Source organism: Alosa alosa, chromosome 13 (genome assembly GCF_017589495.1).
Source record: "Alosa alosa isolate M-15738 ecotype Scorff River chromosome 13, AALO_Geno_1.1, whole genome shotgun sequence".
Lineage (NCBI taxonomy): Eukaryota > Metazoa > Chordata > Actinopteri > Clupeiformes > Clupeidae > Alosa > Alosa alosa.
The window spans coordinates 213530-285618 of NC_063201.1; the positions used below are offsets into that span (position 1 = coordinate 213530).

Sequence of the window (72089 nt, forward strand, 5' to 3'; positions counted from 1 at the left end):
TCTTGAATTGTTTTCACTCAATTCAAAAGAAGATACAAGTCTGTGTTGTTTAATACTGACGCCATGAGTCATGAATAAAGCCCACCCCATGTATCGTTTAATACTGACGCCATGGACGGCTTTTCTGTGATGTAGGCTTCTTCCTTTCCTGTACATCAACTTCATGTAATGCCACTTAAGTTCCGTTCCTGTCCTGTACATCAACTTCAAGTGATGTCACCTCAGTTCAGTTCCTTGGTTGAGGAATATCCCCCAATGAGTTGTGTGTTTATTTGTTTGTTTGCGTGTATGTAGGTGTGCAGGGGTGCTGCTAGAAAATGTGGGTCCTGTGACATAATTCTGGGTCCTCCAAAATGCTAAATTGAGACGTACAAAATATTACATTAATTGATTATAGCATTGCAATACTATAAAAACATACACTGGTATTCAACATTTATTTTCCTAACACAATTTTAAGCAAGTCTATCAGGAGTTTAATCTCTTCACATAGACAACATCAATAGAGTAGCTCCTGAGCAACTATAGCCTTGCAGCTTTGAATTAGGGGCAGCCGTGGCCGTGGGGCAGCACTTCGGGCAGCACTTCGGACCTGTAACCGGAGGGTTGCCGGTTCGAACCCCGACCAGTAGGCACGGTTGAAGTGCCCTTGAGCAAGGCACCTAACCCCTCACTGCTCCCCGAGCGCCGCTGTTGCAGGCAGCTCACTGCGCCGGGATTAGTGTGTGCTTCACCACACTGTGTGCTGTGTGTGTTTCACTAATTCACGGATTAGGATAAATGCAGAGACCAAATTTCCCTCACGGGATCAAAAGAGTATATATACTTAATTATGTAAAGGTGACACCTGTTAAACTCACCTCCAGCCTAACATTTTCCTTTTTAAGCTTTCTTCTCCTTCTTGTTTTACTGAGAAATGAAAATACATCCAAAGCTGAAAACCCTTGACAGGAGGGGACATGACATTTGCTGTTAGAGCTATGTGACTATGTGCACAGACTATGTGACAGTATGCACAAAATGATAGCAGTCATAGAACCACAGCCTTCCTGAACAAAAAGTGCATAGCCCACCTATTGTCCTGTGGGCGGACTAAACCCACTTTTAAACCACTGTATTTTATATACAAAATTCAGTCAGTCAATCAACCATGTTATTCAGCAAATACACTTTACAAATGAACTTGATATTTTGTCTTACATTCATTATGGCATTTAATTTGAAATGACCAACATGGGGATCCTGCTGGTGTAAATGTAACCAGCCATGAGACTTAACTTCAACTGGTAGCATAGATTATACTCTTCTACTAGTCTTTTTGAAGAAATCAAACACATCTTTGATGTAAACAAAGGTTTTGAAATGTAGTTGCTTACTCAATTCCAAATAATTTACACAATAGTGTCATGTATAAAGCCTGCTCTATGCTGGATAAGCGGATGTGATTGGTTCCCTGGATATTTGGTTAATCAGAAATGAATGCAAAATGGACTAGTTGCCAGACTGATCTGCAGAGCAAATTCAAATGCTCTCACAAGATTTGTGTTATTTAACCCAGGCTACATGTCGTGCAGTATACATTATGTTTTGAAACATGCATGTTAAGAATTTTCAGATGGATCAGATGTCAAAAGCCTCTAATGTGTATATTTTATTATAACAATCTAAAGCAGCCTAACATTTTCCTTTTTTTTAAGCTTTCTTCTCCTTCTTGTTTTACTGAGAAATGAAAATACATCCAAAGCTGAAAACCCTTGACAGGAGGGACATGACATTTGCTGTTAGAGCTATGTGACTATGTGCACAGACTATGTGACAGTATGCACAAAATGATAGCAGTCATAGAACCACAGCCTTCCTGAACAAAAAGTGCATAGCCCACCTATTGTCCTGTGGGCGGACTAAACCCACTTTTAAACCACTGTATTTTATATACAAAATTCAGTCAGTCAATCAACCATGTTATTCAGCAAATACACTTTACAAATGAACTTGATATTTTGTCTTACATTCATTATGGCATTTAATTTGGAAATGACCAACGCCCAGGGGATCCTGCTGGTGTAAATGTAACCAGCCATGAGACTTAACTTCAACTGGTAGCATAGATTATACTCTTCTACTAGTCTTTTTGGAAGAAATCAAACACATCTTTGATGTAAACAAAGGTTTTGAATGTAGTTGCTTACTCAATTCCAAATAATTTACACAATAGTGTCATGTATAAAGCCTGCTCTATGCTGGATAAGCGGATGTGATTGGTTCCTGGATATTTGGTTAATCAGAAATGAATGCAAATGGACTAGTTGCCAGACTGATCTGCAGAGCAAATTCAAATGCTCTCACAAGATTTGTGTTATTTAACCCAGGCTACATGTCGTGCAGTATACATTATGTTTTGAAACATGCATGTTAAGAATTTTCAGATGGATCAGATGTCAAAAGCCTCTAATGTGTATATTTTATTATAACAATCTAAAGCAGCCTAACATTTTCCTTTTTAAGCTTTCTTCTCCTTCTTGTTTGTAGCTTGCACTAACATGCAAAGTAAGCAGTTTGACAGTAATAACCACTAAAACAGTCGGTTTAACACCATCGATGCACACAGCACACAACAACAGCACTCAACAAGCAGGGAGAAAAAGAAGCTAGGTTTCCAACTTTCTTTTGAACGATACACAAATTAGTTCAATTGAAAAATCCCCCGGTCAAGGTAAGCTTCTATACATTTCAGGTCAGATTTTAAGCCTTGACTAAATGTTGTAGTGTTTCTGCGTGAAATGCTATTCGGAGCTCAAACTATTTTCAGTGCTTTGCTGCCATTGTCTGAGCTGTGAGAGTATGCCTTTTCACATTATTTAAATAAAAGTTAAAATTACTGTATAAATTATAAATTTATAAAAAAAGTATAAAAATAAAAGTTATAAACACAGAATTATGAAATTAAATTGAATGTCTCTGGGACGTTTAAGTGAAATAATGCATTCCATTATGTTTAGTCAAATGTGGGCATAGCCATGAATGTAAAATAATTAATTAATGTATAATGAAAAGTAAATGTATTTCTATTAAAATTAAGTCAGTGATAAATGGTGAAACTCTGGGACAATAAAACAGTGCATGTGAGAGAACGACAGATGGCTTTTTTAAGAGAAAGAAAGAGTGCATGTGAGAGAACGACAGATGCCTTTTTTAAGAGAAAGAAAGAGTGCATGTAATGAAACCTCCTTGTTTTAGAAAAGTAACCTTATTACTTATTACTGGTGTTTTGCATCATTACTGAATGCTGTCCATTATGATACAATTCTGTATTTGCTGTTGCAGACATGAATGCAGATTTTCTAATAGCAGCCTTGGGGAGGCCCATGCACCCTGGCATGCTGTATAATGCTCGCAACGACACAGTTATTCCAGGTGCGGTTTTTGCATGTTACTGTACATTATTATACAGCTCTTCACAATGCTAGTAGAACGCTCCATTGACTTGAATGGGATTTCCCAACGTTCTACGGTAAAATAAATTAATGTAATTACCGCTGCAAACATATAATTACCGCTGTCAATGGCAACAGGTTTTGTGCTTCTGATACGTCTTTCATATCACTACTCAAGGACTGGAACTTCATTCAAACGTGAAAGCAGACAGTTGATCAGCTGTGTTCTAAAGAATGTTTGATTCAAGTTCAGCAGCGTGTGTTGTTGCGAACTATTTGTTTCTCAGCAAATCACGATGAACGGTAACAAATAGGCTAGGCTATGTAGGCTAAAGACATATCATGGGGAGTTTATTATTTCGTTTTGGCAAGTAGCTGTATAATAAGCGAGATAATGTATAGAACGCCGGTCATTATGGGAAAATAAGTCCCTTCAGGGCGAAACAAGACCCCTCCACTTATTTTCCCAATAATAACCGGCGTTCTATACATTATCCCTTACTTAATTAATTTAGCAGACATGTTTTAAATTACAGTAGAGATATTCTAGAGTAGAGATCATTTCCATAGCCGGTGGGCACTCTCTGGGATTTGACCCCATCATTATGTTGTTAGCACTTTGCTTTAACAGTTGAACTATAGCCACAAAATTATCAAGTGGGATCCTTGATGGAAGTGAATCTACAAATGGCAAAATATTATATTGTTTCATGCTCTACTTGACAGGACTGAAACTATGGGATGATGCAGACATGCAAAAGGTGCTGAGGATCAAGGGGCAGCAGAACACCAGCTTTAACGTGACTGCGTCCGACTCCTTTTCCAAGAAATCCAAACTGCTTGAAGTCAGCGCAAGACTGAAGGCCAGCTTCCTGTCCGGGATGGTGGAGGTGGAGGGGAGCGCCCATTACCTGAAGGACAGGACCACGTCCAGGCACCAGTGCAGGGTCACTTTGCAATATAAAGAAACCACCGTGTTCAAGGAGCTGATGACGCTGGAGATGGACATCAAACACCCAGATGTCTTTGAGAAAAATGAGGCCACGCATGTCGTCACGGCAGTGCTTTATGGGGCAGAGGCCTTCATGGTGTTTGACCAGATGGCAGAGGACATCCAACAAAAGCAAGAGATCCTAGGTGAGCTGAAAGTCAGCGTTAGGAAAATACCGCTGGTTGAAATCTCAGGTGAGGGCAAGGTGGTCATCAACGAGAATGAGCGGAAAAAGGTCAAGAAGTTCAAATGCACTTTCCACGGTGACTTCAAACTGAAGGAAAACCCGTCTTCCTATGAAGAAGCTGCCATTGTGTACAAGAGTTTACCAACGATGCTGGGCCAGAAAGGGGAGGCCGCGGTACCCATCAAAGTCTGGCTGTACCCTCTGAAAAACATAGATCCCAAGGCTGCCCAGCTGATTCGCGAGGTGAACTCCACTCTAGTGGCCGCCTTCGAAGCTGCGATGGAGGATCTTCACAAAGCGCAGACCCGAGTCCGCGACCTGATAAAGGTGAGCAAACTCATTCCATTGTCTGAGATCACAGCCAAACTGGAGGTCTTCCAAATGAAGCTGAGAGGATACACCGTGGTGCTGAAGAGGAAAGTGCTCGATGTTCTCCCAGAAATCAGGGGGGGCACGATGGAGGAGACTGCCTTCGAAGAGATCCTGAAGTTCCACCATGAATCCTCTTTCACTAAGAAAATGATGACAGAGTGGCTGGATGAAAAAGAAACAGAGATGGGCATTGTGTCCTCTTATATTCAGCTCATGAAGGGCATCCCAGTCGTGCCGCCAGGGCCCAATCTGCACAAAGTCCTTTACCACCCAAAGCTTGATGCCGTTGCCATGTTCAGCTTCACTTCGCTCGAGTATGCCGAGCCGTATCTGGCCAACCTCGATGAGTGCCTCCGCTGTGAGAAGTTCAGAAAGATGGATGATGCGAAGGTTGCCACCGAGAAATCCTTTGTGAAGAACACCGTGCCGTGGTATGAACATCCCGAGGCCATCCCTGCCATGCGAGTGTGCCTGAGTAACTTTTTCCTAGTGAAGGGCCGCTGCGACAAAAACGCCCTGCACACCGCTCTGATCAGCTTTGTGTCGGACTCATCTTACCAAGGATCCTCCATCCGTGTGTATAGAAACGGGAAGTGTGTGAACCCGCATTATAAACCTCCAAACACACAGAGGGAGTCGGGGAGAGGCGTCAATGATGGCGATCGCCCAAAAGCAGACGGAGCCCAGGACCCAGGAGACGTCCTGTTCGGGCAGAATCCCGCACCCAATCAGCAGACTGGACTAAACCTGGATCCTCCTGACAGATTCAGTGGATCTCAAAACTCATCTAAAATCACCTCAACCGAAAAAGGTAATGTGTTTATAAAACAGGGATGCACCTCTATTCATTGTGTTAAACTATGTTCATTCAGGTGGATCAAGGCTCTGTGAAAACCCTGCTAACCTTGTCACTGTATACTCAGATGCAAGTGCACTGCTATGCTTGTATTTTGTATCCTGTTTTTTTTTTTTAAATAGCAGTAAACATGCGTACCCATGTTTTATGATTTCTGTTTTGTTTCCCTCTTCCAGAGTTCTGGTGTCCATAGTAGCTCTTTCTGCAGGCATCCAAAAATCCAAACATCACCACATCCAGGCATCCAAACATCACCACATCCAGGCATCCAAACATCACCACATCCAGGCATCCAAACATTACCACATCTAGGCATCCAAACATCACCACATCCAGGCATCCAAACAGACTTCAGAAACAGCAAGAGCAAGACTGAGAAGATGAATTAACCAAACCATTTTCTTTTAAGGTTTAGTGTGAATTGTGATAGTTTGTTTCATGAAACTTGGGCAATATTTAACACATAGATTCTATTAAATCCTGTTGAATATTAAATAACCATTATTTTTAGTTAGAGTAGAGTTGCACGTATAATTTAATAATAGGTATTAAAGATATACAGTGATATCAGATTTATTGTGTGTTCATTTCATTGATCCTGTCTTGATCAAATAAAACAATAAAGCAGAGAAATCTGTTTGCCAGTGGTCATTCATGTAATAAATGGTAGTAATGTCACATACAATGGGGAAAAACTGAACTTTGTCCAAATAAGTGTTGGCATTATGTGTAGTATTTCAAATCAACTAGCAAAATGCTTTTGAGTTTTATACTCATACCGTCAACAGTATAAGATAAGAACCTGTAACAAACACCTGGGGCCTCATTTATAAAATTGTTGCATAGCAAACCATTCTTTCATTTGATCTAAGATCATTTCTGAAATTATCATATATGTGATTCAGAAAAAACGAACGTACGCACAAAAAAACGTGCGTACGCCACCCTTCCAGATGTGCCCATTATAAATCACAAATGAACGTCAACTTGTGCGCAGCCGGATGGTTTTAGGTCTCCGCCTTGTAAACAACTCGTTTTCTCTGAATCACATGTATGATTATTTCAGAAATAAGAACACTTTTATAAATGAGGCCCCTGGACAGTGTTCTAAAGGCCAAATTAATCAAGTACATGAAAAGTATTATCCTTTGGTGACATCATTGTACAAACAAATGGCAGTTCTGTTGTCTTGTTAGTCCAGTTTCTGGCACATCAGATGTGCTGCACACAAACACCGACACTCTAAGTGCATTCTGTAGGTTAGCTGATCACACAATGATTAGGGGAACAATCACTTACGTTCCTGTGCTGCTTTAAGTTTTCAGAACCTCAAGCCAAGCACATGTTTATATTTATTTAGAATTGCAAAATAACATGAGCAATTATTCAACAGCTCCACAATAAAATGTATCATTGATCCCAGTGAAGTATTACACCCAGTGTGACTTCCACTGAAAGAAGGATTGTGGATCCAGGCATTTTATGCATTATGCTAATTATGCTTGTTTGTGTTTTGCCCGTTCCTCTGTCAGCAATATCTGCCTGTAACTGTTACAGTGTCAGGCAAAAAAAGTGCTTGCTCTCAACATCACAGCTCAACTGAATTCATGCCACTTCGGTTAAACGTCGTAAGAATAGTTAGAGAAGTCTACTGCTTTTTGTGATGCAACTTTTGAAACTTTGAAATCAACCAGCTGAATTTCCGACACTGAAAAGTCTGCACACTGAAAGGCAAGTCTTTTCATTCTGTGGTACTATTTGAGGTAAATATAATCATTACGATCTGTTGATTCAATACGCACATTCTAAAACTTTGCTTTGATGTAAGAAAGGCAAATTGTGTATTTCCTGTGTATTACAATATTTAATATAGTACATATTATCATCTCAGATATGATAGTATATAAGTATTAACATTTAATATAGTACATATCATCATCTCAGTTATGATAGTATAAGTATATAAGTATTAACATTTAATATAGTACATATCATCATCTCAATTTTGATGACACTCACTGGTTTGGCATCTAGAATTCTGAGTTGTTCTGACAATTAACAATTTGGTCATTAGAAATTCATTACACCACTGATTGGTTAGCAATAATATGATAATGCCTGCTGTCGTATTTGTGACATAGTAACATCAGACTTAATGAGTTAAAAAAAGCTACTACGAAATGATGTGTGCCTGTTCACTTGCACACTTGCTGTACTGCAGTCATGCACTCAGATCGGCAGATAGCAGCACTCGGGCGGCCTCTCCATCCTGGGATGCTCTACAACGCTCGCAACGACACCATCATTCCAGGTAGGCCACCGCTTCAGCACTGCATTTGATGTTCAAAACTATGCCATTTCAGCGTTATAAGTCACTTTAATGGCTCCTCCTCTAATTCAGTTCAATGATCAAACAGTAATATCACAGGAGTGTAATACAGTTGTGAGAATAAGTTTACACACCCATGCTAAAGTCGACTAAAAAAGAGGAATAAAAAATCATCTTTTGGTAATGACAGTGCATGGAAATGCACTGTACTGTTCTTCCTAGGCTTCTTCTTCTTCTTCTAACGCAGTTAATGCAGCTTCAACCGCTTAACGTAGAAACTTCATTCAAAATCCGGGCTTTGTATTTTTCATCTTTGTAACTTTTATACTTTTTAAACTATTAATTAAAAACTACTCAAAATTTCCCCATAGACTTAACATTGGGCTGATGACATCACAGGCCACCTGCACCAACTGTCGGTTTCTCAGGCTTTAAGCATACAATTTAATTCTCTTAAGACTACAGATCCTGTTCCACTGTTTCCTCTGTCCACAACTGTTTCAAAATAAAAGTCCTCACCACAATAATTCACTGTTAAACAATTTAACCATTTAAACCAGGGGTATTCAATTAATCTTCAGCGAGGTCCAGTTACGGAAAATTTCCTCAAGCAAAGGTCCGGAGCATCATAATGTTTAACGTGCGTGTTTAGGCTATGTATATGTATGTATGTATAATATTAGGATTAGGGTTGCAAAGGGGCGGAAAATTTCCGGTAAATTTCCGGAAACTTACCGGAAACTTTCCATGAGAAGTTAAGCTGGGGGAATATTGGGAATATTCCAAATTGGAAACTTTCATGGAATTTACGGGAATTAACTGGGAATTTTTGGTAATTCATACGGTTTCATCAAAGTTCAAAGTTCAAAGTCAGCTTTATTGTCAATTTCTTCACATGTTCCAGACATACAAAGAGATCGAAATTACATTTCCATATACAAACATTAACATTTTGTTTCGTAATAAGCAATATGATTTGTTTGTTCGTATTTTCATTTAGCTTAGCATACAAAGCTAGCTACCATGCTAGCGGGAAACCCATTCTCCGCCTATGTTTTACTAGCGTGTTAAGCTAGCAACACTGAAACCACTGAACTGCCCAAGACAAACCACGCCACTCAACAACAAAATCCGATTGGTTGGAACATAACTAACTATCAGTTTGTTCAGTTAAAATCCAAGATTTGTAAAAAAATTTAAAAAAATACAATGACACAACATACCACCCTCACCAAACCTTATAGATTATTTAAATTATATATAAGTTGTCAAGCTTAATCAGACAGATTAATCGTCCCATTACAGTTTATGCAAAATGACGTACACCCATTTGAATGAGGACAAAAGTGACGACAAGCCCATAACTGGGCAACTCTGTTTGCAAACTTCCCCCAGTTTCACACCAGTTATTCCCACATGAGATGACATTTTCAATGGGAATTGATTTTCCCCATGCACATGAACGCACCATAGGTTTCCTTTATGTCTAGTAGCCTATGCTGATTGCTGTGTGCATGAGATTGACATATGTGCAGGGTAGAAATTTGACTGAAATTGCATTAAATCAGGTTGTTTTAACTAATATTATGCTGCAAGATGGGGTTTTGCCCACTACATTTAAGTTCCCTGTTATAGACTAACTTGCCATATTAAAAATTCCCAGTTTATTTCCATTATTTCCCGTTTATTCCTATTAATTTCCATATATTCCCGTTAATTCCCATGGAAAGTTTCCAACTTTGAAAATTCCCGAAATTTTGCAACCCTAATTAGGATGGATGGATGGAGCCTAGTTGTAGATAGATAGATAGATAGATAGATAGATAGATAGATAGATAGATACTTTATTGATCCCCAAAGGGAAATTCAAGAAATAGAAGATTGTAGGCCTAGGCCTAATGTTTAATGTGAAATAAAATAAGTAGCCTAAAAGGCAACATTTGAAATGAGGAGAAATAAGGCAAGATAAGAGTAGCCTAATTGGGGAGAAAAACTGAGTATCCTTGGCTATTTTTAAGATCTCAACGTGAACTTAAAATAAAATTTGAGCTGAGACAAGGATGGATATTCATCATTAATCAGCAAGTTTAATTTAATTTTTTTAGTTTTTTTTATGTTGACCCGAAATCCTGGAAACCCAGGAATATCACGTTGTTGGGCAGTGAATGCATGTAGGCTTAACTAGATTGTGGTGGATCAATCATATTGCCTTCTTAAATCGTAAAATATTCTGTGGTCTCAGTTTACTGTTGAATGGGCCTAGCCTACCCTATGCTTGCTCAAAATATATGCTTTGTCTAGTAGAGGTGCTTCAAATTGGCGCTTAAAATCGGCTGTCTCAGAATACATAGAAGCGGTCCAGGGAAATTCCGCGCAAAACTGTCACATCCATATTTAGTTGGCGTTACGGACGTGACAGTTTTGCGTGGTAGTATCGTTATATATAAAGCTCTGTTCTCGCTGTCTAGCTTTCTCCTCTTTGAGCAATCGATGATTTGAAAATAGCTTACTTATCGTTCACTTAGATATCCATCTGATTGTTTCTCGTCCCATCTCCTCTCCTCGCTCGTTTCAGGCTATCAGTCTCTTCTCCATAGTAGGCTACTTTACTCACTGACTCGACTTCATCAGAATTCACATATTTCACTGGCTGAGTAGCAGCAAGCTAAATGATGGTTCCTGAAGCTCCTGAAGTAAATGCTGTTATCCTAACAAACAAAACATTTAGCGCAGCTTTGAAATCTTACGTGAAAATCTAAATTAGGCTATTATGGTCTGGGTCCGGATAGGATCACGTCACGGTCCAGACTCGGACCGCGGTCCGCCATTTGGTGATGGCTGATTTAAACTATCCACCTATTTAACAGCCATTTCAACTATATTAAACCACCACCTACCTAGCAACCAACATAGCAACCACTTCAAGTACCATAGCAACAGCCTAGCAACCATGTCAAATACCCTAGCAACAGCCTAGCAACCAATATAGCAACCAATGAGTTTAACCTAGCAACCAGCATAGCAACCACCACAACTACCCTATCAACAGCCTAGAAACCACCTCAAGTACCCTAGCAACAGCCCAGCAACCATGTCAAATACCCTAGCAACAGCCTAGCAACCACTATAGCAACCAACAGCATTACCCAAGCAACCAGCATAGCAGCAACTTAACTTGGCATAACAACCAACATATGTACCCTACCAATACTATTGCAAATATATCTGCAATATATCTGAAATATATCTATAATATAAATTATTTGTTTTTACTCTGTATGATATTTTACATAATATTTTTTGCATTTTCATGCACTGTATTTCCTTCAGGAAATGCTTTTCTAGTTGATCTTAATGCCTTAATTAACAAAATGAGGAAAAATCCAACCTTTAATGACATTCATTTGCTTTGTGACTGAATAATGTATCGTAAATAAATATTATTCCTTAAAATACAGGGAGCATAAGTATACACACCCCTATGTTAGTTTCCCATAGAGGCAGGTAGATTTCTATTTTTAAAGGCCAGTTATTTCATGGATCCAGGATACTATGCATCCTGATAAAGTCTCCTTGGCCTTTTGAATTAAAATAGCCCCACATCATCACATACCCTTCACCATACCTAGAGATTGGCATGGTTTTATTTCAGTTAACCTAATAGCTAATTTGATTTACATTGAGAGATGATCTTATGGAAAGTACCCCTTGCCAATCTCTAGATATGGTGAAGGGTATGTGATGATGTGGGGCTATTGTAATCCCAAAGGCCAAGGGAACTTTCCTGAATCCATTAAATAACTGGCCTTTAAAAATAATGTGAATTTAACATAGGGGTGTGTATGCCCCCTGTATTTTAAGGAAGAACGTGTATTTATTTACAATACATTATTCATTCACAAAGAAAATTGGTGTCCTTAAAAGGATGGATTTTTCCTAATTTTTTAAATTAAGGCATTAAGATTTTATTCCTCTTTTCAGTCAACTTTAGCATGGGTGTGTAAACTTATTCTCACAACTTTATATACACAACAATGTAAAGTATTTATCATTTATCAGACAATGTCTTACATTTTGGATTATGAATAAAACCTTTGAACTTTACTCCAAGGTGTGACACTATGGTCTGATGAAGACATGCAAAAGGTCATGAGAATCAAAGGACATCAGAACACGTCCTTCGATGTGACAGCATCCGACTCCATGAGACAGAAAAGCAAATTCCTCGAAATCAGTGCCTCTTTAAAAGGCAGCTTCTTGCTGGGACTAGTGAGTATTGAAGGCTCAGCTAGTTTTCTGAATGACAGACTTTCTTCGACCCGCCAGTGCAGGGTGACAATGCAATACAAGGAGACCACACAATTCAAAGAACTCATTGCCACCGACATGGAGATCAAGCATCCGGAGATCTTTGAGAGGAATGAGGCCACGCACGTGGTTACTGCAGTGCTCTACGGCGCCGAGGCCTTCATGGTTTTTGACCAGATGGCCTCCGACTATCAGGAGAAAAAAGAAATCAAAGGCACCCTGAAGGCAATGATCAATAAAATTCCCCTGCTTCAGTTGTCAGGTGAGGGAAAAGTGGCCATGACTGAGGAGGACAAACGCAAGGCACGAAAGTTCAGCTGCAAGTTTCACGGCGACTTCAAACTGAAAGAGAACCCCTCATCATTCGAAGAGGCTGTGATTGTGTACAAGCACCTTCCTTCCCTGCTGGGGCAGAAAGGAGAGGCTGCCGTGCCCATGAGGGTCTGGCTGTACCCCCTGAACAACCTGGAACCAAAGGCCGCCAAGCTAGTGCGAGACATCAATGCGTCCGCGGTGTCAATGCTTGAGTTGATTTTAGAGCACCTCCATGAGGCTAAAATGAGAGCACGTGACCTGATTAAGCTGAGCAAGAACATGAGCCTAACAGTGCTCCGAGACAAACTGGAGAGCTTCCAGAACATGCGTGCAGAGTACACCATCATCTTTAAACGGAAACTGAAGGGGGTGCTGCCGGAGATCAGAGGGGGGACAGTTGCCGAGACGGCCTTCACCGATATCCTGAGGTTCCACGAAGAGTCGTCCTTCTCCAAGATAAAAATGAGGGAGTGGCTCAACGAGAAAGAAACTGAAATCACCATCGTCCAGTCTTACATCAGCCTACTCGGCAGCACCTCACTGGTGCCACCAGGCCCAGAGCTGGACAAAGTCCTGTATCATCCGAAAGTGGACACGGTGGTCATGTTCAGCTTCACCTCGCTGGAGTACCCTGAACCATACCTCTCCAACCTAGAAGGGTGCCTGAACTGTGAGGACTTTGCCAAAATGGCCGACGTGAACGTTGCTCTACAGAAGACATTCTCGAAGAACACTGTGCCCTGGTATGAGTATCCGGGAGCCATTCCAGCCTTGCGCTCCTGCTGCCCGGTCTTCCTGGGGGTGAAGGCCCGATGTGCGAGGAATCCTTTGCATGCGGCGCTGATCAGCTACGTAACAGATGCCTCTCACCCGGGATCCTCTCTCCGCGTCTACAAGAATGGGAAGTGCATAAACCCCCACCTGAAACCGCCAGAGAAGCACGAGGAGTGTGAGATGGCGGTTAGTGAAGGCGATGGGTTAACAAGCCACCAGAGAGAAGGGAGCGCCACTAAAGAACAGGAGGATCTTCTGAGCTTTGATGATTAAAGGAAAAACTAGATTATTTAAAGTGTCCAATGGTCGGCTAATGATCAAATCTCCTTGAGGCCAGCAGATACAGACCAAAGGAGTGATGAGGCTTTGAGCATATTTGAGAGTGCAGCATACCTATGGCATGTAAATGGATACTATCTAGTTTTACATGGAATACAATTGTAGAGTATACCCAAATACAGTATTTGCTGATAATGTTCCTGATTGCTTGCAGGCATTTAACTTGCCATTGCCTGATTATTGTTGACTATTGTTGGATGGAGATCAAGGGGAAGAATATTTCAGAACATACAAGCTTGAACTTCCACATAATGTTTAAAGAGTACCGGTAATTATGTTGTTTAATGCCAGTTGTCTATTTGCTTGTCTATTATGTTCTTGTAATGGTTAAAATTATTGTTTTTTCTAGGCACTTTGACCATTCAAAATGTGTGAAGTGGTTCATGACAGCAATACATAAACATGAGTGCCGCCCAGTGGCTCATAGTGGATATTGCAAATTATTTGGGTCTGCATTTAATAATTTTGTTTCTCTGTATTTTGAAAAGAACAAGAACAAGAAAAATAATAAAATAACCACTGGCTTAACAGGTTTCAACTTTCCCTCAGTGTTTTTATAATAATCAGGGGTGCTAAATAGACTTCAGAAATTCAGGAAATGGATTCATTCATTCACTAGTGCCAAGACAAGGCTTATTCAGAGCAGTTTAAATTAAATTCAATTAATTTCCTAGATTGTCTGATGTATATTAGTTATCTCTGGACATATCAGTCCTAAAGATAAAATCATATAGACCCTGGAAAGATTCAATCTTTGTGGTTGCTACACACTAAAATGGCCTAGTGTACCAAGAGAGCAACGTATATAATGCTAGTACTCGTGTACCAGTGATATGCTAGTACTCAAATATATTTTCAGAGAGCACCTATGGTCTCATTTGGATTAGTATATCTCAAATAACTCCAGTGAAATACTCTGAAAGACTGCTTTGTTGGTGCTGTTTGGGCCCACAAGTCACTTTATATACAGTTAAGAACAAAATTATTCATACCCCTGGCAAATATTGATTCAATATTGATTTTCTCTTTACCAATATGTTTGTTCTGACTGAAAATAACACTGCCACATGCCAATAGGTTGTAAGACAATGTGGTAGAAACATGGAATCCAAAAAAATAAGCGTTTTTATCTTTTTTAACATTTTTATGAAAAATGGTGTGTCCACAATTATTCATACCCTTTTAAAATAATCATTGGAAACATCTTTATTTCCAATCCGGTTTCTACCACATTGTCTTACAACCTATAGGCATGTGGCAAACATATTGGTCAAGAGAAAAGATAAAAACGCTTATTTTTTTGGATTCCATGTTTCTACCACATTGTCTTACAACCTATTGGCATGTGGCAGTGTTATTTTCAGTCAGAACAAACATATTGGTCAAGAGAAAATCAACATTAAATCAATATTTTCCAGGGGTATGAATAATTTTGTTCTTAACTGTATTATATATATATATATGTGTATATATATATACACCGTATATTGATTATATGTACTGTATTATATATATATATATATATATATATATATATATATATATATATATATATATATATATATATATATATACGATATATTGATCTTGCCTGAATGAGTATAAAGTTGCTACCTTAGATTCTATTGCAACCATACAGTACAGTGTTTCCCCTAGAATTTTTTTCCAGCAGCGGTGCTGTTGATCGTAGGAAGCCCCCCCAAAAAAAAAAAAAAGAAAACATTTTTTAAAAATGATTCCTTAAATGGTGACTTCTGGTGAATTTTGTGAAAGAAATGGACAAATTGAGTTACAAATTATGACATAACCATCAACACAAGGTTGATTATTGCAGTACTTGAAACAGGATTATTCATGTTCTTTTTTCACCTTTTTCATTTACATTATTCGTAATTAGCCACTGTACAACTGTACACTGTAGGCCATTGTACAAACTATTACTATTTAGAATATACAGTGCTGTGCATAAGTTAAGACATTTATTTATATAATAACATTTATTTATTTACGATACATGATACAATAAAAAGAATTGATGTCCTTTTTTTTTAATTAAACAAAAGGCAAAATATGTTTTATTCCTCTCTTTAGTCAATTTTGGGTGTCTTAACTTTGCACAGCACTGACCAAGTTTGCCGTAACCCGACCGACCCTAATTTAGAACCGACCCCAAATTTTATTTTTTTCCCCTTTAGTCCGACCGACTTTTGTAAACTTGCGTTAATACCGACCAATTTTTTTTTTTTTTACTCTAAACAACCAATTTAAAATAATATTTCAGTAGGCCCAAGTGTGAATATAAATTGCCTACATGCAAACGTTTTAAAAAAACCTGTGGCGTCATCTCTACACCATTGGTTTTACGCATGTCACACTATGGCCTACGCTTCGTTTCATTCAACTGATAACGCTTTTACTTGGCACGAAGTTCTGGAAGAACTGTGGCCAGATCTTTTCATCCCTTCTCCCCTAGTCTAACGGTGACCGTGTCGGAGTATTGAAATTGGTTGTGGTCTATTCAGCATTTCTCAAAATATGGGTCCGCAACATGGAGACTGCTGGTCCGCGGAGTCGTGGAGGAAATTAGGCCCGGTGCTTCATCTGATAATTTGCTGCGCAGTTGATCAAGAAACCGCGGATCGACGAAAAAGAAAACAAATGTTTCTGCTATCGATGTCATTAAACATGGAGCCCTACAATTAAGTGGTGGTATGAGCATTCATTCAATGCGCGTCTGCGCGAGAGAAACTGAAACTAATCGATAACGTTGGTATCAAAGTCCGCTTCAACCTGTTGGAAGGCTATTTATTTATTTAACGAAACTTAATAGAACGACGTTGTTTTTTTGAACGTCCTTAGAAACAGAGCAGAGACTGTATAATACACTGTATAGCATTGAGTATTGTATAGTCAAATTTCAATATAATCGCGGCCTATTGTGGCCAAGAGCTATTGTAGCCTTCTTTCTGGGTACATGTAGATGAGCCTTATGACCCAAAAGTCTGCCATGACCGGCCTCAGGTCAAAGAAGTTTGAGAAAGGCTGGTCTATATAACCTGCATCAGAATGAGGTTTGCAATGGTGCGCTGAAGGCACGGGTTGAAGACCCAGTCAGTTACGCCACGACATGCACATTTGTGTAAATTCATTCCTACGTAATCACCATGACCAAAATTGTACTTTTTTTATACTTTGAATCTTGAAAAAAAACAAATATTGACCTACCTACCGACCCATTTTAATTTTTTTGGCTGTTACTGCAAACAAAAATATTTTTAAGGATGGCCTAAAACTATATAGACTTCTTTTCATGTCATTACACTGTATTGGTAGCCTGGTGTTACCATCCTATAGCCTGGCAGGCCATCCTATATCATTGAAATGTATAGTCTGGAATCGAACCATTCACCTCGCTTAATCCAAGGGACGGGCAGAGAATTGTCTTTCAAACTGCCTAGGCATGCAATAGGCCAGCTTCACGACCATATCCGTTATCCGGGTCGGCAAACGGCAAATACATCCTTCTTCAAAGGAATGACTTAAGTGCATTGTGTTGCTCAACTTTCAAAAAAAAAAAAGTCCAACTCCTCCAAAGTTGATGCCAACGCCGATTCAAACAACCGCTCTTCGTTCGCCATAGCCACCCTCCTTGTTGTTCAACCGTTGCAGGACTGTCGTTATCCTGTTAAGCCCGCCTTAAGACTCTCTAACAAAATAGAGCGCTGTGATTGGATGACGTCCACGGCGTCAGCCAATAGAAATCCCTATAGTTTGATACTAGACGTACAGGCTGAGCAAATTAAATTGGCGCCGCTAGGGTGCGTCTAGATTTCTAGGCTAACCATCCTACGTACTTCCGGCCAAAATTTGATTTCAGCCTCGCACGTAGTCTGGCCCAACCCACAGTATGCGGTTCGCATACGACCGCGCCAATCAGCGAACAGTTGAGTGATGACGCGGAACTTGCCTGCCGAGTTGCTTGTAGTCCAGCGAAGCTTGTAGTTCAACAGCACCGCAACAATGGCAACGGAGGAAGAGACGCTAGAAGCTATCCGCGAAGTTGTCGCAACTCTCGAGGGCCTCTGGAGTCACCGGGATGCGTAGAACAACAATCGTCTGATAAGCGGCGAGAAGAGATAAGAGGGAAAACTGGCGTGTGACAAGAGCTGATATAATCTCGGCGACGTGACGCTTTTGGTATACAACTCTCGGTCTGTGGCTGGCGCAAAGTTAGAGATAGATCCACTACGAAGAGACTGCCCTGGCGGTCAGGTAGCCTGCATACTAGCCAGCGGTCTGTTTACTACTGAGAGCAGAAGTGGGAAGCGTAAGAGCCTGAACTCTGGCGCACAGCATACGTCATTACCAAACGTTGCTGATTGGTTAAGGGAACTCCAATGATTTTAAACCTCAAAATAAGCATCTGCCCATTATGGAGACAGATTATTATTACTTTGTTCCAGACTGTATGACGAAGAGAAACGTAGTCACAGGCGGTAAGGACCAGGCTACTGTATTGGTGCTGTGCCGTGACGGCTTGCTTGATTTTCACGGTTTTAAGCTAACTTAGTAGCGTTGTTGTGCATGGTGCATAAGAATATGTGGATGAAATTATGTTTCCCATGTCATTTGGTAAAATAAATGCTCAAAAACTCGAAGAAAATCTATCTTGGATTATAGCAGATAAGTGTCTTGTATCATATCTATAATTTTGGTGAGCTCTACAGGAATTACAAACTATCTCAGATGTAAATGGTTGCATATCTACGGAGCCGCTGATATGTCATGGGGGAAAAAAATAGTAAGTTGTGGCCACGAAATAGCAATTCGTTCCCACAAAATAATAATTTGTGGCCACGAAATAGCAATTCGTTCCCACAAAGTACTAATTTGTAATAATTAAATATTAATTGCCCTAATGGAAATAGTAATTTGTTCCCACAAAATAGGTAATTTGTGGCCATGAAATAGGTAATTTGTGGCCACGAAATATTAATTCGTTCCCACGAAATAGGTAGGCCTATAGGCTGTGCACTGGACAGCTGGATGAGCAAATCAAGCGCAACTCCTCAAACAGGAACAGTCGCTGTCACACAATAGACAGGGATAGTATGGTAGAGTGTTCCCAGGTAAAAAAGTAGTATACTTTAGTGTGTTAGAAATATGATTAAAGTACATGAAGTATAAAGAAAGTATGCTTACACTTTTTGTACTTTATGTAAAGTATGTTTAATGTGTACTTTTAGAAAGTATACTTCAAAGTAGATGTTATTAAGTTCAACTTCAGTGTACTAAAATTAAATATACTTATTGTGCAATATTCAAAGTGTTTTTGTAATGTACTTTTAAAAAGTGTACTTTGTTGTTAGTGTATTTTAAATGGTAAAGAAGTTTATTTAGATTAAGTGTATTAAATGGCTAATACTTAGAGTTGTAATATAGTGTACTTATGGAAAGTATATTTTTTTGGTAGGCCTAATACATTGTTTGTATAGTTTCATAGTCATCTCACCTTTAATGAAATACTAATGTGCGTAGCGTTTAGGCCTGATATGTCAGCCACATGGATGGCAATGTGCAATAACCTAGCCTAGACACACTGATCTATCAGTTTTGGTCATCAAATAATATTTTTTCTTTTGTTGATTTTTTTTTGTCTTAGTAAGGTAGTAGCCTATACGTTTGTGATGTAGTAGAGGTTGTGTGAGAGGATGAATGTGCCATTTTGTTAAATTTATAGGCAACACAGTTAAATGTATAGGCAGTCCAGTTGACCAATAACATGGCTGTTTGAATTTGAAATGGAGTGGGCGGATCTGCAGCTTTCGAGCAAAACGTGGTGTGAGCAAACATTAAAGGAGAATTCCGGTGTGATATTGACCTAAAGTGTATTGAAACATGATACCGAGTGTGAACGTATGTCTCATAGCTCATCTCATTCTTACTCGTTGCTCGACTTATCGTGACTAAATTCAAGATGGCTGCAAACGCTAAACTTCGTGAAGATACTGTCTGTATAAATCGTCTTGTAAGTAAACTACCAGTGCTTTTTCAAAGTTCTCAATGTCTCGTTTTAAATGTCAGGGCCCTCTGAAGTCTACCAATGAAGTGTGGAGATACATTGATCCTCGTAAATAGGTGTAAAACAGTGATTTATTTGCATGGCTAGCCCGATGCCGAAGCACCACTGTTGAAAAAGCTGTTGGTAGCATCGGCTAACTAGCGCCAGATTTTGGAGTGCAGGGGACAAGCCGAGATGGGCTATGAGACATACGTTCACACTCGGTATCATGTTTCAATACACTTTAGGTCAATATCACACCGGAATTCTCCTTTAACGTTATTTTATACAGTCTATGCTTGTAACTTTATTTACAAGACAGATGGACTGTAGAGACCAGAAAATGCATATGTTTACGGTCCGTATAAGGTTACACGTTTGTCCAAATTAAAGGTACCATAAATTCTAATCATGGCAGAGACGTTGGTCCTACAGAGCCAGAAGGACTCCTCATATGAGATAACAAGGGCTGAAGCCAGTTGGATCTAAAGTGCCAAGTTATTCGTTATCAGGTGAGTCCCAAAGCATATTGTTAAATGATTCTGATGTAGCTTACTCTTTATGACCTTCGGTAGTCTTTGGAGAAGTTAAATTGATGGCTTAGCAATCTTTCAAGAGTTTGTTTTTATCCTTGCTAGTACAAGCTAGCAATGCCAGATCACGTTAGCTAATTTAGCTAACGTTAACGTCATAAACGTCGACCAGATCCCTATCAAGAAGAAAACTACATTAGCCTGCTTTGTGTTTGTGGGATTATTGACAAGCGTTATTAGCACTAACGTTAGACAAACTATGATGGAAGAAAGTATGTTCTTTATTAAGCAACGTTTGCCTAAAGTTCACCAATGTTCTTTAATATTATGTGTGGTGTAGGCTAAGGGGCCGTGCACACGACGCCGGTTTTTGTGAAACCGGTGAGGTTTTGTTAACGGTTACACCTTGCATGTACACGACGCTGGCAGTTTAGGAGACTGAAACCGACAGCTTTTGAAACCGGCTTCCGAAGTGGGAATTTTTGAAACCGCTGGCTAACTTTCGCTGTGTAGACGCCTGTAGGTGCGAAGCCGGCAACTTTATGATGACATACTGTAGCCACACCTCTCAACTCAGCCAAGGCACTCGACCTGACATGTTGCTTGTCAAAACAAACCATTTATTTATCATATTAAAATGTTTTTCTTTCCCCTGTCATGATTTATGTGCACAATGTAGCCTATCAGCCTTTAGTGGCTAAGTTAGAAGCACACGTTAGCTTAACTTAGTTAAACATTAGCTTACTGCATGTTAGTGTTTTCTCCAGTGGTGCTCAGACCTAATGCAATGCGTAGGCTAAGCATTTGAAATTTCACACAGCAGTCACATACCTTGAAAATGAACTTTATTAGTTTAACAGTTGAATTGAAAACCGAATTGTCTGTAGTCTCCATATTTCATGCGACTGCTTAACCAGAGCACATAGACATTCTCTGGCTTAACAAACTGTTTCAACAATGTTTTTGACTTCTAATGATGTATACGAGACGTTCATTCATCCTGGCGTAAGTGTAATAGCGCCACCGATCCTGAGGGGCAAATTATCGGTGAACTTTTTCTGCACAACAAACTGTGCCATCGACTGGTCTGGCATATGCACTACAGCACATTTAGCCGGTTACACCTCTGTGTGTACACGCAAGGTTTTTTCTTGCCGGAGTCGTTAAAGGTGTGAAAGCGGTAAGAGAAAATCCACCCGGCGGTGTCGTGTAAACGGCCTCTAAGTTAACTCACAGAAAGGAGGATGGTGCTAGGCTAGTCACACTTCACACTTCACATTCATTAGGCATGCTAATGACATTGTAGTCTACAGGACAAAGTACATGCATTTTATGAAGTAGAATGTTTTTTTCCACCATTGATATTAGAGGGGGAATTAAACCTGTTGTTCTACTAAGTTGAAGCTTATAGCTACATGATTGATATTATGCCTTGGTTTATGCGATAGATTTAGATTTTTTTTAATTATTTGTGTTTGACAGAGCATTCAAGTTCATTTCATGGTAGTGTTTGTAATTTACCTAGTTTTAATCTGTAGCCTAACTATGTTTTTACAGGTGTTCCTGGACAGTTTTGAAACCGAGATGTCTGAACGCCTCAAATAATCAGCAGTAAAGGTAAATATTCTTCATCCAGGACCTTGTCCCATTACTCTTAAAGCATAACTCAAGCCAAAATGCAACCTAGGGTCTTTTTGTGAATTTACCTGAGTCAAACTTTCGTTTGAAAGCATAATTAAGTCAGAAGCGCCACCATTAAGCTTGACTGTATTGTCGTTTCTGGGTCAAATGCCATTTTGAATGGGAGTCGTAGGGGCAGAACTATTTTGATACATGATGATTTTGATTCATGCATCAAAATAGTAGGCTAGTGCCCCTATGACTCCCATTTAAAATGCCATTTGACCCGAAAACGATAATACAGTTGTATTGGAAACAAAGGAATCTAAGGTAATCAAATGCAGAAAACAGGGTGGTTGCACTCATATCGGTGCCAAGGTGCACAACGCTTTAACCCTTAGAACCCTAAGCTGTTTTTAGGGCATTTTCACTACCTTTATTCATAAGGATTTATTCTGGTCATTGTAAGTGCCACACACACATATTATATATTGTTATTTTTCAGCAGAGTCTAGGCTATCCAGATCTGCCATCATTTCATGTATTAGTACTAGCATTGATTTTTATTTTTAAAGAATTAAAATATAAAAAGTGTATTATAAAAATTCTTATATTTTGACATGTATCTCACCACAGCAAGCTCATAGCTCTACATGCATTTCATGTTTGTGTAGGGCTGACTGTCCTGAATTGGGCAATATAATTGCCATGTTGGAGGGATACTCTGGGGCTGAGCAATTTACAGAAATATGTGGTGTGTGATTTAAGGAAATAAATGCCATTTTTTATTAAGTGATGAAAATTGACTTTTCTGCGCTCCATATCTGTGACACGAACTGATCTGACCTGACTTGACCCGAGGTTGCGTGTTAGCCTGCGTGCCTATGTGTATGCACTCATAATGATTCTCAACTTTTTACTGGATTGCCATGAACAAAGTAAAGGCAAAAAAGGTGTTTCTTTGTTAAACAAATTGGGATGCAATGTGAGCCCTGCCATGCAGGAATTTGCTAGGATCTCAAAACCGGATAATGAACATGCTTTGCCATAGAGAAACACACGATAGCGCTGGATTATAAACATGCTTTGCCACAAAAAACAGACAAAAACGTGGGGTAAGTCCAGCTATATGAAGTTATTATTTTGCTGTCACTTCGTCTGTTTTATCATCCAGAAGGATGTACTTGGTATAAAATGATAGCTCTGTGTCTCCTCTTTCATTTGACATGCGTGTGGCATATCTAGCCGATCACGGGTCCGCGAGTAATTCAAACGAGAGTAATGGGTGTGCAGCGTTGGTTTGTGTACATGACGTTATTATTTTGCAGTCACTTTGTCTGTTTTCATAAGCCAGAAGGATCGATATACATGGTACCAATGGATAGCCCTGTGTCTCCTCTTTCATCTGACATGCTTGCCGTATCTATGCGATCACAGGTTCGCGAGTAATTCAAACGAGAGTAATGGGTGCGCAGGTGAACGCAGAGAAGTATAGACTGTAAATATGATGCAATTTGATTTAATTTCAAGATTTTTCAAAATGTTCATACTTTAACGTACAGACAAGTGGTCTCGTTGGAAAGCCCCACTTCTCCTCTGTCACGCAATAAAGGTTTCATCTCGCTGCGATGAACAGTTGCGGAGAAATGTAACAGAGAAGAGAGGGTGTGTTTTTTGACGCACTTTGCGTCAATCGGGGTTTAAGGGTTAAGGAAAGACTACCTGGCCAGGTCTACCCATACCAGGATGGCAAACAGATGGTGTCAATACCAATTTGACCCATAAAAAGTAAATGTCAAATAGGTACAGATAATCTGTATTAATCTCATCATTGCCAATGGATTTCTGTGTAAAATATTGTTTATCTTGTAAAATGTTGTCAATCTTCTTTCTGTTCACAGACAACAGAGACAAATTCTCTAATACCAAGGTCAATGCATTTGACTGCTGTCCAGCCCCGGGTTGCCACCGAAAACTTTATGCATCTTGGACTGGAAGATGGTGTGCTAGTAAGGAAGCTAGCTACCACAGCTTTTGCCACCACATCTCAGTGTTGGGAGGGAAGTTCACTCACTGCACAACTCTACCAGCTGTACCTTTCCTCCTCAGCCATGATCCGTAACCACCATGTTTTTCTTTCTGGGCCAGAAGACTTTGCAAACAAATAAGCAATAAATGATCATGCATTACAAATGTAGCCATGTTAGACTGTTAAGTTGTTGGCTTGTAGGCTGGGTGTCCAGTAAACAATTTCAAGCTTAGAGGGCAAATTCTCTCACCTAGGAGGGTAAACAACTTTTGTTTTTCATGAAATCTGCATTTTGAATTGATAGTCTACCAATGAGGCTGTAGAGTATCGCGACACAATAGTGGCAAAAAGCACTTGCGCGATGAAACATGCATTCCGGTGTATCATATTATATATTATTTCACACGTAGATATTAAATGTGTGCGCGCAAATTCTCTCTGCGCGTGTGCACTCAGAGGAACCTGCTCCCCAAGCATGGAAGAAAATGCTGCGAGCGAGGAGGAATCTGACCAGCGCTCCAAACAGCCACTCGAAAAATCTATGCATGTGAAATAATACAATACGCCCAAATCCATGTTTTATCGCGTTACCACATCCAACTTGAAAAGATATGCTCAAGAGATCCATAACTTTCAGAAAAATTTTTTACTTTTGTTATGGATGAATATTATGTTTTGTTTTCATTCATGTCAATAAAATGTTTTTGTCATAATCAAAGTGTAATTTGTCATGTAACAGAATAGGTAGGAGAGTACTAATAGTACAATTTTAAATCACACTAATATACAAAGACATTTTGAAAAGCCCAGCATTGGAGGGATTAATTATTAGCGAGAGGCATCTCCAGACTATTAAGAGCCAGGTCGCTGCACCGGCGTAGGTACGACTTGGACGCCAGGATAGATTTCATTGTTGACCAACTGCAAGGCTCTGGAAAGGATCACGGTTATCGGTGGATGTATACAAAGTGTATACAACACAGAATTCGTATCCGAAAAGAAGACTGGCCATATCAGTCCGTACGAGCCTGGGACAGCCCCCACAGCGCTCCAGTGTCTCCACGAAGTACCCCCCGATGACTATCGGGTCACTGTTGGTGCGAGCGGCCCGCAGCCACATGACTTTGCATGAGAACCCGTCAATGCAGCCATTAATGCATATCCCATATGGCTTTAGTTTGTCATATGAGTCTATGTGCCACACAAAGTTAGGTCCCTGAGCAAAATATTGCCTCCTCGAGAGACGTCTGGTCCGTCGAAGTTGTGAACCAACGGGGTCCAGCAGAGAGAGGAGGATCCTGACGTCTTCTTTTCGGATACGAATTCCGTGTTGTATACACTTTGTATACATCTGTGGAGATGCCTCTCGCTAATAATGAATCCCTCCAATGCCAGGCTTTTCAAAACGTATTTGTATTTCATTCCCAGCCTAAAATAACACTCTACCATACTATCCCTGTCCATTGTGTGACAGCGACTGTTCCTGTTTGAGGAGTTGCGCTTGATTTGCTCATCCAGCTGTCCAGTGCACAGCCTATAGGCCTACCTATTTCGTGGCCACAAATTACTATTTCGTGGGAACGAATTAATATTTCGTGGACACAAATTAGTACTTTGTGGGAACGAATTGCTATTTCGTTCAGAACAGCTGAAAGAACAGCTTTCTACTATATGGTTCAGCTTCAGAACCAACTTCTGGATGACATACAAATATGCCCTAGTTGTTTCCCGTTTCAGATCTATAAACTTAGGACCAAAAATGGTTTAAGTATAGTATAAGTAAATATACTCTTTTGATCCCGTGAGGGAAATTTGGTCTCTGCATTTATCTCAATCTGTGAATTAGTGAAACACACTCAGCACACAGTGAACAGAAGCACACACTAATCCCAGCGCAGTGAACTGCCTGCAACAACAGCGGCGCTCGGGGAGCAGTGAGGGGTTAGGTGCCTTGCTCAAGGGCACTTCAGCCACGGCTCACTGGTCGGGGCTTGAACCGGCAACCCTCCGGTTACAAGTCCAGAGTGCTAACCAGTGGGCCACGGCTACCCAACATCATCTAGGCTCTATCAAACCCTGTGCATTGTGTGACAAAACTGCAGTTTTTTTTCTGCAGTAGGCTACTGCAATATTTTTGTGCGCAAAATATTGCATTGTGCAGTACAATGTAGGCCTGTGTTGTCAGTCAGGGTGGACTTATTGGTCTTTTGTTATTTGCACAGCTTTATCAGAGCAGCTGTAGCCTACTATGCCTATTGGTATCGGTAGGCCTATACTATTGTTTACACTTTTTTGCACAGCTGTGTTAGAGCAGTCTGAAATTATTCTAATTAAAGCTGGTTGTGTTGTCATAAGTAAGTATAAGTATATATACTCATTTGAGAGGGAAATTTGGTCTCTGCATTTATCCCAATCCGTGAATTAGTGAAACACACTCAGCACACAGTGAACACAGTGAGGTGAAGCACACACTAATCCTGGCGCAGTGAGCTGCCTGCATCAACAGCGGCGCTCGGGAAGCAGTGAGGGGTTAGGTGCCTTGCTCAAGGGCACTTCAGCTGTGCCTACTAGTCGGGGTTCGAACCAGCAACCCTCCGGTTACAAGTCCAAAGCGCTAACCAGTAGGCCACGGCTGCCCCAACCCCTTTGTCATGTTGAGTGAATACGAAACACTTAGCTCTTTCTGTTTAAAATATTGATATCGTATATCGCCAATCAGCCCCAAAATATCGGGATATCAGTTTTGGTCCATATCACCCAGCCCTACTGTGATGTGGTCATGGCCCTGTTGAGGTGCAGAGGTATCTGTCTCACATTGTGCCTATAGACTCTACTACAAATAGTCCATTCAATGCGTAGTCTTCCTTCTGTAACTAAGCAATGAGAGGTACCTAAACAAACATTGAAAGTGTAGGTGAAGCACATTAGGCTTCGACTTCCTAAACATTGACTCACTCAACTTGAACTCTGCAAGCACTCTCTTTTGCCTGGAAGAGTCATCCAACTATATCCATAATGTCAAACTCACATAGGTTGGTTAAATTATTTGATGATGATGATGATGATGATGATGATGATGATGATGACTGTATTGTATGATATTCTCAGGGTCCCTGCAATATAAATGGTACGGACATGCCGGGACCCAGTAAGCCCATGACATTCTCTATTCCTGTATTGACAAGAAATAGAACACAAATGCATGGAGCTTATAGGGTAAACCAGTCTAATCTCCTACCCGTACCACATCAACCTCAACACTTACAGCAAAACTAGCACTCCTACATATCAGATCTCTTTTAAACAAATCATTCTTAATTAATGATCTAATTTGCACACACAACCTTGATGTTTTACTTTTAACTGAGACATGGTTAGATCAACCAAACAGTGCTGCTACTGTCATTGAATCAGCTCCCCCAAATTTCAGTTTTTTGTGTGCTACCAGAGCAAATAAAAAGGTGGGGGATAGCCACAATTTTTAAGACGCCTTTTTCAGTGCAATCAGTCGCCATTCGGTGACTTTACTTCATTTGAATATCTGTGTGCACGCATTAAGTCGTCTCCTCAGATTTTATTACTGACAATTTACAGGCCTCCAAAACATTCAGCAAAAGTTTTTCTTGAAGAGCTAGGTGAACTGCTATCAGTCATTTGCATAGAGTTTGACTGTCTTATTATATCAGGGGATCTAAACTTGCATGTGGATAACCCTGAAAACAATTACGCCAAGGAATTCATTGCACTAATCGATACTTTCTCCCTAACACAGCATGTACAGGGGCCAACACACTCTCTCGGCCATACCCTCGACCTTGTTATCACAAAGGGTCTCGATGTCTCTACAGCTGTTAAAGACCTGGCCTTATCTGATCATTTCTGCGTGTTCTTTGATGTGTCTATGTCCCCACACACTCAAAACACAGCTATGATGGTAAAAAGGAGAATCATAAATGATCAGACAAGTGCTCTCTTTGAGCAAGCACTTTCACTAAAGTCAAGTCAACTGTCAGACTCTGAAGACTTATTTGATCACTTTAATGCAAAAATGCCAAACATTATGGATGACATTGCTCCATTACAATTCAAGAAAGTTAAGGACAAACAGAAAGCACCATGGAGGCTAAATCCAGCAGTCAAACTTCTAAAAAGAGAGTGTAGGAAGACTGAAAGAAAATGGCGTAAATACAAACTTCAGATCCACTATGAAATCCATAAAGAGATGCTCCGCACATATAACTCTGAAATATGCAAAGCAAGACAGTCCTTTTTTTCTAACATTATCAATAGAAGTTCAAATAACACTCGTATTCTATTTTCAACTGTTGATAAATTAACAAATCCCCCCTCACAATTAGCACCTGAACTTCTCTCAACTAATAAATGCAATGAGTTTTCATCTTTTTTTAAAGGTAAAATTGACAAAATCAGACTCAACATATCTGCTCAATTACAAATTCAACAACCTGAACTTCCAGCAACAAACAGAGGGAAACTAAACTTAATGTCAGAGTTCAGCTTGATAGACTACGAAACACTTAAAAAAACGGTACAGAATCTCAGCTCTTCCACATGTGTCTTAGACACTCTGCCTACCAATTTCTTCAAAACTGTTTTTCATCTCATAGCGGCGGATGTCCTTCAAATTGTAAATGTATCACTGCTGTCTGGCACTTTTCCTAAGTCACTGAAAACAGCTGTTGTAAAGCCACTTCTCAAGAAGAATAACCTGGATGCCTCCATGCTAAACAATTACAGGCCCATATCCAATCTACCTGAAATCTACCTGGCAAAATTATTGAAAAAGTAGTCTTTAATCAATTAACCACCTTCCTAACATCAAATGGGTATTTTGATTACTTTCAGTCTGGTTTTCGGGCAAATCACAGCACTGAAACAGCTCTCATAAAAGTTTCCAATGACATACCAACAACACAGATTCAGGTAAAACATCAGTCCTAGTGCTACTGGACCTTAGTGCAGCATTTGACACTGTTGATCACAATATTTTACTACACAGACTAGAACACTGGGTTGGATTTACAGGCATAGTTATCAGCTGGCTAAAATCATATCTACAAGAAAGGAGCTTCTTTGTTGCCATTGGAAACTGTACCTCAACACCAACGTCCTTGACCTGTGGTGTTCCCCAGGGGTCGATCTTACATGTAGGGCCACTATTATTCAACCTCTATATGCTCCCACTTGGACAAATCATCCAAAATAACTTGATTTCATATCATAGCTATGCAGATGACACACAAATTTACTTAGCTCTGTCACCAAACGACTATGGTCCTCTTGAATCTATGTGTCAGTGTATAGAACAAATCAACACCTGGATGTCTCAACATTTTCTTCAGCTGAACAAAGAAAAAACTGAAGTAATTATATTTGGTAAAAAGGAGGAAAGTCTTAGGGTTGCCACTCTCCTTGACACAAAAAAGGGTTGAAGGCAAAGGATACAGTTAAAAATCTTGGTGTATTAATTGACAGTGATCTAAATTTCAACAGCCACATGAAAGCGACAAACTAAATCAGCTTTTTTTTACCACCTCAAAAAATATTGCCAGACTCAGAGGGCTGATGTCAAAATATGACTTAGAAAAACTCATTCATGCATTTATCTCCAGCAGGGTTGATTACTGCAATGGACTGTTCACAGGCCTTCCTAAAAAGACTATTAAACAGCTTCAGATTATACAAAATGCAGCAGACAGGATTCTAACAAAAACTAAAAGAACTGACCACATTACTCCAATTCTTAAGTCCTTGCACTGGCTTCCAGTAAGTCACAGAATTGACTTTAAAGCTCTATTGCTTGTTTATAAATCAGTAAATGGAGCAGGACCTAAATACCTGTCAGACATGCTTCAGCAGTACACACCTTCTCGTCCTCTCAGGTCCCAGGTGAAAAACCTGCTAGTAAAACCTACTGTTAGAACTAAACATGGTGAAGCAGCTTTTAGCTGCTATGCAGCTCAGCTGTGGAACCAACTTTCGGATGACATCAAAAAGGCCCCAACTGTAGCCAGTTTTAAATCTAGACCTAAAACCAAACTGTTCTCACATGCTTTCTGCTAACTGTGCCGAGTTACAAATTCTGAATCTGCCTTGATAATTATTCTACTTTATCTTTTATTACTTTTTTTTACTACTTTTGCCTTTGTTTTTTGCTTACTAATTATCCTTTATTTTTAAATTATTTTACCTTGTGTTTTATGTTTTCTTTTTATTATGATCTTTACATTTTAACTATTCTTTGACTATATTGCCTTTCTATGCTTTTTATTTGTTATTATTGTTTGGTTTTGTTTATGTAAAGCACATTGCATAAACTGTGTATGAAATGCGCTATATAAATAAACTTGACTTGACTTGACTTGACTAGGTTATGCAAGCCGTTTCTGTCACAGTGCAAGTTCCTGTGGCTGTCTCCCTCTTCCTCTCTAGACATCGCACAACGGTTACTGTGCTTCACACGGAATGACACAATGTTGTCTGAGGAGTACCTGACAGACGTGCGTAGTGTGAGAGTTTCAGGAGGGCCCTTTATACCAAGGGCCTGAGCTGCATAGTCAAGTCAAGTCAAGTCGGCTTTTATTGTCAATTTCTTTACATGCACTGGTCATACAAAGAATTGAAATTTCGTTTCTTACTTTCCCATGCAGACATAGACATACAGTACTTTAAATACAGACATCGACATACTATAGACATAGCCATAGACAATAAACATTAAATTTAAGTGCAAGACTGAAATATAGAACATGTATGTATCAAAATAGAAATATAGGAAATATATATATTATATTATATTTTATATAAAAAAATAGAGGTAGTTGTGTTGTATATTTATATAGTCTTAACAGTTACATGAAGTTTAAACTTGTGCTTGTGTGACCTGTATATTTACATTGATATGCAGTATGCAGTAATTTCAAGTATATCAGGCTTGATGTGAAGCAGCAACACGTTAGGGGCTGCGCAGTCACAGTGCAGTTCCACAGGGCGGTGTTGGGGTAGGGTAGACAGGATCCTAGTTTCCCTAGGTTCCTGGCTGGCTGGTGGGTGGGGGGCTGTCAGTGATGGGAGAGTGGGTAGAGTGTTCAGCATCCTGATTGCTTGGTGGATGAAGCTACTTGCCAGTCTGGTGGTGCGGGAGCCGAGGCTCCTGTACCGCTTCCAGAGGGCAGGAGGCTGAACAGTTCGTGTGCAGGGTGGGTTGTATCCTTGACAATCATTAGTGCTTTGGCGGGTGAGGCGGGTGGTGTAAATGTCCTGCAGGGAGGGGAGTGGTGCTCCAATGATCCTCTTAGCTGTGTTAACAGTGCGCTGGAGGGTCTTCCTGTTCTGATCTGTGCAGCTTTCGCCCCACACTGTGATGCTGCTGGAGACGATGCTGTCGATGGTCCCTCTGTAGAATGTAGTCATGACGGGAGGCGTGGCACTTGCCTTCTTCAATTTGCGCGAAGAAGTAGAGGCTGCTGGGCTTTCTTCGCCAGTGATGCTGTGTTGGTGGTCCAGGAGAGGTCGCCGCTGATGTGCACCCCCAGAAATGTTGTGCTGCTCACTCTCTCCACAGCATCTCCGTCGATGGACAGTGGTGGCAGTTGTTTGTGGCCTCTCTGAAAGTTGACAACAATCTCCTTGGTCTTGCTGACATTTAGCAGGAGGTTGTTGTCTTTGCACCATTTAGCCAGCAGGTCTACTTCTTCTCTGTAGTGAGCCTCATCGCCCTTAGTGATAAGGCCCACCAGTGTTGTGTCGTCCGCAAACTTCACCAGATGGTTGGAGCTGTGAGTGGTTGTACAGTCATGTGTTAGCAGTGTGAAGAGCAGGGGGCTGAGCACACACCCTTGAGGGGCCCCCGTGCTCAGGGTCAGAGTGCTTGAGGTGTTGTACCCGACACATACTGCTTGTGGTCTCTGCAACAGGAAGTCCATCAGCCAGTTGCAGAGGGAGGTACTGAATCCTAGCTTGTCCAGTTTGCTGATGAGTTGTTGTGGTATTATGGTATTGAATGCTGAACTGAAGTCTATGAACAGCATTCTCACATATGAGTCTTTATTGTCTAAGTGGGTGAGGGCTGGATGGAGGGCAGAGCAGATTGCATAGGCAGTCCTGATGGGTCCCCATAATAAATACAATGAAGTACAGTATATTCCAGACATTTAAAGGGCCCTCCCTCCCCTTGGGGCCCTAGTAATCAGAATTCGTTGTATGAAAAGGTATTTTAGACCATGCCTTAGGCCAGTGCCTTAGACCAGTGGTCCCCAAACTACGGCCCGCAGGCCGGATACGGCCCGCCACCTCATTTTGGGTGGCCCTCCAAAACATGTCCGTGGTATATAGCATCTGGCCCGCACGGGAGTACGACATCGTCAAACTATAACCTCCGTAATTTCCCCCATTCATTCTCTATGGCGAGTCTTAACAGTACACATGTAATACTCTTTTTGTCCACTGGTGGTTGTTTTGGCGCTGTTTCGCGTTTGCGATCGAAAACGGAATGAAATGTAGGCCTACCTGCAAACAATGTCAGATGCCTATGCTGATTGCATCAGTGCTCAAAGTATTCTAAAAGTTTATCAATTAATTGTTAATAACTAACTAACTTCTATTCAAGTCATATTTTTGGGACTTTCTGGGATAATTATTTCTATTTTTTATTCACTTGTTCAAATGTTCATACAAATTCACAATTCACAAAGTTCTCATCGGGTCAGTGAAAGTGGTCATTTCAGATGTTTTTGCCAGCACTTCATAAAACTCTCATAGTTTGAGAACTTTAAATTATTTGTAGGATATTGCTTGTTCACAACTTGAGCTGTGTAGGCAAAGACACAGAGTTCAGAGTTCACACATTTTGAATAAAATATAGTTTTGGGACTCCCTGCTAATACTTTTAGGAGTGCTTAAGTCTTTTTATTAGTATTGTTTCATTTGAGCTACATTTTACACTGATATGGCATGATGGCAGTATAAACACAGCTAACAAGGGTATTAGATTGCAGTAGCCTATGATTAAATGTAATGGAATATTCAACTAGGTAGACTGCTGTTATTCACAGTTCTAAGCTATTTATGGTTACTGATATACTCCGAGTCTCTGGCCCTCTCTTAGAGCCAGGCATAGTGAGCTGGCCCTCAGAAGAAAAAGTTTGGGGACCACTGCCTTAGACCATGGCTTAGGCCAGTGTTTCTCAAACATTTTCAGACCAAGGACCACCTGACCAATAAAAAAAAAGAAAAATCACAAACCACTTAGCTAAAAAAAAAACAGTAGACCTACTTAAACAGTATATTACACAATAGGCCTAGGCCAACTCACTGAACCACCCCTGCTGAAAAAAACAGCTAGAAACCAGCCTATGCTGGTAGCTGGTCTTTGCTGGTTTTCTTCCAGCTCTTGCTGGTCTTTGCTGGTTATCAAGCTGGTCAACCAGCAAACCACCTTTAGCTGGTCAGGCTGTTTTTTTCAGCAGGGACCTTACTTATTGTCTTTGCAACTGCTTATTGTGTCAGAGGATTCATATGGTTGAAAGTGGCATAGCTTACATAAATAGTGTTGCAGAACTGTTTGGATTTATACAAGTTGGTTCAATATTGCAAACAACTCATCTATTGTCCCTGCTGAAAAAAACAGCCTGACCAGCTAAAGGTGGTTTGCTGGTTGACCAGCTTGATAACCAGCTTTTATGACCACCCTATGATAGTTGTCCTGCTAGACCAGCAAAACTCTTGCGAAAACATACCTTCAACCTACCTGGTTTCTTTTGCTTGTCGTACCACCTCAAGCTGGTCATTTTAGCTGGTGTTGCTGGTCTATAGTGCTGGTTTAACTGGCCATGCCAGCTTATGTTGGTCATTCTAGCAAACCAGAATGACCAGCTTGACAGGCTGGTCACCAGCATGACCATCTTGCACCAGCTGTATCCTACAAGACAGGCTGGTCACACCAGCATGACCAGCTTCCTCAGATGGTCACGCCAGCATGTCCAGCTGGTGGCCTAACCAGCTACACCAGCAAAGACCAGCAAGAGCTGGAAGAAAACCAGCAAAGACCAGCTAAAACCAGCTACCAGCATAAGCTGGTTTCTAGCTGTTTTTTTCATCAGGGGTATTTTACCACGTCTGCTCGCGAACCACTTGGGATAGCTTGCGGACCACACTTTGAGAAACACTGCATTAGGCTAACCAGCTACGACTGCGTCTGCTCGCGGACCACTTGGGATAGCTTGCGGACCACACTTTGAGATACACTGCCTTAGGCTAACCAGCTACGACGTGCCTTAGGCTAACCAGCTACGCCGTGCCTTAGGCTAACCAGCTACGATGTGCCTTAGGCCAGTGTTTTTCAACCACTGTGCCGGGGGTGCCGTGAGAGATCATCAGGTGTGCCGCAGAAAATTACCCAAATGTCACTCACTGGTCCAGAAAAGCAGCTGTGCCTTAGGCTAACCAGCTACGACCTGGCTCATAATCATACAACATATCATTTAGAGTTAAAAAAATAACAGAAAATACAAAAAAAGTACCAATTTGACATGGAACTATACTCTCATTCAGGCGTAATAATCCAGTCACAAACCAGTTTGTCTGCTGCAGCTCAACCTTGTTGCTGGAAGTTAGCCTACAGGGACTATTTTCAGGTGCTGCATGATATTGTGCTGCTGTGCCCATGGTGTTCCTTGATTATTACGCTGGAATGAGAGTATAGTTCCATGTCAAATCAGCCTAGAAAATCGCCACGTTTCATTTTCCGTTGGTCTTATTACACTTTCTAACTTGAGAGGAGACAAGTTATAAATAGGAAAATTCCCGGAAATCTTGGTCACTTTTAAACGTGATGCTAGCAGGCGAGAAGCTAATGGTCTAATCAGATTCAATGATGCTAGGCTGGAGCTAAAACTGGTATTGCCAGACTCAGAGAACGACTGGATGAACTGGGGAAAGGTAAAAATCAATTGTGTAACTCAAGGGGAGGTGGAAAATGATTGCAATTCCCCACATGGTGGAATATCCCTTTAAAGGTGTGAAAGCAGTGAGAGCAAATATGCCTGATGGTTTCATGTGGGCGTGGCCATAGAAAGGCTTTCAAAACAGTTCAGCATTTGCATTGTAAGTGGCTATGCAGTTGTGTCTGACAAACGTGTATATTTTACCAAGGAAATCCTGATTTACGCAACAATGGAACCTCTGAGCATACTACTCTATCTTGCACAACTATTGGGTTTCAAAATATTAATAGTGTGTGTGCGTGTGTTAAGTAATGAGTAACTTTCCAGTTTTCCTTTTGCAAAATGCCTGATCCATGTGTTGACTCATCATAGAACTTCCAAATTCCAATAAAGAAATGATGCATTCCTGGACAGCACACTAGATAGACCAGGCTAGACTGGACTGGACTTTAGATTAGAACAAGCCCAGAACAGAACTGAATAGAAAAATGGAAGACACTCGCTTGTCACTTAATGCAATGAAGCATAAGAATTAACAGCAGGAGGAAGTGGATAGCAGTAAAAGCAGGAGGAAGTGGATAGCAGTAAATAAGCACAGGGGGGCAACGAACACAACAGATCACAGGAAGTTGTGGTGATCAAAGAGATATTCAGAGTAGCGTAGAGAAAGAGCCGAGTCATGACCTGAGTTTTGAACGATGAAAAGGAGGGGGGATGGGCAGTTTAACTAGAGTTCAAGTAGTTTTGAGCAGTGACTGAATTTCCTGCCACCCAAATAGTCAAAATGTGTCAAACATGAAAAGATTATGTGTGTTTGTCATGGACTGAAAGGACCAGTGATGTATTTAAAAGAAAGAGCAGACAAGTCATTTAGTTTATACAGTGTGAATTAAATGTGTGTGTGCATGGGTTGTGTGTCTGGTAAGTTGTAAGGAGGGGGGATGGGCAGTTTAACTAGAGTTCAAGTAGTTTTGAGCAGTGACTGAATGTCCTGCCACCCAAATAGTCAAAATGTGTCAAACATGAAATAATATGTGTGTTTGTCATGGGCTGAAAAGACCAGTGATATATTTAAAAGAAAGAGCATAGACAAGTCATTTAGTTTATACAGTGTGAATTAAATGTGTGTGTGTGTGTGTGTGTGTGTGTGTGTGTGTGTGTGTGTGCATGGGGTTGTGTGTTTGGTAAATTGTAAGAATAAGATTCTGTCTGTGTGAAAACGGAGATGATCAAAAAGATGAAACCAGGACTGCAGAGTGGTAGGCAAAGAGCAGGTACAGTGTCGGAAGATTCCAGATAGTACAGAGGACACGCCTCTCCTTAGAAAGCAACCTGTATTATGAACACATTTGTTGATGTGGACTTTTGTCATATGTCTGAACAGTCCTTAATGAAAGCTGAAAGGTAATACCATGTATTTTTTTATTCATGAGTTAATTAATACATGGCTTGCTGATTCAGGGTGATATTTAAAGTTTTTTTTTTTTTATGTATTCAAAGGATGTGATGCTTAGGGGTGGTCATTTGTGAATGCAATACCCTTTATAGTCCTACAATGTGGAAGTGTGTACACAGTGTGTGTGTGCATTGCTGCATCACTTTAAACTGTCCTCCCAAAAAGCACTTCCTACTTTGTCATCTTCACATCAGACTCGGTGGCTCTGTCTAACTGGTACTAAGGTAAGGTATAACATTTTCCTCTGTTGCATAGTTCAGTATGATATGTGTTGTCTTGATGAGACTTTGAAGCTAGAAAACAAATGTAACGAACAAATATAAGAAACTTGTTAAATTACATTGCAATGAATAATCATCTTTTATACTTTTATGCTTAGTGTGTCTATGCCAAGATGTAAGTATAGATTAAGTAATACTGGGTTCAGACACATAGTTATAAAGTCTATTTACATTTTTAAAGAGGTCTTGACCATGTCTTGTTTGTCATTCACAAATTCATGTCACTGCTTATAGTTCATAGTGTGACACAAACTATGCTTCCGAGCAATATTTGCTTTATTTGTAATTTCTCACATACACGTACTCACATACACAGACAAAACAAAATATTGTTTCTCATCAGTTTCAGGCAGTGTGTTTAAAAATAAACAGTAATAAATAGGCACTTAAAAACTAACAAACTCACAGACACACTCACACCGTGTGTGTGTGTGTGTGTGTGTGTAGCTCGACCCCTGGCTCGATTCCTAGATTTACTGCCTATAGCCTGTTGTGATGACTTGCAGTCGCATGTCCCCTAGTTTGTAACTGAACTCCTGTTACTGTGAACACTGAACGTAATGACGTCCTTAAATGTGTTTTGATTTCCTGAATTGCTTTGTGAAGGCGGATGTAACTTAATTACAATCCTTATTACAGGTCATTAACTGAAGGAAAATGAATCATTCATTTAATGGGATTTGGCATACAGCACATTGCATCTGAATATAATTACGTTTTGAATTCAGAACACATGCTAAAATTGTAACATGCAGGCCTACACCATGCAACTACAGCACACGCTTGCTGTGGACATGGTTTTCAACAAAATTTTGAAAACTATCTGTCTTTTGTGTTTTGATTTGATTACCTCCCTAATTTGTATACAGGGGGCCACTAGCCAACAAGGAAGAGTGGCACACACACACACACACACACACTCTCACACACACTATCACAAGACATAATCAGGTCATTTTAATTTCCATGGTGGTAATCAGTTATCTGTAGATGAAGTTTTCCTGTGGGCCATTTTCAAAACCAATGCCCATGGAGCTCAGCTGAGTGTTTCATTTCACACTCAAGGGTCATTGAGTAGCACTTTTATTACTTGGCGATAATGTAATCTGGGACATTGCAGGCAGAGAATTGAGGTAATCCCACATCTCGTCTAGTGTAGAAATTCAATTTCCCTACGCAAACGGTGTCCTTCACAGTGGAGTGAACTCTAACGGAAGGATTTGTGTTGTTCTTTTCTCTGCCTTCATGCACAGGTGTACAGTACAGTATGTGTTTGCGCATACAGAGCATTTCAGCAGAGAGGGACAAATGAAGCCCTGACAATGCCTGACCCTAACCCTGACCCTAACAATGCCTAACCCTAACCCTGACCCTAACAATGCCTAACCCTGACCCTGACAATGCCTAACCCTGACCCTAACCCTGACAATGCCTAACCCTGACCCTAACCCTAACCCTGACAATGCCTCACATAACTTTACACTGCTGTGATAGAAATACCTGCAAAGGAATTGAGTTTTGTGTATTTATAAATGTGGCTACTTTGTGTCAGGGATTGCTGCTGATGTGAAGAATCCTGTGGTCTGTGTGTTGCAATTCACTTGAGCTGAGAGGGGATGTTGGGTAACCCTTGATGACGTGTTTGTGTTTTTTCCTGCTCTAGGTTTTTGCTGTTCTAACTCGGCACGATGGAGATACAGCCCGACAGGCAGCTAGTGCTGGCTGTCTGCATCATCACCTTTGTCTTTGGGTTCCCGGCCAACATCCTGGCACTCTTCACCTTCATCAAGAAGGTGCGTCAGAATCCAACGCCCGTGGACATCCTTCTGCTGAACCTTACCGTGTCCGATCTGCTCTTCCTGGTGTTCCTGCCTTTCCGCATGAAGGAAGCTGTAGACGACATGAAGTGGAACATGCCCTACTTCTTCTGCCCGTTATCAGGGTACATCTTCTACACCACCATCTACAACAGCACCTTGTTTCTCACTGCCATCTCCGTGGAGCGCTACCTCGGTGTTGCGTTCCCCATCAAGTACAAGCTGAAACGGAGGCCCTTCTACGCCGTGGTCTTTGGGTTCGTGGCGTGGGCTATCTCCATGGCGCACTGCAGCATCGTCTACATCATGCAGTACTACGACCACACCAACAAGACGGCCATCGAGCCGTCAGAGCGTGACACGTGCTACGAGGAGTTCACGCCAGCCCAACTGAAGATCCTGCTGCCTGTGCGGCTGGAGCTGTGTATCGTGCTCTTCTGCATCCCCCTGCTCATCTGCTCCTTCTGCTACATCAACTTCATCCGCATCCTGTCCCGGCTGCCCAACATCACAGCGCACAAGCGCTACCGGGCCATTGGCCTGGCCGCTGGCACCATGCTGGTGTTCCTGGTCTGCTTCGGGCCCTACAACCTCTCCCATGTGGTGGGCTTCGTCTACTGGAGGAGCCCGTGGTGGCGCAAGATCGCCGTGCTCACCAGCACCTTAAACGCCTGCATGGACCCCTTCATCTACTACTTCTCCTCCTCGGCCCTGCGGAGCACGTTCAGGCACGTCATGAGGAGCATGGTGGACAGGCTGCACCTGTGGTGCTGCTGCAGGGCAGTCTACTGTCCCTTGTTGACCTGCACAGATGCGGACGAGCGCACACAAAGCTCCAACGATAGCTCACGCTAGGACTGCGGACGCACACAAAGCTCCAACGATAGCTCACGCTAGGACTGCGGACGCACACAAAGCTCCAACGATAGCTCACGCTAGGACTGCGGACGCACACAAAGCTCCAACGATAGCTCACGCTAGGACTGCGGACGAACACAAAGCTCCAACGATAGCTCACGCTAGGACCACATTTTTTCCTCAACTTATGGAGATATTTATCCTCTTGAAGGTCATATTATGAACATTTTACTACTAAGATTTCTAAGGGTTTGTTGAAGGGTATTGTATAATGTATAATGTAGAATTTATTTACCCTGTGTGTTCAATGGTTGTGCTGGCACAGTCATCCTGTTCTTGTTCTTGTTCTTGCTTGTTTATTTCAATAGTCTGTTAACGGATGTAGGACACCTTGCAACATGTGTTATGATCGCAGATTTCCTTCCCCCTACAGAGGCAAACACGGCCTACAAAGACTGATCATACCATATATGGTGATCCCGTACTCTGTTCTGAGTCTGTTGTAATTTTATATAATGAATTTATATCCATAAAATAACTTACCTAAATGTATGTCATGTTGTCTTATATCTCATGTTGACACTTATGTTAGGATACAGCATCTTTATTTTTAAATTTACAATTAAAATTTACACATTAATATAGAGCAGGTTACATTGCAACCGGAAAGTTTTCAGACCCTTTCAAGTTTTCCACCTTTTGTTATGTTTCAGATTCCTAAAATGGATTCAATTCCAATAACCATCAGTGCAGCTCAGTGCCTGGTTTCTTCCACACACATCGTTGGGAATTGTGGTCAAGTTCAATCTTTTTCATCGGTTTTCAAAGGTTTTTTTACTTGTCATGGTCTCAGAGTCGTTCGGGTGCTTTTTGGAAAACTCTCGGCAAAATTGGCTTTCATCTGGCCATTCTACCATAGGCCTGATTGGTGGAGTGCAGCACTGATGGTTGTACTTCTGTAAGCTTCGGTCATCTTCACAAAGGAACTCTGGATCTCATTCATAGTAACCATTGGGTCCTTGGTTACCTTGATTACCTTGGTTACCTGTCTGACCAAGGCCCTCTGTCTTGGATTACTCAGGTTGGCTGAGTGGCCAGATCTAGAAAGACTGTTGGTTTTTCCAAACATTTCCATTTGAGAATGATGGAGGCTCTCTCGGTACTTTCAATGCTGCAGAAATGTTCTTGTACCCTTCCCCAGATCTTGACACAATCCTGTCTTGCAGGTCTATGGAAAATTCTCTCGACCTTGTGGCTTGGTTTTCACTTTGACATACATCATCAACTGTGAGACCTAGACAGATGTGTGTAGGCACAGGTGGACTCCAATCATGTTGTAGAAGCATCTCAAGGATCATTAATAGAAATTGAATGCACCAGAGCTCAATTGCAAATGTCATAACAAATACTTATGTAAATGGGATATTTCAGATAAAATTATTTTATATATACATTTACAAAACACTTCAAACATCTGCTTTTGTGGAGTATTGAATTATTGTGATTGAATCCATTTTAAGATGAGTCTGAAACATAGCAAAATGTGAAAAACTAAAGGGTCTGAAAACCTTCCGGTTGCACTGTAGATAACATATGGGGCATTATAAGAGTTGAGATGACATATCCAGGGGCATTAGAAGAGCACTATACTAAGACTAAAATAGTATCAACTCTGCTGATAATGTTGTAGCAGATAATCAAACAACCAGGCAGCATGATTTTATTTATTTATTTGTTTTTATTTTTATTTTTTTATTTTGTCAATCAGCATCGTTTCTAGGCTCAGTGCATCTTTTCCCAGGTGAGATCATTTAAATGCACTTTCAAACAGAAGCAGAGACATCAGTACTCCAATCAGATAAGATCAGATCCAATTACTACCCTTTTATCTCCCTGCCAACCAGATGAATACTGACAAAAATACGATTTCACAAAAATAGTAAAATACTATTATGCTTTGGTCAGCAGATATAGAGTTATAGAGAAGTTTCACTTCTTTTCCGCATATTTCTTCCTCTTTCAAGCATTATTTGAGAGATAAATGTTCTCCAGCTTTTCTCTTTAGGCCAATTCCCCAGTTTGTCATTTTTTTTATTTCCCAGTCTTTGTCAATCGCTTTTGCGGTCATCCAGTAAATTTATCAACCGATTAAATCATCCAGTAAATTTATCAACCGATTAAATCATCCAGTAGTAAATGTATCAACCGATTAAATCATGTAAATGATTTTGCTGTCATCCAGTAGTAAATTTATCAACCGATTAAATCATGTAAATTATTTTTCACTGGAGTTATCATAGATATCCATACATTCATATGTGTTACCTGGGTCTCATTTCAATAAAAGACTTTTCTCCCACAGGATTTCTTCTGGACACATTCCTTAAGCCACGGGGAAAGACTGAAAGGCTTTATTGGAATGTGTTTTACATTAATACACTTTTCTGTCTCTGACTGAATGTGCAAGCTGTACAAACTCTGCTGTCATCATATCCCAGGTTTTACATTAATACACAGGATTAGATGTTAAAAAGCCCCTGCTCAAGTTTAACTTTAAAAAGCACACTACCCACAAATCCGCCAACAAATGGTCACAAGCACAATACAAATGGCCCATCCAACAGCAGTAGCCTATATAGTATGCGGCATGTCATTGGGGTTATCAAGTGGGCACCCTCATTCACCGATGTTTCGTTAAGTTAGGCCCACGACACCTCATGAAGGCTTAACAGTGAAACCAGCGTCCTGGAGACACTCCCCTCCATGCTGCCACCATATTACCACATTGAAATATCCAGTACCCAAAATACTCTTAACCAGCCCAGGCATGGTCAAGGTTGGCTAGGTTGGTCCGTCCTGTTGATGTGGACTGAACCATCGCCATAAAAAACCCTGGCCAACCAACCATCAACCTAGGCACAGCCCATCACAAACACAAAACAAATTAGCCAGTTAGCTTAGCCAGTTAGCTTAGGCCCCACCACAAACATAAAACAAATTAGCCAGTTAGCTTACGCCCCATGCTGCCACCATATTACCACAACAAACATCCAAATACCCTTAACCAACCTAGGCATGGTCTAAATTGGCTAGGTTGGTCCGTCCCGTTGATGCGGACTGAACCATAAACCATAAAAAACCTTAGCCAAGTACCATCAACCTAGGCACAGTCCATCACAAACACAAAACAAATGAGCCAGTTAGCTTACCTTAGCTTGCGCCCCAGGAAGGGTAATTTCTCCTTACCCACAACCATTCGCTTGCCCGTTCTGCTGCTAAAGACATGTTACTAACCACCTGCCTTAGACTTCGACCACAAATGCCCAATTCAGACAGCAAGCCAATAGCAGATCTGGCCACAAACCCACGTGCACCGATTTCAATAGGCCTTAATCGTGCACTCCAACCTCGCTTAGCTGCCTCCTCTGCTATCTCAGTGTATTTAGCTCTCTTCAGCTCATTGGCCACTTCCACTCTGTCTTCCCAAGGAACAGTGAGTTCAATGAAGTAAACTATCTTCTCTGAATCCGACCATAGAATCACGTCGGGTCGTAGCTTAGTACTCACTATATGTGGAGGTACCGCCATCTGCTGGCCAAGATCAACCTTCATTTCCCAGCCCGCCCCATTTTTCAACTGGCCGGTTTTACACCTGGCCTTAGCGGAACAAGGTTTATCCCCCTGACGTACAAAGTTAATTTGCCTTACCCCTTTACTAGCTGCTAATGAATTGACTTCTCTCCTTTTATCCTCTATTGCCGCTGCCACACATTTCAATACCTGGTTATGACGCCACGTATACCGCCCCTGGGTGAGACCTACCTTGCATCCTGATAGGATATGGTGGAGACTGCCCACACACGAGCAAAGTATGCATTTATCATCCTCACCAAACCATTGACTTCAATTCTTGGGAGATGGGAGCACATCATATGTAGCACCTAACATAAATCTGATCTTACCAGCTTCCATACCCCATAGATCTTTCCATCTAATCCGTCTTTTTTCCACCCCTTCCCAGTTCACCCACTGCCCTTGTTTTGCCTGCGACACTGCCTTAGTACATCTTACAGCCTCCTCCTGTCTATGCATTTCCTGTTTATGACTACTCTGTGAAACTTAGAATAGCCGGTTTGGGGGATTTCCCAGGTTTGCTGCGAGGTGGATGGAAGGAGACGGCAATGACCTGTTTTATCACGTCACCTGCAGGGTACAATGAACCTGTGAATCATCTAAGGGAAAGTAAATATGGTCAGTTTATTAGGTTTAGTAGCGGGACGACTGGCGTGTTTGAGGGTGGGTCATTACGAGCTAATTCCAGTAATGTCTGTTCCTCCTCTCTTTCATCCTTTGTTTCTTATTTGCCTTCTGTCATCTCCATCTCTCTCCTATTCCTCTCCCTTCATACTGCACACTGGAGTATATAAAACTGATAATGGCTCTCGTCACACAAGCAACAGCTGATCTACACTCACACTCCACCTCCTCAACGAGAGCAGGGGTTAGAGCAGGAGGTACCATGGAGGTAGTGTGTGACTGCTACGGAGAGCATGGATGAAGCTGTGGATGGGGGGTGTAGAGAGAAATGGAGAGAGAGAGAGGGGGATAGAGAGATAGAGAGGGGTGGGCGGAAGAGAGACAGGTAGAGAGAGATGGAGGGATGAAGAAAGAGAGTGAGAGATAGGGAGGGAGGGAAATAGAAGGGTGGAGAGGGAGGGAGAGAGAGACAGGAAGAGAGAGAGAGAGGTGAAGATTATTCCCACCCTCTTATTAATTTTCCATTATCAGGACTGAATATTGAGCGCACAGAGTAAACATAGACTAGCGGAGGTGGTGGCCAGTAGGCAGATCCTACTGCCTTTGAATAGGTAGGCGACACTGGGAGACTGGAGCAACACTCTGTACACACACGCACTCGCGTGCACACTCACTCACATCAGATGAGAGAGAGGAGGTGAGTTTGTGACTTCATCATCATCATCTCATTTGTAATGTTTCTGTCTGGACATGGAATGTATACTGAACTGGTCACCAGGGTAACGGGAATACTAAAACGGCAAACTTACAGTAAAAGCTCTGTGAAATTACTGGACAGGTGAGCTATTGAGCTTTATAATTACTCAATGGGTCTTTAGAGCCTCTTTAGACTCTTCAGGTGTTGGTCATCTTCAGTCATGTGAAATGGGAGATCTTGGGACGGCATATTTTCAAATATAAAATGTTTTTATGCTGCATTAGATCAGTCCTCATTAAATGCACATCATATGCGTTTTAGATGATAATAATATACTATTAAACTAAATCATAATGTACTACTAAACTAAATATTAATGTACATCATATGCGTTTTAGATGATAATAATATACTACTAAACTAAATCATAACATACTACTAAACTAAATATTAATGTACATCATATGCTTTTTCTCCTCTGCCAGCGTCTCCTCTGCCAGCGTCTCCTCTGCCAGCGTCTCCTCTGCCAGCGTCTCCTCTGCCCGCGTCTCCTCTGCCCGCGTCTCCTCTGCCAGCGTCTCCTCTGCCCGCGTCTCCTCTGCCAGCGTCTCCTCTGCCCGCGTCTCCTCTGCCAGCGTCTCCTCTGCCAGCGTCTCCTCTGCCCGCGTCTCCTCTGCCAGCGTCTCCTCTGCCCGCGTCTCCTCTGCCCGCGTCTCCTCTGCCAGCGTCTCCTCTGCCCGCGTCTCCTCTGCCAGCGTCTCCTCTGCCCGCGTCTCCTCTGCCAGCGTCTCCTCTGCCCGCGTCTCCTCTGCCAGCGTCTCCTCTGCCAGCGTCTCCTCTGCCCGCGTCTCCTCTGCCAGCGTCTCCTCTGCCCGCGTCTCCTCTGCCAGCGTCTCCTCTGCCCGCGTCTCCTCTGCCAGCGTCTCCTCTGCCCGCGTCTCCTCTGCCAGCGTCTCCTCTGCCCGCGTCTCCTCTGCCAGCGTCTCCTCTGCCCGCGTCTCCTCTGCCAGCGTCTCCTCTGCCAGCGTCTCCTCTGCCCGCGTCTCCTCTGCCCGCGTCTCCTCTGCCCGCGTCTCCTCTGCCAGCGTCTCCTCTGCCCGCGTCTCCTCTGCCAGCGTCTCCTCTGCCCGCGTCTCCTCTGCCCGCGTCTCCTCTGCCAGCGTCTCCTCTGCCCGCGTCTCCTCTGCCAGCGTCTCCTCTGCCCGCGTCTCCTCTGCCAGCGTCTCCTCTGCCCGCGTCTCCTCTGCCAGCGTCTCCTCTGCCCGCGTCTCCTCTGCCAGCGTCTCCTCTGCCAGCGTCTCCTCTGCCCGCGTCTCCTCTGCCAGCGTCTCCTCTGCCCGCGTCTCCTCTGCCAGCGTCTCCTCTGCCAGCGTCTCCTCTGCCAGCGTCTCCTCTGCCAGCGTCTCCTCTGCCAGCGTCTCCTCTGCCCGCGTCTCCTCTGCCAGCGTCTCCTCTGCCCGCGTCTCCTCTGCCCGCGTCTCCTCTGCCAGCGTCTCCTCTGCCAGCGTCTCCTCTGCCCGCGTCTCCTCTGCCCGCGTCTCCTCTGCCAGCGTCTCCTCTGCCAGCGTCTCCTCTGCCAGCGTCTCCTCTGCCCGCGTCTCCTCTGCCAGCGTCTCCTCTGCCCGCGTCTCCTCTGCCAGCGTCTCCTCTGCCCGCGTCTCCTCTGCCAGCGTCTCCTCTGCCCGCGTCTCCTCTGCCAGCGTCTCCTCTGCCCGCGTCTCCTCTGCCAGCGTCTCCTCTGCCAGCGTCTCCTCTGCCAGCGTCTCCTCTGCCCGCGTCTCCTCTGCCAGCGTCTCCTCTGCCCGCGTCTCCTCTGCCAGCGTCTCCTCTGCCAGCGTCTCCTCTGCCAGCGTCTCCTCTGCCAGCGTCTCCTCTGCCCGCGTCTCCTCTGCCAGCGTCTCCTCTGCCAGCGTCTCCTCTGCCCGCGTCTCCTCTGCCAGCGTCTCCTCTGCCCGCGTCTCCTCTGCCAGCGTCCTCAGCCCGCGTCTGCCAGCGTCTGCCCGCATCTCCTCTGCCCGCGTCTCCTCTGCCCGCGTCTCCTCTGCCCGCGTCGCCTCTGCCCGCGTCTCCTCTGCCCGCGTCTCCTCTGCCCGCGCCGCCATGCAGGAATGCCAGGCGCAGCTCTGCCTCTCTGTCTACATCATCACCTTCATCACGGGCTTCCCCACCAACATCCTGGCCTTCTACACCTTCATCCTGAAGGTGCGGCGCAAGCCCACCCCCATCGACATCCTCCTCCTCAACCTCACCATCTCAGACCTGCTCTTCCTCGTCTTCTTGCCCTTCAAGATGCAGGAGGTTGCCAACCACATGACGTGGGATATGCCCTACTTCCTGTGTCCACTCTCGGGCTTCATCTTCTACATGACCATCTACAACAGCACGCTCTTCCTGACGGCCGTGAGCGTGGAGCGCTACCTGGGCGTGGCCTTCCCCATCCGCCACTCGCTAGGCCGCCGCCCTGCCTATGCCGTCCTGGCCAGCGTCTTCATCTGGGTGGTGTGCTTTGCCCATCTCAGCATCGTCTTCATCATGCCCTACTACAACCCTCCCACCAAGAGCTCCTCTCCCTCCGGCGGCGCCAGCAATGACAGCAATGGCACCGGGCTGATCGTGGTGACGCCCACAGGGCAGCTGCGTAGGAACGTCTGCTACGAGAACTTCTCTGAGGCACAGCTGGAGATCTTGCTGCCGTACCGGCTGGAGCTGTGCGTGGTGCTGTTCTGCGTGCCGCTGCTCATCTGCTCCTTCTGCTACATCAACTTCATCCGCATCCTGCTGCGCCTGCCCAACATCGGGCGCCGACGCCGCCTGCGGGCTGTGGGGCTGGCGCTGGGCACGCTGGTGGTCTTTCTCCTCTGCTTCGGCCCCTACAACGTCTCACACGTGGTGGGCATGGTGACGGACCAGAGCCCGCGCTGGCGTGACCTGGCGCTGCTGCTCAGCACCTTCAACGCCTGCCTGGACCCCTTCATCTTCTACGTGTCCTCCTCAGCCGTGCGGACCATGCTGGCGGGCATCCTGCAGGGGCTCTGGAGGCGCATGCCCGTCTGGGATAGGGTCCGGCTCGGCAAGTGCTTCAGCTGGAAAATGGACGTCAGCGAGTCCAAAAAAAACAATTTGCCGAAGCCTGCCGATATAAATGCCCTCTGACGAGATCCCCACTCACTCAATGGCAATTTACATTACTTTGTTATATCTAGCCTATTCTATTTTATTTCTAGCACAGGGAGATCTATTTCTCTGGCATCAGTTCTTGGCCTGCTTCCTCCATTTTGTTTAGACGAGTGGCATGGTATGGAATTACTACATGTACAGTACTTCTCAGTGTTACTGAGAAAAAACACATGAAGTGCAAGATGTTGGCTCAAATGCTTTCTCATGATATGGTGGTGTGTAGCACCTCTCTGCTGACAAGCATACATTGCACTATGCTAAAGGCAAACTTCACCAGTCATCTGATCTGTGTCACGGGAAGAAGTTTGACCCAGCTTTGTTAAGCTGGTCTTGTTTGCATAGTGGAAATAGACAACAGAAATTGACATACATTGAGGGGAGATAACCCAGCCATATTGCTTTTGAAAGGCTTATTTAGCTTCTGGAACAATCCACAAAAGATAAGGAGTTGTGCGGGTTGTAAATAGATTTTAATAAGTTATCCAAGTCGGCTTTGAACAACATAGTTATAATAGCATGACAAGCATTCCAATAACAACCCATAACAATAACAACCAATAACAAACAACAATACATATTTCTCTTTCTTTATCCTCTTTCTTTCTTTCTTTCTTTCTTTCTCTCTCTCTCTCCTCTGTGTGTGTGTGTGTGTGTGTGTGTGTGTGTGTGTGTGTGTGTGTGTTCACACAGGATGTTTCTACTAGTTCACGGAAACATTTTTACTGTAACAACAACCAACTCAGGAAGTGAAAGAGCTGAATAGGTATTAGTTTGGCCTCCTAAAAATCCCCCTCACGCATCTAATCTATGACATTTGTTATCAGTAGGCGTGTTCATTTAAAGGGTACATATACTGTGCTTATCTGAGGAAGACTTTACTTTAACAGCTGAGCAGGTTATTTACACAAAAGCACATTTCATTTCAGTGTGTAAAAACTTGAAATGCCACAGATACAGGCTGAGACTGGATGCCATAGTTTTCATGTGCATATTACTTGTATAAACATTATTTGGTATAAAAAATAAACTTTCCAGAGCTGTAGCATGTTATTGTGTCTCATATCCGGTGTTCTGGTCTTTGCCCTTGGCTGTTTATAAGTCTCTTTGATCCATATATCTCTCTACAGTATATAACACATAAAGCCACTGCTGCTTAGTCAAAATAACACAGTATATAACACATATAGCCACTGCTGCTTAGTCAAAGACAAGGCTGGAGATAAACATGTGACTCATATACTGATCAAATGTTTAGAGAGTGATAGTAGTTGTAGGCCGGTGTTTATAATTAAAAGCACGTTTCGAGACGGGAAGAAAACAAGCACTGGCACAGTGGACACAATGAACTGGTCATCTTCCATGTGAGAAGCACGTCTTCAGATCTTCAAACACATCTGCCACGTAGGCTGTTGTCTTCAGATAGCCTCTAATCAAACACATCTGCCACGTAGGCTGTTGTCACAAGGGAAATCATTTAACAGCACTAATGATACCAATACCAATATCAATACACCTGGGAAAGAAAATATTGACACTAGGATGGATCAAGGTACATGTTCAAAAAGACATTGATAACATGCCACATTTGAAATGAAAAGGAAACGCGTATGTGTACAGATTTGCCACATTTGAAATGAATAGGAAACGCGTATGTGTACAGATTTGCCACATTTGAAATGAAAAGGAAAACCGTTTGTGTACAGATTTGAGGCAGCTAGCAACATATAAACAGGATTATTTGTCTTGTGTTGTTTTAGCATGTAAAATGTTGAAGCTAGGCAAGGTCTGAACAAAAGAATATTTGATTGCTTGTGGAAGATTGTCTGTGATCCTCAAGTTTGATCAGAGGCGACGTCTTTCCCCGTGCTCTCTGTGTGTTACATCCTGCAGGAACAGAACACAGTTGCTGTTCATATACATATAGGGCCCTATCATGACAGTCGAAAGCGCATCGTCACTCGTCAAAAGTTTATTCAAATTTAGTAGGATGTCCAGTCCACATTGGGAGGGTTTTCGTTATCAAACGTTGAGCACATGGCGCAACAAGGTGTTCCTAGGTCTTTTAAAGCACCACCAAAGACCTTTTCCTCTGTCGCACGCACTATATTTGTTTATCCAGCACTGGCTTTGGAAATAACAATGTCCACAGGTAGAATATGTTGCATGACTTATAAAAGTACGATGTATTGCGACTTCAGATGCCAAATTTGTAGTTCCTTATGTCTCATTCCATCGAACTACAGATCCGCTACCCGATCTGGCAAACCGCATACAGTACATAGTGCGGTTATAGCTGATAGAGGGCCGCGAAGCGAATGCAGAAGTGCCGCTCACCCTGTTACGAGTTGATGAACCACTGAAACGATTTTGGAAAGATTATTTTAGGGTACAAAAAACTCTTTGGTGTTGCTTTAATCAGTCATGGGTGTGTTTGGGGCGTATAACATCATTTAAACCAATAGTCAGGGGGCCAAAACTGATATTAAAACTCTGTCGGAAACTTTTTGGTACAAGCATACAACCTATCCAGTATTAATATTTAACCCCTTAACATGTGTTCTAGCCAGCTTAGAAAATGTTTTTTTTGTCCATTTTAACACTATATTCTTATAAGTGGTAAAAGCGGATTTTTTCCCAAAGTGCTTTCATTTTCTTCCATGTTACCTACTGTAATTTTGGGCAAATGTGCAATATAATCCAATTTATGTGCAAGCATCATCATTAAGGTGGTTGTCAAGCTGATTTTTGTGTGTGTGTGTGTATGACTTTAAGCAATTTCAGGCCAATTTGTTGGTTTCCTGCTCAACATGACATACCAACACTAAATGTTGAATATCTCCACAACCACAAGGACCATATACATAGAAATGGTATCAAATGAAAGCCAGCACTCATGGGCTGTCTGCAGAAGTGTCAGAATGAACATGTATTGTACAGTGTAAGAGAACAGAACTAGAACATGAAAAAAAACGATCTTCACCTAAAAATAACCCATTTTCAAAGTGAATATTAGCTTGGAAACATAACATAGTATCCCAAAACCTCTATCAATCAGTACCCCTATCTATGGGAATGAGTCAAGCCAAGTTTAAAGCTTGTAGGGAGAGACAGTGCAATGCTGCACAAGTTTAATTCTTTAATGTCAAGGCAGCAATGTAGAACTGTAGATGGTGGTCTATGGTGCTATTTGACTTCATTAATGTACCAGGTTGTAACACAAATTATATTTAATTGACATATCACTATAGTTATTAATTCCATCCTAACATAACTGCTCTCTCACTTCTTTAGGGTAAGGGGTTAGTAACTAGTTAGTAGTAATAACTAGTCTTGCTGATCCTAGCACTTTCCACCTGACTAGAACTGACTCTCGATTGTTTAAAAAACAGCACTCACTGATGCACTTATTCTTATTGTACTAGAGCTTTTTAAAATGGTCCTATAAGTGTTGAGAGAATTGCTTTATAAAGCTTAAACTGTTAACCATGTTGTTAGTTGCTTTGGTTAAAAATGCGTCAGCCAAATGTAATGTAATGTAATAACTAATAGTTGTATGGCAAAGGTATGTTTTTCCTTTTCCAAGCAGTGACACTCAGGAAGGGAGCCAACAGAGGGCACCCAGGGACCATGTCCATGTGCTCAGTCTGAGTCCTGGTCAGGGACACAAAAGAAGAGTGTGGTCCCTGGTGCCTTCTGTTCGCTGCCTACCTGAGAGTCACTGCTTGGATGGGGAAAAGCACCTTTGCCATACGACTATTATATAGTTATTACTACTAACTAGTTACTTACCCCTAACCCTAAAGTGAGAGAGCAGTAATGTTAGGATGGAATGAATAACTATAGTGATATGTCAATTAAATATAATTTGTGTTACAACCTGGTACATTAATGAAGTCAAATAGCACCATAGACCACCATCTACAGTTCTACATTTCCGCCTTGACATTAAAGAATTATAACTTTCTAGTCTCTCCCTGCAAGCTTTAAACTTGGCTTGACTCATTCCCATAGATAGGTTTTGGGATACTATGCTATGTTTCCAAGCTGATATTCACTTTGAAAACTGGTTCTCTTTACGCGGAGATTATTTTTTTCATGTTCTAGTTCTGTTGTCTCTTACACTGTACAATAAATGTCAATTCTGACACTTCTGCAGACAGCCCATGAGTGTTAGCTTTCATTTGATACTTTTTTTTATGTATATGGTCCTTGTGGTTGTGGAGATATTCAACATTTATTGCTGGCATGTGTTGAGCAGGAAACCAAAAAATTGGCCTGAAATTGCTTGTACAAGTCACACAAAAAAAAATTCAGCTTGACAACCACCCTAATTTCTTACCTATGGGTGTCTTCTACCTAAAAAAATAGGGTGACAGCTTGTACTAAAACATGTCAGCAAAAGTCTTAACGGAAGCCCTTTTCAGAATTGGCCCCCTGACTACAATGAGAATGACATCTGTCATTCCCTTTAACGGCACAAAGCGCAATGTCAAATAAATGCATCGGTATTTTGACATTCAACGGCGCATTTGAAGGAGGCTGCTTGCAAGACCGTATGGAATAGTCATTCCACTAAACTATGCTTTACTAAAACCTAGCATAGCCTTTACACATTTGCACTCCTATATCATTTGAACTCATTGGCAAAGTGAAACTAACTTCACCAAGGTGTCAGTCAACGACAAGACAGTTATATGCAGTTACTTTCACTATTGACTGACAATGGGTTACCACCGAAAACATACACTGGAAAAAGCAACACTTACCCTAAAATTGCTCAGATGAAACAACATTTATTCTGCAGAGGAGTTGCTTATATCTCGTGACAGTGTGTCTTCAGCTGCTCCATACGTGTCTCTCGCCTCTCCCCTAATCACTTTTAACTGTCATTACCAATTTGCAAATGATGGTGAATAACTACTCATCACGAGATGTACAGTATTTCGTAATATCTTTATTCTAATTATGTTTTCCATTGTAACTGTGCAATTTGTAATGTTTTGCATGGACGTGCGCTGGTGTGCGTTCATAGATGATAGAAGGATGGTGCGTGCACCTGCCAATATGACTGTTGACATGCGCTCTTAAAATAACATATAAACAACTCGCCATAGACTTCTGACCAGGTGTACAATAGTGATTTTTAGACAATGCGCCAGGCCACTCCCTAATTTGTTAATTGCCACACCCCTGGGTGCATTGTTTAAAAAATAAACGTGCAAAATAAGGACTTACACTTTGCGCCGGGTGGAAAACGAGTTTTACAAATACAGTCCATAAACACCATTCTTTAATATATTTATCGACTTGTCCATACTTTGTGTGTGTGTGTGTGTGTGTGTGTGTGTGTGAGAGAGAGAGAGAAAAGAGAGAGAGAGAAAGAGAGAGAGAGTGTGTGTGTGTGTGTGACAGAGAGAGAGAGAGAGAGAAAGAGAGAGAGACAGTGTGTGTGTGTGTGTGTGAGAAAGAAAATGTTTGTATGTATCTTACATTGTGCAGGGGTTGATCTGTTTTTCTGTTATTGATGCAAAATGTTTGTATGAATATCATACAGTATACACACAGTGCAGGGGATTGGATCTGTTTTTCAGTTGTTATTGATGTTTGCATGTTTGTTATGGGGGACTCTCCCTCAGTTTATAAAAAGTCATCCCATTCCTACATATATTACATACATATAATATTACATCATATACATACATACATATTTATAGAACACAGTATACATACACAGTATATTTACTTGAAAATACAATTTTTAGGATCTGTATTTACAGAGCATTTTAGGGGAGTAGATGACATTTGAGAGGCAAATATTGTACTCTTTACTCCACTACATTTCTATCCACATTCAGACCCTAGAATGAATGTCGTTCCGCTTTAGCTCCGAGCTTCACTCACATCCATCTGGGACCTTTTCCATTGAGAGTGATTTCTGCAAGGTTTAGGATCAGGGCCTTTGGAGTTTCATAGATGTGACATAAGCGTAGAAGCGACTGTGAGTCTGTTATTAAGCGTCACGGGTTGGCTTCGATGTGAGTGGTTGAAGTAGCACGTCAATAGATGAAGGACAAGTGGCTTATTCAATCACATGCAAGCATTTTTTGATTAGGCCCAGCCTTCTGAAGCAACACTCCAATGGATCGGTTCCAGATGGATGAGTGGAGCTAGGCGGAGCGAAATTCATCTGGCTATTGCCAGGTTAACCCGTTACTACTTCTAAAAAAAAGGTAAAAAGAAAAATCTCGGAAACCCTCAATTTGTTTTTTCCCTCTCAAAAGTGATTGGATTGTGCAGGCGCGACTGATTGAGACAGCCTATCAGCAATCACCTTTAGCTTTCCGCCAAAGTCAACTCCATGGTCAGATTTAGATAAGAGACGAAACCATGGACGAAACAATGGATGAAGACGCAGCAGGTCCATCCCGGGAATGTGCCCCCACCTCGCCAGACTATTTCAATTTTCTGAACAAGTTAATGATAGTTTTCGCTTCAAGTGTTTGAATTACAAAATAGTATTTTGTATTTGAAATATGTAGAAAGAATATGTAGATAGAAAATGTAGGCTACACTTGTACTCTTGATACTCAAGTACTTTTAAAAACAAGTACTTCAGTACTTTTACTTAAGTAGACATCTGACTGTTGTACTTTTACTTGTACTTGAGTAAAATTTAGCAAAGGGTATCTGTACTTTTACTCAAGTAATGAAGCTGTGTACTCTGTCCGCCTCTGCGTACATACATACATACATACATACATACATGCATACATACATACATACATACATACATGCAGTACATACACATACATACATACATACAGTAAGCGCCTCCGACCCTTCCTCTCTGCTAGTGATGCACAGACTTTGGTTCACTCCTTCATTATGTCCCGTCTAGATTACTGCAACTCACTTTTCCTTGGTCTCCCCACTAAAACCCTTCAAAGTCTACAATATATTCAAAACTGCAGCTAGGCTCCTCACCCATACCAGACGATCAGCACACATCACCCCCATTCTCCATCAACTCCATTGGCTACCAGTTCCGTCCCGGATCAAATACAAAGTACTACTACTCACCTTCAAAGCCCTCCACAACCTTGCTCCCCCCTACATCTGCGACCTCCTGACCCCTTACACTCCTTCCCGCTCACCCAGATCCTCTGACCAAAACCTCTTGGCTATTCCCCGCTCCAGACTCTCCACCCTGGTTGGCAGGTCCTTCAGTGCCTTAGCCCCCAAACTCTGGAACTCCCTCCCCCAACCCCTTCGTGCCTGTCCTTCTCTTCCTTTCTTCAAAGCACATCTCAAGACCTTTCTGTTTAATGATTAATAATGTTATTGTGTTTCCCTGCCTTCCTACTATGTAAAGCGACCTTGGGTTTGAGAAAGGCGCTATATAAAATAAACGTATTATTATTATTACAGTACATGCATACATACATACAAACATACATACATATAAGTATATATACTCTTTTGATCCCGTGAGGGAATTTGGTCTCTGCATTTAACCCAATCTGTGAATTAGTGAAACACACACAGCACACAGTGTACACACAGTGAGGTGAAGCACACACTAATCCCGGCGCAGTGAGCTGCCTGTAACAACAGCGGCACTCGGGGAGCAGTGAGGGGTTAGGTGCCTTGCTCAAGGGCACTTCAGCCGTGCCTACTGGTCGGGGCTCGAACCGGCAACCCTCCGGTTACAGGTCCGAAGTGCTAACCAGTAGGCCACGGCTGCCCCATACATACCTGCCCCATACCTGTAACAACAGCGGCGCTGTTGTACATATGTACATACATACAGTACATACACATACATACATACATGCACACATACATACAGTTTCATAAAAAGAGCAGACCGAAGAACAATGAAAAAAAAAAAAACCTTTATTAAAGACTAAATTAAATGTGATTTGTACATCTGACAGACTCACCTGAGACCATAAGGACCAACAGCATCCCCGAGAGGATGGCCATCTTCAGCACATTCAGGTGACCAATGATCATGTCAGGACGGGCCTCTGAGAACAAATCAACCAGGCTTATCTGCTGTGTGTGTGTGTGTGTGTGTGTGTGTGTGTGTGTGTGTGTGTGTGATCATGTTAGGACGGACCTCTGAGAACAAATCAACCAGGCTTATCTGCTGTGTGTGTGTGTGTGTGTGTGTGTGTGTGTGATCATGTTAGGACAGACCTCTGAGAACAAATCAACCAGGCTTATCTGCTGTGTGTGTGTGTGTCAGTGTTGCGCGGGTTTGGTCACAAGCGGCCCGCGGTCGCCCGATATTTTAATCAACCCGACCGCAACTCGGACCGCGAATATTAATTAGGACAAAATTATACCCGACTCGCGATCCGACCCGCTTATTTACAAAATGTGTGCTTTTGGTTATAGTCTGCATGCAGTGTGACAGTAGGCCATTTCTGTAAAACAAACTAATTTATTTAGGCATGCAGAACATAATGTTTGCGCAGGAGAGAGAATGAGAATAAGAGCGCAAGCACGCACGCAACCACCAAGGATTAGAACACTAGGATAAGATTTGGAGGCCATGGACATACATCATTCTTTCGAAAACAGAAATGGTGAGGCAAGGTAGGCTAGAGAGATACATTACTGGTCAAAACGCACAAAGCTTTACTAAAGCACATCCACTGTTTAAAGTCACAAACACAACGAACTAAGGTAACTTTTATGCATGCGCGAACCTATACATACCGGTAGATATGGCTGTGTAGTCTGTGCCATAACATTTATTCCTGCAGGCTGCCCGTTTTGGCTGTCATACTTTTAAATGGCTTCACAAGGAGTAGGCCTACATAGACCATAACTTACTGTCATCTTCTTTAACAACTTTTCCCAATATTTCCCATAGCCTATATCGCTTTTCCTGAAGGGGTGTCTTTATTATTTCAACTCGCGTCTTCAGCTTCTTTACTGTTGACTTTACTGTATTGATGCTTTGATGCTAGACTTCTCGTGATATTTTAAGTAGGCCTATTTGTAGAAAATATATATTTAATTATTTTTAACTGACCCGCCCGCAAATGACCCGAATATCATTAAAATATTTTATTTATGACTCATAACTGCGGGTGACCGCAGGCGACCGCTTAATTTCGGGCAGACCGCACAACACTGGTGTGTGTATGTGTGTGTGTGTGTGTGAGAGAGAGAGAGTGTGTGTGATCATGTCAGAACGGGCCTCTGAGAACAAATCTACCAGGCTTATCTGCTGTGTGTGTGTGTGTGTATGTGTGTGTGTGTGTGTGTGTGTGTGTGAGAGAGAGAGTGTGTGTGATCATGTCAGGACGGGCCTCTGAGAACAAATCTACCAGGCTTATCTGCTGTGTGTGTGTGTGTGTGTGTGTGTGTGTGTGTGTGTGTGTGTGTGTGTGTGTGTGTGTGTGTAAACTCACCCCACGTGAAGGATGTAGAAAGGGCAGCAGTGAGAGCCGGGTGCCCGCTCACCGCGCACGTATAGATGACATCATCACTCTGCGACTCTCGAGGTGGCAGCTGCAGCACGCTGACCAGCTGTCTGAACCACACAGAGCCGTCCGGCAAACGCAGGCACTGACCGCGGCTCGGCCACAGGTGCAAGGGGACATGCCGGTCTGGGGAGTGTGTGCTGATGTTGTCTGACCTTTTGACCTCTGGTTCGGTGGCATTCCAGGAACAATCCGGCCCGACGGGCTCCGTCAGACCTCCCGTTGGAGTCCGTGTCCAGTGGAGGCTGAAGGGCGCTGGGGTGAAGCCCCCGGTCACACACAGCAGGCTCCACTGCCCAGAGCCCTGGGCAGGCAGCACCTGCAGGAGCACGACAGGAACACTAGGGGGCACTGTGAGAGAGGGAAAGGTTGTATTATAAACATCATATGATTTATGAGATTGAATTACTGAGCTGTTTTTAACACTAGCTTTGGCAACCCTGCATCCGAATAGTCATTAAAGCAACTTTGAATGAAAGAGCCCTTATTTATTGTTTTTGTTTTCTTCATCTTACAACAGTCATCTTAAAATTAAAAAAAGCATTTTATAAATCAACCCACAAGCTCAAAGCTTATTTATTATCTATACCGTAATTTCCCAACTATTAGCCGTGACTTATACATTGATTTTGCAAAATTTCTTCAGCTATGAGGTTAATACACGGGGCAGTTAAAGTTTTTCTCGATTGCTTTGACCTGCTTAAGGAAACTGGGATCCACCTGGTCTTCAATGAACACTTTCTTTGCACAGCAGAAGTCATCTCTTGCGAATGTGTTCACACATTTTCATTGGGTTCATACATTTTTCACACCCTTTTGCAAAACATTTAACACAGATGTCATTCAAAAACCTTAAACTCTATTGGTTTTCCCGTGCTAAATAAAAGGAAAACATCTTTTCACAGGTGGTTAGATTCCTTCCTTATGTCTGAATCTCTGATACACCTGTGTGAAACTCCTTTGCACAATTCTTCAATTAGCAATCATTCATTATACATAAGAGATGTCTGTGTTGCTATTTGCAAGTATGGATCTAATGCACATTTAGACAAAGTACTGTATTGCCTATTTGGTGAAGAAAACAGTACAAAGGGTATTTACTGTAGGTATATTTCGATGAAAAATTGTGTAGTTCACAGTCAATGAAATTTGTCTTGCCTAGGTGTTTACTGTAGGTCTTACATGTCAATGACAGTTACTTCTTGGGTGGAATGAATACAATTATTTTTTATTCAAACATTTTGTCTTTTCACAGTTTTGTCTGATTCCTGATAAATAAGAAAGAAATGGCACAGACATAGCAAAAATTAAGGCTGAAACTGCCTTCAAACAATGCATCCTGTCATCAAATCACTGTGTGATTTCAATCAATCATTACACACTGGACAACAAAATGCTAAATATAGTTCTCAAAGTGAGCATTTTTGCTATGTCTGTTCAATTTCTTTCTCATTTTTCAAAATGTACTGAATAAAAAACAATTGTACTCATTCCTCCCAAGATGTAACTGTCATTGACATGTAAGACCTGTAAGCACCTAGACAGGACACATTTCATTGAATTACAACTTTTTTACAGTAAACACCTTTTTTAGTGTTTTCTTCACCAAATAGACAATACAATACTTTCTCAAATGTACCTTAGATCTATACTTGCAAATAGCAACACAGAACAGACATGGAATTTCTTATTTTTAATGAATAATTGGTGTTGAAGAATTGTGCAAATTGCAAAGGAGTTTCACACAGGTGTATCAGAGATTCAGACTTATGCAAGGAATCTCTACCATCTGTGAAAAGATGTTTTCCTTTTGTTTAGCACAGGAAAACCAATAGAATTTGGGGTCTTTGAATGACACCTGTGTTAACTGTTTTGCAAAAGGGTGTGAGAAATGTGTGAACCCAATGAAAAAATGTGAACACATTCGCAAGAGATAACTTCTGCGGTGCAAGGTGCTCATAAAGACCAAGTGGATCCCAGTTTCTTTAAGCAGGTCAAAGCGTTCGAGAAAAACTGTAATTTCTATTCAATACATTTAGTCTTTTCACAGTTTTTCTAATACCAGAAAAAATAGAAAGAAATGGAACAGACATGATTGCAAAAATGAAGGCTGAAACTCCTGGCATTTTGAGAAGAGTGTTCTGTATTTTGTTGTGCAGTGTGTAATAATTGATTGAAAGCGAACAGTGATTTGATTACAAGTTGTGTTGTTTATGGGCAAAATTTGCTTTTGCTGAGTGTTTTACATGTTTTGAGAGTGTTACAGTCTTTTGCAAGCAAAATGTGTAATTTTGGCCAGAGTGATTCTGATTAGACCTGTGTATATTTTGACAATATAAAGTAAAAGCAAGAGTATAAAGTTAAAGCATTTTTATTTTACCTTGTTATGATTGTTGTATGGTGAAAATTTGATTTAGTTCCCGCTCTAAAACAGTTTAGACTCAACTTTAATCTCTCCATCTTAAAGGTCTGTTGTAGTTGTACCATGTCTTACAATAGCTAACGCATCATTATTAAAAGTAAGTTTGCTGTTCAATTTTCACATGATTACTCATTTTTGGTGAGACTCGTTGTTGGTGAGAGAAAACTATCATGCATCACTTTCAGATTGTCTTGCAAGATGTCTAGAGGTTTTGCCAGCCCATCAAAACTAAACACCATTTTGTTTAGTGATACATTTGAATAATTTAAAAAGCAATTCATTGTTATTGTCAGTGAATGCTCCCTTGGTATGGAATTTAAATCCCAGGAAATTATTCTGCAGGGAAGAAGAAGGGAGTGTTGTTATCTATCACATTCATGGTGGTGTGATACTACACACCTCATTTCATTGACAGATTATCATAAGAGTATTTAGAAAAGAAAAAGACAAGGTGTTGCATAACATTTTATGTATTTAATGTTCTTTAGAAAATATTATCTTTGAAAAATATTTGATCATTGTTAAAGGAGAACGTAGAGATATGTTATTTTAGGGTTGATTTTGCCATACAGTAGAATTATTAAAGCAACACCAAAGCACTTTTTCTCTGTCGCTCGCACACTATTTGTTTATCCATTACATTACATTACAGTACAAATGTACATTATCCAGCACTGGCTTTGGAAATAATGACGTCCACAGACAAGGTAGAGTATGTTGCATGATTTTATGAAAGTATGATGTATTGCGACATCAGAAGCAAGTCAAATTTGTAGTTTCTTATGTCTCATTCCACCTGATCTGGCAAACTTGCATTGTGTGGTTATAGTCGATAGACGGCCGCAAAGCGACTGCAGAATGGCGTTCACCCTGTTATGAGTTGATGAACCACTGAAACGATTTTGGAAACATTATAGACCTTCTGAAGTTCGCCTAGAAAAAAGCTACCATCTTTTCTCATATAAGGAGATCCGGTATCTAGATTATTCCTATGGGAAATGAACATGGGGATTTGGAATTATCACACCTGTTAAACTCATGGGATGACAAAATCGGAAATGCAGACGTTTTCCTGAACACACTTTTGGCCTCTGCCTTCGAGTGGATACTGTGATCTCCGGTACATTTTTTGATTTTTGTCCCTGCGAGAGTTTAACAGGTGCAATAATTCAAAATCCCCATGTTATTTTCCCATAAGAAAAATCGCTAGATACCAGATCTCAAAGATGGCAGCTTTTTTGTAGGTGAACTTCAGAGGTCTATTTTAAGTTACAAAATAATCTTTGGTGAAACATTGTGCCTGTGCCAAGATCTGAAACTCTTTTTTCTCTGTTGTAACATAAAACAGCATCAGCATAAATGTGGCCCAAATCAGTTTTGGAACAAATGTCTGTAAATGAGTGTGGCAACAGAGTATTAATTTCAAAAGTTAGGAGTCACTCCCTGTGTGTGTGTGTATGTATGTATGTATGTATATGTGTGTGTATGTATGTATGTATATGTGTGTGTATGTTTGTATAGGAGTCACTCCCATTGTGTTTGTAATACATTTGTTTTTTGCAATTGATTAAATTATATTATTTAATCCATTATTACAATTACAGTCATTATTACATTAAGTTTGTGTGATACTTGTGGCCTCTTTGTTTGCTTTTCTCCCAACAGTGTAATTGATGATGTTCATTAGCCTCAAGGACAATGACTAAGAAATGCTTCTGTCAAAATAATTACAAGATACTGGAGCAATATAATTATATAATTATAATTATTTGTTATAAATATATAATTATAGCATGATATATGTGTGTGCAGGTATGTATTTGTGCATGTGTGTGTATGTATGTAAATCATACATCTTACCATGAACCATGAGCTGTGTTCCGCTGCCCTCTTCATCGTCCAACCCCGACAGTGTTTTGACCTGACAGTAATAAAAGCCACTGTCCTCTACCTCCACGGCTGTGATGACCAGAGAGGTCTTGTCCTGGTCCCGCTGGAACTTGTGTTTGGGGTCTGGGAGGGTGATATTCCTCCTGTTCCGTGTATCTAGGAGGCTGGACGAGTGAGACCAGGGCACACCATAGTTACTGTCCTTATGCTCGATGCTGCAGCGCAGTGTCACCCTCTGCCCAGGGGCTGCCATGACGACGGCTTCTTGAATAATCTTTCCTAGCAAAAAGATCAATAAACGTTTGTTATACCAGGGACAGGATACAAGTTTATGTCCTCTTATAATGTTTCAGATAAATACAGTATTAAACAAAAAATGCAATAAATCCATTCGTGGATCAGCACTTTCAGTAGTTATACATTATACTGAACAAAAACACCTGACATCTGTTTTTTACCCTGTAGGCCTGTTGTACAGGATCTTAGACATGTACCTGTAGCTAAGCCTGCCATCCACAGCACTGGAATCACACTCAATAGGGCTGGGAGAAGCCTCTGCTGCATCCTAGTTCTTACAGAGTTCTTCTTACTCTGATGCTCTGTAAGCTCGACTAACCGTCAGCTCAGCTGCAGGAAGATTTAGCTGTGTCTTTAAGATTGTGTCTGTGTGCCTGTGTGTGTGTGTGTGCCTGTGTGTGTGTGTACACTTTAATGTTATATGTTGTATGTTAAGATATCCTTTGCAATGTAGCTTGAATGTTATTCCTCATTTTGTAAGTCGCTTTGGATAAAAGTGCCTGTTAAATTAATAAATGTAAACGTACTGTATGTGTATGTGTGTATGTACTTGTATGCATGTGTGTGTGTATATGTGCAAATATGTGTTTGTGTGTGTGTGTGTGTGTGTGTGTGTGTGTGTGTGTGTGCAGATGTGCTTGTGTGTGTGTGTGTGTGTGTGTGCAGATATGTGCTTGTGTGTGTGTGTGTGTGTGCAGATGTGCTTGTGTGTGTGTGTGTGTGTGTGTGCAGATATGTGCTTGTGTGTGTGTGTGTGTGTGTGTGTGTGTGTGTGTGTGTGTGTGTGTGTGTGTGCAGGTATGATTTTTGTGAGTTTGTGCATCTGTATCTATGTGCTTGTGACTCTTTGAGTGTGTTTCTCTGTGTGTATGTGTGAGTGTGTCTTCATGAGCCTTCTCTCTCCTTAATAGGTCATGCTCTGGAAACGAGGTGAGCTGCTGCATTGTCTGACCTCAGCACAAGATGAGAGGGACCACTCCAGCACCAGGTCAAGTGCAGGGCAATGCGCCTCGGAGGCTGTGAATCTGTGTCAACCACAACAGCAAAAAGTGTCTTTTTCTTTTTTTTTTGCTGAGCTCAGTAATGAGTTTGATGGTTTGGTGTCAGCATATCAAGAATGAAAGGGAATGAGTCTCAATGTAAATATTCCAGTTGATTACATGATCTTACGCATTCATTGTGATTCCAGTGGCAGTTGATTGACATGTGATTTCTCTTCAGTCTGGAGTTCCAGTTGGATTTCTCTTCATTCAGGAACACAGCAAATTTGAGAAACAACATTTTATTCAAAACCACATAAATCCAACATAAACATATCATAGGCCTAAACATTTCATATTACAATTTTCATGAGAGCACTGGAGAAGTAAGTACAGCTGTCTATTACCAAGAAAAATAACCTGTTATGACATGTAATTAAAACTGTCAAGGTCATTAGTGGAAATGATGACATGCATGACAGTTGCTGTGGAATGTTATTTAAACGGTTGTGCTAGTCTTATGACATGTATGAATCCTTTGGAAGGAAAGAAATTAAAATAGTTTACCAGGTCATTGCCACTCATACCTAAAATGTATCTGAAAGAGCCCTATGCAAGAAAATCTTTTGGAAAGTTGGTGTGATCAGCAAAGCAGCATGCAAAATATGTACAATCTGTACAACAGATCAACAATCCCCAAAGCTGCCTCTTGAGCTCACATTGCTGCTCCTATTTCCATTTCAATGATTTGCACACATTTCTTTAGTCGCGTGCTCTAATTGTTTCAGGAGCTCATCGGAGGTTAGCGACTCGTGCTGCCCTCCGTCGCATCAACTACCCAAGTTGTTACTTTTCCCACAATGCATTACATCAGTTTGCCGATTCAAAGCCACTCATTAGCCAACTGGTTTGTCTCATGATGCAATTAAGAAGCAACAAGCGGCGCCATAGCGCACGATCCTCTGTGTGTGAGCAGCGTGTTGTTTGTGCCCTCTGTGTGCGAGCAGCGTGTTGTTTGTGCCCTCTGTGTGCGAGCAGCGTGTTGTTTGTGCTGGTCGTGTGCGAGCAGCGTGTTGTTTGTGTCCTCTGTGTGCGAGCAGCGCGTTGTTTGTGCTGGTCGTGTGCGAGCAGCGTGTTGTTTGTGCCCTCTGTGTGCGAGCAGCGTGTTGTTTGTGTCCTCTGTGTGCGAGCAGCGTGTTGTTTGTGTCCTCTGTGTGCGAGCAGCGTGTTGTTTGTGCTGGTCGTGTGCGAGCAGCGTGTTGTTTGTGCCCTCTGTGTGCGAGCAGCGCGTTGTTTGTGCCGGTCGTGTGCGAGCAGCGTGTTGTTTGTGCTGGTCGTGTGCACGCAAGGCCTGTTGTGATGCAACAAGCAGTCGGCAGCGGAGCTGGAAACTGGCGTGTTTGTTTGAGCCGTGCGGCAGTAGCTCAGCTCAGCATAGAGGCCAGGCCACTGAGACGAGCTAAACCGCCATAAACGTACTCATGGGAGTTTTGCTGCTGGAGTTTTTTCTTGCTGCCTGCCCCACAACCCCACATTTATTTAGTCATTTAATATTTTTTTCTAACACAGATAAAGCAGACTTATACTATACAGGACTATACAGGACTATTGCTATACAGGACTATTGTAAATATTACAAAAATTATAGTTAAATCCATATTCACACATAGGAGGCTATTTTAGAACTTGCTGTGGTTAAAAAGAGTATGTCAAAACACATGCTCGTCATAACTCTCAAATGAAGTCCATTAATGCTGTTTCTGAGCCAGACCAGTTTTAGCAACTCTGTAACACTATCATTTTATTTAGCAACTCTGTAAAACTACCATTTTATTTGGGAGGGAAACGCCAATGTTTCGCAACATCCAGCTGAAAAAGTCTGCACATGCTCAGGTGATGTGATTGTGCATGCATTCCAGATATCCACGGAGAGGGAAGCCCTGTGTCTGGTCATCAGTCTTCCTTCTCCTACTACAGAGTTTGGAAACCCCAAAGTGAAGTCATCCCAGAGTTGATGCAGTATGGCTATTAAGTAAAAACGGTCGACACAGGTTATGTTAAAAACAAAATTCAGCTTTATTGTTGTTCTTTTTTAAAGTCCATTTAAGTGATCTTTTTTCTCCTCTTTATGGAATTTTTGACAATATTCTTACACACTGGGAAATAAAGGGACATTAACGGGACAAAAACGGAAACTCAAGTGGATCAGCGTACTGAAGCACGACACAGGACCAGTGGGAGTGGAAGACAACGCTCACATGTGTTCATTGTAATTTAGTCCGGTTGTTTTCCTTGGATGTTATATATTCATATATATATATTAGCTTTATATATCTTTTCTGAAATCCAACACTTAGAAAAAGGGTTTCAAAAAAATCAGCAAAAGTCTGAAATACATTTACAACTCAACATGCCCACAATGAAGATGACCAGTGATGGAGACGGACATGGAGAAAAGAAACACTCGGCCAGCACTCATGGCCAGCACTCATGGCCAGCACTCATGGGCACACAGACACAAACATGCAAAGCACTCGACCTCTAGTTCTCTTCCCCCCTGCACACACACACACACACACTCACATACTATGCTCTCTCTCTCTCTCTCTCTCTCTCTCTCTCTCTCTCTCTCTGGCACACACATGCAAACATGCTGACACACTCGTTCTCTCTCATAGACACAAACAAACACACCCATACACAGACTGGGAGCTTGGTGCACACACACACACACACACACACAGGCAGGGTAAGGCAGGGATGGAAAGGAATGTGAAGGGTCAGTCAGGTTTTTCGATCTGGGCTAAGGAGAGAGGCAATGGGGAGGAGGGGTCAAGAGGTCAAAGGTCGTCCGGGGGAGAAATGGGCATGTCTGACCTGCTGCACTGATCTCAACTGGTGACTTGAGTGACAGTTTGCATGTAAAAGAACTACAGAACTTCAGAGGAAACCTAAAAGCTCCCTTACTGTGGAAGCAGCTGTAGGCTAGCCTGTGATTGACAGGCAGAGATGAGGATAAGTTAGGAGTGCCGTGGCTAGACTGTGTCTCTCGCATCATTGACATTGAAACGGAAGGGAGGCAGCGAGGGAGGAGGAGGTGTGGGAGGGAGAGAGGGAGGAGGAGGTGTGGTAGGGAGGAGGAGGAGGAGGTGTGGTAGGGAGGGGGAGGTGTGGTAGGGAGGAGGAGGAGGAGGTGTGGTAGGGAGGGGGGGGTGGGGGGGAGGGAGGGGGGAGGTGTGGTAGGGGGTAGGGAGGGAGGGTGTGGGAGGGTAGGGGGAGGTGTGGGAGGGAGGAGGGAGGAGGAGGTGGTGTGGTGTAGGGAGGGGGAGGTGTGGTAGGGAGGGAGGGGGAGGTGTGGGGGGGGGGGGAGGGGGGGGGGAGGGGGAGGTGTGGTAGGGAGAGGGGGGGGTGTGGTAGGGGGGGGGGGAGGGGGGGGGGGGGGGGGGGGGGTGTGGGAGGGAGAGAGGGGGGGGAGGTGTGGTAGGGAGGGAGGGGGAGGGGGAGGTGTGGGGGGAGGTGTGGGAGGGGAGGGAGAGGGGAGGGGGGAGGTGTGGTAGGGGGGAGAGAGGGAGGGGGAGGTGTGGGAGGGAGGGAGGGGAGGTGTGGTAGGGAGAGAGGGAGGGGGAGGTGTGGGTGGGAGGGGGAGGTGTGGGAGGGAGAGAGGGAGGGGGAGGTGTGGGTGGGGGGGGGAGGGTGTGGTAGGGAGGGGGGGGGGGGGAGGTGTGGGTGGGAGGGGGAGGTGTGGTAGGGAGAGGGAGGGGGAGGGGGAGGGGGGAGGGAGGGAGGGGGAGGTGTGGTAGGGAGAGAGGGAGGGGGAGGTGTTGGTGGGGGCAGTAAGGAGGGGGAGGTGTGGGTGGGGGGTAGATGGGGCCTTATTGTTTGGTCTGATTGGTGGTGGATAGTTTCTGCCTCGCTGTGATAGTAATGGCAGGGTACCTGCTGTTGTGAGAGACAGGTAATTGATGGAGGCCATCTGCAACATTCAGCAGTGCGGCTCTGTAGAGAACCAGACCTGATGGTGGAGTGGGTGATCATTTAGCAGTCAACTGTCTGCTGTGCAGGTAACACACAGCAGTTAGCAGGTAACACACAGCAGACTCATAGATCTATATTTTTACAACCATATGTTTGCGTTGTTTTCTCACCCTTTTTTCTCTATCTATCTATCTATCTATCTATCTATCTATCTATCTATCTATCACTACCTATGTAAGACCTAGTTCACTAACTACAGTTACAATAATCAAAGTGCATGTTAGATCCTGTAAGTCCTTCAAGCTGATGTGCGACTGCCCAATCAACTGACTGTGTAACTATTAATACTTTGATTCTCACACATAGTAATGTTTATGCTTTGAGTTCACTTGTGAGTTCTCAGACATCAACCTTTGGATACACAGTATCCATAGGCATTGGTTTTAAAAATAACACTTGCTTTATGTCAATCAATCCTCAAACATTAGTGTAATTTACTCAGTAAAATATTGCATTTCATAACTTGTCACTAAAGGCTAAGACTCCTCACTTAAAAAGATCCACAATATCTAGCTCTTAATTAGAATGTGTGGAGGTGCTTTTCCTTTTTGCAGTTTAAAACCTCATTTTTACAAAGTCAGCGTTACATGCTCATTTGGTGCAATTACTGGCTTTTGCTTGCTGCTCAGCGGAATATCTATCTCTAAGCTGGTCAGCGGAATATCAATCTCTAAGCTGTGGCTGGACAGACCACTCCAGAACTAATTCAGTCATTGGGCCATTGTAGTGCAGGCCCCAGGATAAATTACTCTATTTCAAGATTCGATAGAGTATTGATTCTGTGTTGCATTTAAAACTGAGTCAGATTTGTCTGCTCACACAGAAATAGATGAGGACCATGTGGTGACTTGCCTCGGCACAAACCTTGAATCATGAGTAAAAAACAATAAATTACTACATCTATATGCTAAGTATCCAATAATAACTATGTCTCCCTAAATCTAGTTATTGTTGCAATCTTTCAGAAAACTTACAGAAAGGTCAAATAGTGTTTTCTCTTTCATAAAAAAATATGTAAACAATATTATTTTAAGGAATTTCAATATGTACAAATTAATGGTGTGACACAGCATCTCTCCGTGGTGACAGCAGAGAACTCAGTCTACCTACTGGCATGCAGATTCCCTACTGTGTAATAAGTTTAGTTAACAAATGAATGTTTGTCATGATACATTTAGTAATAATAATAATAATAATAATTACGATGATGATGTTTTGACATTAACATCATCAATTTGACTTCTTCTGTTCAGGGAGGCTTTGTATGACTGCAGTTCACATTGATTTGTCACCAACTGATTGTCACCTTGGCACATATAAACATCACTGGCATACTACTGTACTTCCATGCGTCATGGTGTTATTACACTTATCATGACAGACTGATGTCGAGGAGGACGTATGTTGCCCCGCTAGACAGAAGAGATGGATGGATGGAGCCACATGTCTGTGGGGGTTCACTGGTCAAGCTCTGCCCATGTCCCCCTGGCCCACTGTCCCTCTCTTGGCTGGGAGAAGCAGTTATAGGCAAACACAGCGACACTCCCAATTTCCCAATTTCGGAAACTAACATGAAGCAAGAAGTGACGATGATGTGCAGCCAGCCCTCTCAGACAGCTTGCAGCTGGATCCTTCTGGAACTTTCCGGACACCCCCCCGGACCCTGACCCACACCAGATCTGACCCTGCAGTGTACTGAGTTGCCTTCCCTGGGAGGTGTGCCTCTGTCAAGTCTGCTGATGGGAGAATCTTATGGTGATACTCAAATCGGCTTCTTTTACAAGAGGGGTCATAAGGGGAAAAAAGAAAACTAAATGAAATGAAAGAAAAAGAGAGAAAGAAACAGAAAACAACAACAAAGCCCCAAAAGGTCCACATTTAAAACACACACCCCACTCTGGCCCGTACACAATACTCAGGACTTTTTCACTTCTTTTTTTTTTTTTTTTTTTTTTTTTTTTAAATCCACCCATAACAAACATTTACATGCTTTTTTTAGACCCACATTGAGGAACATGACATGTTTTTCTTTTTCATTTTGATTTGTTCTTGTTCTTTTTTTTTCCTCTGAAGAGAGAATATGTACACAGAGATGTTTATACTTGACAATTCATCTTTGATGTTGACATGTGAAGATGGCGCAAGAGTGGAGAAGACAGGCAGCTGAGTGGAAGGATGAAGCAAACGAGTAGCATAAGAAACGATACAAAGAAATGACAGGAAATGACCCGCTGACCACAACTCCAGGTATTGTGCTTAAAAACTGAACCCATAGGTGTCTTGTGGGCTTCCATAAGTAGAGCGCGAGGGGGAGGAATGCATATGTTGTTGCCCTTCAGTCTGGATTCACTACAACTAGAAGAGATTTCACGATTGCACGGTGGCGGCACGAGGCTATGGAGACACACATAGACTCATACAGGCTCCTTCTCCCCCACACTGGATTCACATGTCCATGCAGAGACACACATAGACTCATACAGGCTCCTTCTCCCCATGTCACTGACTCATACAGGCTCCTTCTCCCCCACACTTCACATGTCCATGCAGAGACACACATAGACTCATACAGGCTCAATGCCTTCCCCCCCCAGACATGATTCACATTTGCAAATTAATGCCTTCCAAAATTACTTCCAAAGGCTTCAAGCAAACATTACCAATACACATGAGGGCACCACTGGTTTTATACAGTACACAATCATTGATCTGTTTGAGAGCTTCTGGCATTCTTTTAAAAAAATCACTACAGTTATAGTTTTATTTGTACTTTACATTCCATTTAGAGGACCTAAAACCAATATCTGCTTTTGCGTTCAGGGGTTATTGCTGGTTTTAACATATGAAAAGTTAAGCTAAATCAAACAGGTGGGTTCAGAGGGTGAGCTATATACAAGATCGAATGATGTTATTCATTGGTTTACTCATTCCTGTGAATGGATACCCTTCTTCTCAGCTCATCCTGTGGAGGCATATATATGCTTATTATACGGCTCTTCACAATGCTAGTAGAACGCTCCATTGACTATATTTTATCCCTTACATGCGTCAGAGGGGAGGGGTGGGGCCTGCATGCCCAGAGTAGGTGCACATTCACGCAAACTGCCGTACCCGACCACACTTCGCTTTAAGCACAGACCTTTCTGTGCAAAAATGCTTATTAGCCCACAATGGCCCTGTGTGCGCGGCTAACACTCAACATGGCGAGGCAAGGGGGAGTTGTCCTTGAAGAGGATCCTGTCAATGCCAGGATTGAGTTTGATTTATGAGTTCTGTCTCCTGCCGGCTGGAGAGGGGGGGCGACGGTCCCCTTGCTTAGTGAATCAGAGGTAATTGCTAATTACGGCTTTATGTAACCCCCAGCCCAATCTTTCACTGGGTTTATCTCGCTTCTGTGTGGAGAGGGTTTCGGCTGATCTACGGCTTTGTATATAAACATATTACAGTATGGTTGAATGAAGTAGTTTAACCTACATCAGATACGGGCAACAGCATGGAAAATATTGAGGACATAGACATTATAAATTAAATTACAGTTCACTGATTTCTCGTTTTTGGATGAGAGGACTCCTTCAAATTCTGTTTTTAAACAAAGCTCATCATGACATGGTAGAGTCACTTTGGGGGTTAAAAAAAAAATCTTATTTTTCTGATTTAATGAGCAATTTTGTTGTTGTTGTTGTTTTTTTCCAGAGCAACGTATGAAAAGATTTTTGCGCAAGCAACCAGTAATCAGCACTGTCGGTTTACAGAAGATATATTTCGCCACGTGAATTTGACTGTTACCATGTTTAGTTAAGTACGTAGTCACTTCTTCATTATTGATCAAGTATTAACACCAAAAAAGTAAAAGCAATTAGCCTTGCAGGGAGGGGGGGTACGTACACAGTGCAGGGCTGGGGGCCTGGGAGGGGGGGTACGTACACAGTGCAGGGCTGGGAGGAGGAGGGGGACTGAAAGGGGTCACAACAGGGGACATCTCTAGCCGGTACATGCTATCCACAAGCGAGACAGAGGAGAAGGATAAAGGCTGCACTCAAAGTAGGCGACACTGAACACACTTCCTCCTGGTCAAGAGCTACTCAGACAGATTGGATTATGGGTCAAATATTTTTTTGTTGTATCTTGTGTTTTTTTTTTTGTTCTGACTTTTGTTTCCTTAGAAATGAGCCCAATGTGGGGACTGTGACATTGGCCTCTGTGCTGCATATTTACACTGGGACGACTCTGATAGGTGGAGGGATGAGTATGGGGTGAGAGGAATGAAGGTGTGGACTGGACGGAAAGATGTAGAACATAAAGATGGCCGCTGTCCCATGGTCGGTCTGTCATGGATGGAGAGAATAGGATGGATGCTGAATGTGGTGTGTGTATTGACATCATTCATAGCAGCAGTATCAAGAGTGCCCAGAGGGGGCACAATCCAAATATTTTACATGCTGCGCAGTGGGCAAAAGGTCACCAGGCTCTGCTGATGAGTGACCTCTGACATCTCTGACAAGGTTTATTATTATCATCTTCACCATCACCACCATCACCTGGCCCTGGTACTAACATCAGCTTCACTGGAAAATCATCTTCATGCACATACGTAGAGTGAATGAGCTGAAGCTACTTACTATTATCATCATTATTATTATTATTATTATTATTATTATTATTATTGTTATTATCATTATATCCGGTTGACCTTCATTATGAACACGTAACAGAGCCTGGTGAAAAGCTGAAGATGATGTGAAGATGGAACAGACTAAACAGGGAAAGACAAGGAAGATGTAGGAGAAGAAAGAGAGAGAGAAAGAGAGGGGAGAGAGAGAGAGAGAGAGAGAGAGAGAGAGAGAGAGAGAGAGGGAGAGGGAGAGGATGGATTTGCTGTGTGATGCAGCGATGGCTCCTGGACTTAATGCATAATTCTTTTTGTTCACAGTGATGGGTTCATAATTAAAGACTCCTTCGTCATCATCATCTTCTTCTTCTTCTTCTTAGCCATCTTCATTTTCATCATCATCCTCGCCTTCTCTTCTCCCTTTCCTCACATTGTCGGTAGGGGGAGTGGGAGAGATGAGACAGACTCTAGGCTTTCAGGAGTGCACATGCGGACAGGCCTAGCCAAAGGCCCAGACCATTCACACGGCTCCCGTCTGAAACGCCTCCGCTGTACGCCGCCTCTGGTCCTGCAGATATGAACAGACAGAGCGGCCGTTACCAGGGGAAGAGGGGGAGAGAGCAAGAGAGAAAAGAGTGAAAGAGAGACAGATTGAGGGCGGAAAAAAGATGAGCTGGAGCTGACAATGCAAAGAAAGGAAG

At 42.2% G+C, this 72089-nt stretch overlaps 5 protein-coding genes across 5 annotated transcripts in view; 4 read left to right on the top strand and 1 right to left on the bottom strand.

Moving 5' to 3' along the window:
• The first annotated feature begins 3326 nt into the window (after positions 1 to 3326).
• Positions 3327 to 6033, top strand: LOC125305665 (stonustoxin subunit alpha-like). Its single transcript, XM_048260573.1, has 3 exons — positions 3327 to 3414; positions 4161 to 5795; positions 6017 to 6033. The coding sequence occupies exons 1-3, from the start codon at positions 3327 to 3329 to the stop codon at positions 6031 to 6033; spliced, it is 1740 nt and encodes a 579-aa protein (XP_048116530.1).
• A 6273-nt stretch (positions 6034 to 12306) lies between these two features.
• On the top strand, positions 12307 to 13839 carry LOC125305666 (stonustoxin subunit alpha-like). The gene has a single exon (XM_048260574.1). It carries the CDS (start codon positions 12307 to 12309, stop codon positions 13837 to 13839), a length of 1533 nt encoding a protein of 510 aa, XP_048116531.1.
• Positions 13840 to 36714: 22875 nt separating this feature from the next.
• Positions 36715 to 40072, top strand: LOC125306023 (free fatty acid receptor 2-like). The gene is made up of 2 exons (XM_048261159.1): positions 36715 to 36792; positions 38513 to 40072. The coding sequence occupies exon 2, from the start codon at positions 38538 to 38540 to the stop codon at positions 39519 to 39521; it is 984 nt and encodes a 327-aa protein (XP_048117116.1). The 5' UTR covers positions 36715 to 36792; positions 38513 to 38537; the 3' UTR covers positions 39522 to 40072.
• A 6506-nt stretch (positions 40073 to 46578) lies between these two features.
• LOC125306133 (free fatty acid receptor 3) lies at positions 46579 to 47631 on the top strand. Its single transcript, XM_048261315.1, has one exon. It carries the CDS (start codon positions 46579 to 46581, stop codon positions 47629 to 47631), a length of 1053 nt encoding a protein of 350 aa, XP_048117272.1.
• Positions 47632 to 70073: 22442 nt separating this feature from the next.
• iglon5 (IgLON family member 5) overlaps positions 70074 to 72089 on the bottom strand; it is a 225374-nt gene continuing 223358 nt past the window's right edge. The window contains exon 8 of the mRNA XM_048260328.1: positions 70074 to 71956. Within this exon, the coding sequence (XP_048116285.1) occupies positions 71856 to 71956 (101 nt within the window). The 3' untranslated portion in view covers positions 70074 to 71855. The remainder of the gene's footprint in view (positions 71957 to 72089) is intronic.

Excerpts from the sequence above, each read along its gene's own strand:
- LOC125306133 (XM_048261315.1), top strand. The coding sequence starts at position 46,579 with ATGCAGGAATGCCAGGCGCAGCTCTGCCTCTCTGTCTACATCATCACC.
- LOC125306023 (XM_048261159.1), top strand. The coding sequence starts at position 38,538 with ATGGAGATACAGCCCGACAGGCAGCTAGTGCTGGCTGTCTGCATCATC.
- LOC125305665 (XM_048260573.1), top strand. The coding sequence starts at position 3,327 with ATGAATGCAGATTTTCTAATAGCAGCCTTGGGGAGGCCCATGCACCCT. Across the intron at positions 3,415-4,160 it reads CAACGACACAGTTATTCCAG|GACTGAAACTATGGGATGAT; the intron begins GTGCGGTTTTTG and ends TCTACTTGACAG.
- LOC125305666 (XM_048260574.1), top strand. The coding sequence starts at position 12,307 with ATGCAAAAGGTCATGAGAATCAAAGGACATCAGAACACGTCCTTCGAT.